This window comes from Nicotiana tabacum, chromosome 4 (genome assembly GCF_000715075.1).
Source record: "Nicotiana tabacum cultivar K326 chromosome 4, ASM71507v2, whole genome shotgun sequence".
NCBI classification, from domain to species: domain Eukaryota; kingdom Viridiplantae; phylum Streptophyta; class Magnoliopsida; order Solanales; family Solanaceae; genus Nicotiana; species Nicotiana tabacum.
In genome coordinates, this window is record NC_134083.1 from 146,680,037 (window position 1) to 146,752,125 (window position 72,089).

The 72,089-nt window shown below is 35.8% G+C and overlaps 2 protein-coding genes and 2 non-coding genes across 4 annotated transcripts; 1 reads left to right on the forward strand and 3 right to left on the reverse strand.

Moving 5' to 3' along the window:
- Positions 1-6,446: 6,446 nt before the first annotated feature.
- On the reverse strand, positions 6,447-9,544 carry LOC107805686 (uncharacterized). The gene is made up of 2 exons (XR_012709009.1): positions 9,049-9,544; positions 6,447-6,912 (listed from the first exon to the last, which is right to left on the reverse strand). It is a non-coding gene; the product is annotated as an uncharacterized LOC107805686 (transcript).
- A 964-nt stretch (positions 9,545-10,508) lies between these two features.
- Positions 10,509-20,846, forward strand: LOC107805684 (adenylate kinase, chloroplastic). The gene is made up of 7 exons (XM_016629757.2): positions 10,509-10,820; positions 10,906-11,004; positions 17,660-17,788; positions 17,924-18,058; positions 18,289-18,435; positions 18,953-19,027; positions 20,559-20,846. The coding sequence occupies exons 1-7, from the start codon at positions 10,605-10,607 to the stop codon at positions 20,676-20,678; spliced, it is 921 nt and encodes a 306-aa protein (XP_016485243.1). The 5' UTR covers positions 10,509-10,604; the 3' UTR covers positions 20,679-20,846.
- A 3,054-nt stretch (positions 20,847-23,900) lies between these two features.
- LOC107805685 (serine/threonine-protein kinase-like protein CCR4) lies at positions 23,901-26,552 on the reverse strand. The gene has a single exon (XM_016629758.2). It carries the CDS (start codon positions 26,355-26,357, stop codon positions 23,988-23,990), a length of 2,370 nt encoding a protein of 789 aa, XP_016485244.1. The 5' UTR covers positions 26,358-26,552; the 3' UTR covers positions 23,901-23,987.
- A 14,979-nt stretch (positions 26,553-41,531) lies between these two features.
- LOC142180528 (U6 spliceosomal RNA) lies at positions 41,532-41,635 on the reverse strand. The gene has a single exon (XR_012709147.1). It is a non-coding gene; the product is annotated as a U6 spliceosomal RNA (small nuclear RNA).
- Between the last annotated feature and the right edge of the window lie 30,454 nt (positions 41,636-72,089).

Genomic DNA, 72,089 nt, shown 5'->3' on the forward strand with positions numbered 1-72,089 from the left:
TTTGGACTTTATTCTGCTACCTAGGGGTTTGTTCTTCGCGTTCGCGACCCACCCCTCGCGTTCGCGATGAACAAATTCCTCAACCGCTATTTCCAAACTCTTCCAATATAGCTTGTAGTATATCCACCATAACGTTTTGTACCTAACTCCAAATGACAAATGGTTTAACTTTATGAAAACTAGATGCCAAGGACTATAACTTTCATTTGTTGCTCATCTCACAATTCCTTATAGATTGCGAGATATAAGCTTCCAAAGTCAGCCCTATGCAGCAGAGATTTCCAAACCCTTCCCAGACAGCCTATAGTATATCCACTATAACCTTTTTTACACAACTCCAAATGACTAATGGTTTATTTTTCTGAATACTAGACACAAAGAGCTACAACTTTCATTTGTGGATCATCTCCAAATTCCTTATAGATTGTGAGATATGAGCCTCCAAAATCAGACTTGTGCAACATAGATTTCCTTCTTCGCGAACGCGAAGAATAAAATCCCAGAAGCCAAATCCTTCTTCGCGAACGCGAGAGGCTCGTGGCGAACGCGAAGAACAACACCAGACATCAGAAAATCAGCATCCAAAGTAACCCAAAATGATCCGAAACACACTCGAGGCCCCAGGGACCCCAACCAAATATACCAACAAGTCCTAACACATCATACGAACTAAGTCGAAACCTCAAATCATATCAAACAACGCTAAAACCATGAATCATACCCCAATTCAAGCTTAATAAAACTAAAAATTTCTAACTTCTACATTCGACACCGAAACCTATCAAATCAAATCCGATTGACCTCAAAATTTGCACACAAGTCATAAATGACATAACAGAGCTATGAAAATTTCCAGAACTGGATTTCGACTCCGATATCAAAAAGTCAACTCTCCGGTCAAACTGCCAAACTTAAATTTCTATTTTAGCCATTTTAAACTTAATTTCGCTACGGGCTTCCAAATAATTTTTCGGACACGCTTCTAAGTCCAAAATTACCATACGGAGCTATTGGAATCATCAAAACTTTATTCCGGTATTGTTTACACATAAGTCAATATTTGATCACTATTTTAACTTAAACTTTAAACCTTGAAACTAAGTGTTCCAATTCATTCCAAAACCTCACCAGACCCGAACCAATTACCCCGGCAAGTCACACAACAACTATAAAGTACAGATTGAGCAGTAAATGGGGGAATGAGGCTAAAATACTCAAAACGACCGTCTGGGTCATTACATTTTGACTCACCAGAACCTTTAGCCTCTTCCCCTCACTCTTCTCCACCTTGAACATCACACTCTCAACTAGTCTCCAAAACACTTTCACACTTACCTGTTCCTTCAATGTCTACATCACAAATGCTTGTTTCTATTCCTGAGCTTAGAAAGTCATCTAGAACACAGAATGCACCTTCATATCTCAATGATTATGTTTGCAATTCTGTCTACCTAACTGATCTCACTAACTCTTGCTTCTCTGCACAAATTGATCCACCTATTTTGCCCTTCACATCTCTCTCTCTCTCTCTCTCTCTCTCTCTCTCTTTCTAACCAGTCTCTAATCAACTCCACTACCTATCTATCTGAACCCAACTCTTATTCACATGCTGTTTTACATCCTGGGTGGCAAGAGGCAATGGACAAAGAATTGGAAGCATTTGAGGCTAACCAAACCTAGGAGGTTGTACCTCTGCCCAAAGGCAAGAAAGCACTTCCCTGTAAATAGGTTTACACAGTCATGTACAAAGCAGATAGTTCCTTGGAAATGTTCAAGGCACGTTTGGTTATCACGGAAGACACACAAAGGGAAAGAATAGACTTCAATGAGACTTTTTCCCAGTTGTCAAAATGACAATAATCAGATGCCTACTTGCAATTGCAGTCAAGAAAGATTGGAAAATCTCTCAGTTAGATGTCAACAATGCATTCTTGCATGGTGACTTACAAGAAGAGGTTTTTACAAGAAGAAGTTTTTATGAAAATCCTTATATGGATTGCGTCAATCTTCAAGAAAATAGTATGCGAGGTTCACAACAGCCCTGAATTTTAAGGGGTATTCACACTCTCTCAACGATTATTCTCTTCTTTTTTTAAAAAAAGTCAAAAGGAAGAATCACTATTGTTGCAGTCTACGTTGATAATATATTGATTACAGGAGATCATTCTAGTGAACAATTAGACCTCAAGTTGTTCCTCAATTCAGAGTTAAAAATCAAAGATCTAGGGGATGCGCATTATTTCTTAGGATTTGAGATTCTAAGGGAAAAACATGGCATCATTTTTAACTCAAAAGAAATTTACCTTAGATCTTTTGTCAGAATTTCAATGCCTAAGTATGCGACCAGCATCTTCTCCACTTGATCCAACCCAAAAACTCCAGCTTAAGCAGGGTCCTCTGATCAAAGATCTCACCTTTTATCGACGACTGTTGGGGAAATTAAATTTCCTTACCCATACTTGACCGGATCTCTCTTTCGCCGTTCAGCTTCTTAGTCAGTACATGCAAGCACCTCGGCAACCCCATCTTGATGCAGCCTTTCATTGCTTGAGATATCTCCTTAAAGACTATGGCTTGGGTCTTTTCCTCAACTCCAAGCCCATATTTCAGCTCCTTGCTTTTATGTGACTCTGATTGGGGATCTTATCCTCAATCTCGTCGATCAATTAGTAGGTTTTTCATCAGCCTTGGTGGCTCTCCGGTATCATGGAAATCAAAGAAACAAACATCAGTTTCTTTATCATCCGCATAGGTTGAGTATAGATCTATGAGAAGAGTGGTGGTTGGGGTTACCTGGTTAGTCCATTTGTTAGCAGATCTGTTTGTCTCTCCCATTTTGCCGGTGAATCTTCTCTCCGATAGTCAGGTTGCCATCCACATCGCTAAAAATTCAGTGTTCCACGAACGTACGCCGGAGCTAGATTGTCACTTTGTGCGGCAATAATATTTGGCAGGGATTATATCCCTCTCTTATACTCCCTCTCGATTTCAAGTCGTCGATATATTCACCAAACCTTTGGCCGAACCGGCTCATCATTCCATTATTGGCAAGTTAGGTGTGGTCTCAACCCCCTCCAACTTGAGGGGGGCGGTGTTGGAATGAGTTCTTATGTCACCAAAGTCTTTTATACCTTTCTACAACAAGAGATCCTGACCGTTCATCATTATCAAAGCTTTCAGATCACAACCCTTGATTTAATACAGTTATAACACTTAAAGACTATTTCTAGATGTTTCCTCATACGTGTGAGCATGTGAAGGAAAATGTATTTTCTTTATTTTTTTGTATATTCTGATTAGTTAGTTAGAATAGTACAAATTAGAGTAGTACACGTAGCCTAGCATAACAGATTTAGATTCTTTCTTCTTGTACAAATATATACGCAGCTGTTAATAAAATCACACCGAAAATTTTCACAATATTGGACTCTTCCAATTCCTACATTATATTATCCAACATGAGTAGTTTATTTATTTACGGGTAGGAAAGCGCATAATAGCGGTACAATATATGCAAATCTTTAGGACACAAATTATTGTTTAATTTCTCGTAATGTAATTACATCACAAGTTAAAAATTCAAAGAAGAAAGGTCATAATTATAAATTATTGTAAGATTGTTTTGAATATTTACTTGTTGGAAGTAAATATTAAAGTTAATAACCTTTTTAATGAGTTAGTATGATATTTTCCCAAAAGAAGAAAACGAATTACCAAAAGAGCAGGAAAAAAAAAGGAATATTGTTAAGTTAAGAAATTTATTCTGTTACTTAAAACGCTTATACGAAGTCACAACAATATACATATAGCATAGCATAATCAAGAACTGACTCTTCCAATTAGGTATGAGTATAAATATTATTCATGTACCAAAAATAATTATATTATTCCTGAACAAATAATTTGTCTAATAGAGTAAGACAATCAGACAAAGGATCTCAGTAACCATATTTTCCTTCTATGTATAATACTATATACTCAGCATAATTATTACTTTCTATGTATACTATGCTTCAAAAGTATATAAATACATGTAAAACTTAGTTAGATCCTGTCATATTTCTGAATAGAAAAATATATATACACTCAAAATATTCGTCAATTCTTGAGATGGCAAAGGCTATATTGGCTTTTGTTTTTCTGTTTAGCTTAGTTTTTTGCAATTTTAGCCATATGGGAAGATGTGTGGAAGTGGAAAAACAGAGTGTGATTGGGACAAAACAGCAAGTGCCACAAGGATGCAACAGTGCAGCAGATTGTGTCTCTTTCTGCAAAATTATTGGTTTCCAAAGCTGTGGATGTGATGCCAACAAGCATTGTTGTTGCGTTATTCCACCCCCTAGTGCTTAAGAAGCAATGATCTGGATTTTTTTAATTTTTTTTTTCTAGATTTACTTTGGATGTTTTTTTATTTCTATGAAACGTGAAGATTTATATATTTATTATAAGCTTGATCATTTTGAGAATTTCCACTTGTTTGTTGGGTACTTAGATTATTGCATTTCACATAAAATCTAAATAAGAGGAGACTTTGCAAACCTGTGCAAGTTGGAGTTGTTAATTTGTGTATTAAACCGTAATGTTATTTAATGTCACTTAGCAGTTAGCACCTCGAATTTACTCGTTTCCCTTTGTTAGATACTCAAAAGGCAAGATAAAATTTGGGTCACATGTTATAGAGTAGATTCGTGGAAACACTTGAATTTATTATTGGAATAAACCTTGTTTTCAACTCTTGACTAATCTTAATCCTAGAGGTGAAATCCTAGTCTTGAAATACAAGATGGAGGTTTTAAGGCCAACGTCGACGATTGACAACATATGAAGAAGAAGTAAGACCATGTAATATAAAAGTATCAAACACATATCGGTGCATCGTTTGCCTTATTCTTCTTAGATGCCAACGCTTGTTAATCATGATTTGGTGAAATTGAATTCTAATTAAAAGGTTCATATGTTTATTTCACTTGTTCAAACGTAATGGGTGTAAAATGTTGCCATTGTGTCATGCTAATTATGTGTGTACAAATGAAACCGGTAAACCGCACCAACCCGATAATCCGAGTCAAACCGAGAAAAAAAACCCGATTATGATTTGGTTTTAATTAAAAAAAGTCAAACCGAAACCAAACCAACTCGACATTGTATGTATAGGAGTTTTAAATATATTTAATACATAAAAATATTTATTGTAGTGTAGTTTATAAATATTTCTTAAGTTTTTTCATAGTTTTATCTTTTAACGTATTATTTCAAGCTTGGACTTATAATTTTTGGATGCTCCAATAAGTTTTATAGTCCATAAATGTTAGTAACTCAAATAAATCCTAAACCAAAATCAAATCAATACTAATGCTAATAAAAGACATTCAATTCAATTGTACTACGAATGAAAATAGTGTTGGATATATATTTTTTAGCTTATTCATGGTTTAGATATAATGCATAACTTAGTGTTTAGTCATGTAAATAATAATACTTATTAGTCGTACTTATTTTAGCAACTTATTAGTAATTTTAAATTATGTTTGTTTTCATTATGGCTTATTAATAATATTTATTTTATGCGATTTTATTATCTTTATTGTTGAATATTTTAGTACAATGTCATAACTCATCTCATATTTATGTTATTTTATTGAAAAAGACCTTATATAGTTCTGTCTTACTAGTATTAAAGAAATATTTAGAGCACAAATTCTATGTTTTGTGCTATGAAGACTGGAAAAAACCCGAGAAAAACCTAGATTAAAAAACCTAATTTTTATTGGTTTGGTCTGATCTTTAGTTTATACCTGTTTTAATTTTTAAATAATTTTACGTGTTTGCCCACTCAGTGCTTTCTTTTCTAGAAGCAAGAAGAATTTGATGCAATGCTATATCAAGTTTTAGAGATACAATTATTAGCTTCTGTTATCGCTACGAGTTTATCAAGAAGTCTGTTATTTTTAAGAGAAAAATATATAAAATTTTGATATGGTAAGTTTGTAGGTTTCTTAAATAGATGTCTGGAAAAACTATTGATGCTTGATGAGATCATTAACCAGGTGCAATCCCTACTAGTGTCAAATCTAAGACTAAAATTCAGAATCCCAATCTCAATTTGGGAAAAAAGGTCTTCCCAGCACCTCCCTCATCAAGTTGGCAAGAGAAGACAGAGCTTACAGCCTTCTAATTTAATTGCAATACTGCCTCAATAACTCGGATTGCATTTTCATGACCTGTTGTAGGAGGCAACACACACTACAATAAAAGAGTGACACCATTTAACTTTGCTTACTTATCTACCTATAACTTCAACACATAAATGTCACTGCATTCAGAGTGTGGGTTTCAGAATATATTCATGAGAATCCACTTACAACACACACGGTAGCTTTTCGTTTGAGCAGAAACTGATAGAAATTGCACTCTTAGGCAGACATTGTTTCATAAAAGCCAACGGGTAGACAAAATTCTAAGCAAATTATTCAAACCATACTTCAATATGAAACACAATGGGATGAGGTGGAAGCTATCTAAGAAGGCAGTAGGTGTCCACTGCTAAAGCAGAATAAACTTGGTAAGGCATTTTTCCCCTCCTTATAAGCTTCTCAATGTCAGTAAGCATCATTTAATTCATGTAGGATACGCCCAGATGCCTTTGATATGTTACAGCACCAAAACATGTGCAAGTACAAAAGAGATTCCTGCTCAACTATGCAGGGAATTGATACATTCTCATGTGATCTATGTCAATTTCAACTGCATTTTCACACTATTAAGATAAGAGGGGGAAAAAACTATATCTCAGAGGTGATCGATATTGCAACTCTTTTTCCTTCAGAACATCCTCTGTTTCTATCCCCAAAGAACCCAAATGATGTATTTGAGCAAATGACTTCAAAGCATTCTGCAGTTCTTGATTTTTCCCTGCCAGATACACAGAAGTCTCATTTAATCTTCCAGGACTAGCCCATATGATGTTGAATAAGTTCAGAATCAAATCCAGTAATTCCTAGGCCACCATAAAAGGGAACACATGAAAACAAGTCTCCACGTCCATTATACATACGCAGCACATATAGTACAAGACAAAGCCTCGCTTTATCAAGTTTCTTGTGTAAGACAAGCCCCATTTAAAGCAATCCAGCCAAAAGAGGATACTGAGTGGGTGTGTTACTTTTTTTTTCTTTTTGATTGGTGATACTGTAGGGGGTGTTTTCGCTAACTTTCAGAGCCTATTGTCAATTTGCCTCCAACTAGCTTCTTTTAACTTGATGTCACAGTATATTTACCTGCGGACTCATGCAGCCACTGCAAAGAATCTACCTGATCTAATACCACCTTCACTTCCTAACAACCAAGTTGGCGATGCTTAGTTCAAAAGTACCATGCCAGAGAAATGTTTTTTTTTTCCTATTTTTAATTCCATAACAGAAGAAATGTTTTTTTTTCCTATTTTTAATTCCATAACAGAAGAAATGTTTTGAAATCTCTAACAACATTCTGGAAGGGCATAGAGGGGAAAACGGTCCCAACGCAAGCACATAAAAGATTGTTGGACCAATATCAACTATTCTATGCAGCAGCCTTCAGAAGGATCAGCATTACCAAACAAAACTATTAAACTACTTTTGACGAATAAGCAGATTCTGATTCCAGAACCTTTTAATCTAAAGGATGTAATCAGAAAACTCTTCACAAACCAATAGCAAAGCTTTCGTTCTCTAGGCCAATTATACAAGTGAATCGGAAGCGGACTACCCACCCTATCTTAATAACTAGATGCTTCAGTGATCACACAAGAAGGTTAAATATGTTAGCAAATATTTACTGTGTTCCTACATCTGGGAATCCATAACAACAACCCAGTGCACATCTGGGAATCCATAAAGTCCACAAAAACATTTACATCACTGTTCATATTTCAAGTTGCACCAAGCCACCAAGAGCTCAAAAATTCCAAAACTCTAAGGGGCTGTTTGATTAAGGGTGCCCCCCCTGTGATAGATAAATAATCTACTTTCAAATTCTCAACTACATTCTACCACATTAGTCTGCCTTCCTTTTGCCCTTAGAATCTCCCCAATTATGTAGTGCGGAAGTTTTCCGCTTCACGGCCCAAAATCTTGTTAAAAAACGGAACATTACAAACTGAATTGAGTAGGAATATCACTAACCCAAGAACATAAATTCTTCATATCCATCAAAACCTAAGTCTCAATCAGATCCCTCAAAATCCCAAATTTCTACACTGGGAAAAAAACATTTCCAATCAACCCAATTGGAGAAGTAGTCTTCAAAGGACTTTGTTTTCTTCTTCATTTCATAAGAAATTTTTTCTATACTTACATATGTCCTACTCACCATTTTTCCTTTTCCTGAGAATTATAATTTTTCCCAAAAAGATAATCATCTAACCAATCCTAAATATTTCAAACAATCAAATAAGATCTTGTATCCATATAAACAACAACAACTATGCCTCAATCCCAAACAAGTTGAGGTAATCCTCACTGACCATGTAACTCCATTTAAATCATCTCATGCAAATACAAATTAATGTTACTCTATTTAGATCATCTCAAGTCAATATTATGCAAATACAAATAGAAAGTATTAGAAGTTCTGTAAACGTATAAAATCTTTTAAAGGCTAAACAACTTATACAAAGCATAAGACCCAGAGTAGAAGTGCTAACATCTAACTCTCCTTTACTAATATGTATCGTCTATATAGATCTTTGTCTTCTGATGAGCCTTATTTTTTGCTTAGTCTGCATGGCTCCCTAGAAACGGTAGGTCCTGAGACAACTTCCTTCCCTATGATTTTAGATATACCTTCTTCACCCCATATAAACCTTATACTGAAAAATACATTTAAACTCAGCCCAAATGAAGAAATTATCCTTTATACCATCTTTTTTTTTCCAGCCAACTTTTAAAAAAAAAAAAAAAAAAAGGATACGATAAGAGAAAATATACGCACAACAGAACCTTAACATTGAATTAGAATTCAGTCAAATAAAAATTTCGGTAACATTTGAAATTTTCAAATTATACGTACAGGAAATCCAAAGCCGATTAATTATCTTAGCAATTGCTGGTACTGGATTCACCGTGATCCTCCAATTTACAACAATGGTGAACCTTCTTATTTGATTGATTTTTATTTTCATCGTCATCGCTGTCATCCTCATCAAAAGGCTTTTCCTTGTGAAATATACAGCAAATCTTAGAGCTCTTCTTGTTGAGGAATTCGTTATCCACTGTACCTGGCTTCCATGAAACGCTCTTCTTCTTCGGCTTCAATTTCAGAGTTAGGGTTTCTGTTGTATGCTGCTGCTGTTCAGACGATGATGAGGAGGAGGATTCTGATGAGTTGTTTAGGGTTAGGGTTATTGTTGTTGTTCCGGTGGTCGCCGGTAATGGTAGTTGTCTTGCGTTTCTCGCCATTGTCGGGGCTCCGGTCCTAGCGGTTCTTCTTCTCCTTTCAAATGTCGGTTAACACTTAACAAAAGGCCAACTTGTTTGAATTCCTCGTCACACTTTATTCAATGAAATAGTTGTGTTTTTTTCTACTTTATTTCTTTAGGGTCAATAATATAACAGATGTAAAATCAAAGGCAACTTTTCCTTAAAAAAATTGATTTTTTCTAAAGTTTTTACTTCCAATAAATTATTGTGTTTCTTATTTGAATTTTTTCTATCTAAAGTTTGAACTAGAGACATTTGATTGAGCAAGCTATCTTATTCATTTCATCATATTTCTTAGCAGTATATTTTTGTACTCATGATCATTTGGTACGCGGACTAAATTATCCAGAGATTATAATTTTGAGATTATAATCCCAGTACTATTTTATACTACATGAAAGATGGGATAAAATAATCTCACATTTGATGAGATAAAGTAGATAAGATGGGATATCCTGGATTAAGTCTGGGATTAAATTTATAACTTGTTTGGTTGGCGGTATAACATCCAACCAAACAAGGTATAAATTTCATCCTACACATTATCCCACCTTATATCTCATACCAAACCAAACGACCCCTTAGTTTTTAGGGATAATAATAAGTATATAGTTATAAAATGACTCTCCGAGGCTCATATCATTGTTTCCCCTTTACCCAATCCAATCCACAACCTTATGCATTAGAGGTTGTTTTGTATGTGTTCAAGTTATATTGGTATTATAACCTTGGAATTATAATATGGAAATTAAATAATAATATCATTATTTAGGAATATACTTTTATTCATAATTAATTTGTTTCATTAGACTAAAAAGGAGTTATATGAGATATTATATAAAATAAGTGTCTAATTTTACGTAAGATAAACTTGCATAATTTTTTATTTTTATTTTTAATCTTGACTTCCTTAAAAGTCTTCGGCAGAAGAGCTTTAGGAAATGGCATTTTTGTTATTTTATTAGTTTATCTAATTCCTAGAATGTTAACCCATTAACAATATCTAAATATACATCTTATATATCCATATTTTAAAAAAGAAAATAAGGAAACAATTCCCACAAAATTACAACAAAAACATATAAATAAATTCACCTAACCAGGCACAAGAGGAGATAGAGAAAGGGACAGCAGAGAGCAGCAGCCATGGCTTCTTGCTCCTCTCTCAGCTTCACACCAATCTCCTCAAACTCCGACCCCCAAAAGCATTCCTTCTCTTCATTAGTCCCTTCTTACCTTTCTCACCTACCCTTTACTTCCTCCCACTTGTCATTTTCTAAATCTTCTTCCCTTCACTCACGTCAAACCCTTTTCAGAACTCATTGCCGGAGAGTTCCGCCTCCCAACGGTGCCAGTTTCCTGGTATTTCGAGCTTTGAATTGCATACCCTTTTGATTATTTCAGCTAATTTTGAGTTATGATTTGAATCTTGATTTCTAAAATTTAGGTTTTGGGATGTGCTCAAAAGGCAGAGCCTTTGAGGATAATGATATCTGGTGCTCCTGCTTCTGGGAAAGGAACACAATGCGAGCTCATTACCGACAAGGTACTAGTTCTATTCTTTGTGTAAAAGTTTTGATTTTTCTTTTCCTAATGAGTTTGTCTAGGATTTGTAGTATGCATTTGGACAAATTTGAGCTGAAGCTGAAAAAAAGAGAGAAAGATTACTCTGAAATTGAATTTGACTGTGAACTTGCTTAAGTTGAACTTGGGTTTCAATAGATCTAATAGCTTTTTGGAAAAACATGTTAGTGAAAGCTAAAGATTTGTGACTGAAAGTTAGGAAATAATTCTGCAGTTAAAATTCACCTATGCACCTTCATACCACTATTATGACTTGAAGTAATCATTCCAAGTTTGAAGTTCAATTTCTTTCGGAAGACATGTGAAACAAACTTCGAATTTGCAAATAAAGTAAGTGTCACGATCCAAAACTAGAGGGGCCGGTGACTGGCACTCGATGAGCCTGACACTCGTCGAGCAAATCCTTAATCCTGACAAATCAACAAACCACAAACATATATCGGGGATCCAGACATCCCCGTGCATCACGCATATGTAAAAATGGGCATCGGTTGTTCCCGTAACATCAGAACATCTATATTAAAAAATATGAATGACACCCAAAAAGGGCCCAATGGCATCGCATAGCCCAAATAAGCTTTGACGAGGGGCGTTGTTCAAACTCTATCTCATAAGCATGCATATCTATCCATAGGGAGTATAGAACTTCTAAAGAGTTCATTGTACAAAATAGAAATGGGTCGTCACCTAACAAATGATTAAAGGAAGAAAATGTCAATAGAGGCCGCCACCGGTCTAGGATGGGCTCACCACCGAAACTATGAATGGAGTAGCAAGTCTCACAGACAACCTCTAAAAGTTGAGACAAGTCCTTTGAGAAAATTTGCACTTGTATCAAATGTCATAACTTAGAAAACTTAAACATATCATATGCAATATCCATTTTCAAGTCATAAACATGTAGAGATCATATGAAAACTTAATTATCTAATAAGGATCATATGAAAGCTTATTTGAAACATAACTTGTGCCTGTAGGCCTTTTAACACAATCATAGCTCACGAGAGTCATAAAACATCGTTATCGTAACATTTTTATACTTAGGGTCGTGTGCATATCACGACATCAGATTAGTAACCATCCGATTGGCTAGGGAAGGACGTCCCAACTCCCTATTGTATGACACAAAAGAGATTAGGGATGATGGCACACCTACCTATGTGCCATTACACTTTGAGGGCGCGCCACAAGCTGCAATTACCCACACTTGCACGTGTGGTTTAGGGATAACACCACAGAACTTTGGTTGCGAGTATACACGCAAATATCAAAAGCATCATTCCAAAATATTCATCATAGTCATAACAACAAAAAATATATTTCATCATAGTCGTTGTGAAATGGCTCATATGGGCCTCAACATAAATATTATCAAACTTTGATAATATCAACATTTTATATTACCTTGACATAATGGGCATGATTATTCTTAGTATTTGAATCAAAGCAAGAACTAATTTTGTCCTCGTATTCATCGTAAAACATGCTTTAGAAACACTTGAATATATTATACAAAATTCTAGAATTTCATAAGCATCAGTCATACACAACATTTCAAAATGGTGTTAGTTGCACGAGCTTATCGCCACATCCACAAATTCATAGTTAACAATTTCAGATAGTCTTTCATGCATTCTATCAAATATTAAACATGCATACCTTTAGTTAGCTTAGTGACAATAGGGCTACAAGATCAAGAACATGCCCGCAATGATTGATCTACATCATTAGCATCATAATAGGGTCAATTTCACTCTAGTTATGTAAAAGAGGGTAAATTTAGCCCATGGGGTTTTTGCCTTAGGCCAACCCAATCCTCAAACATGGCCATGGGGTGAGTTCCGGCTCTAAGCCCTCTCACATCAACCAATCCCACAATATTCAATTTATCCATATGCTATTAAAACCATACCCATGAGTAAGGAGTGATTACCTTAATGTGGTCACATCCCATATTGAGTGTTCTTGGAGTATGGATCGGGAGTTGCAAAATCTAATCAAAATTATGATTGTTGGTGTCAGAATTAGCATTGGAATTAGTTGAATTGTGTGACCATCACATCTAAAAGTTTAAGCTGTTAGATAGAGCACACTTTTATTTACTTAATTATGTCTTCAAGCACCTAAACAACCAAATATGGTCTACCTTTGTGTTAGGAGGCCTTGAGGTGAAAACCCTTGTTTTGGAACGTGCTCTTGCTTGGAAGCAGTGTTGTAAGAGGCACGCTTAAGCCCTAAAGCGAGGCTCAAAACATGTTGAGCGCTTCGCCTCGCTTTGCGGGCGCTTCATTGTCGCATCAAGGCTCTAAGGCAAAGGCACGCTCAAGCCCTAAAGCGAGGCTCAAAATATGTTCAGCGCTTCGCCTCGCTTTGCGGGCGTTTCGGTGTCATATCAAGGCTCTAAGGCATATTTTCCTTGCCAATGAGTGTAATCCTGAAAATGCGACTAAACAATTGATATTTGACTTTATCGTTATTTTTTCTTCAATTTTTTTGTCCATATATTTGTTATTCATGCTTATAATTATTGGTCTTGGACAACATATACATATTTTTACTTTTTCCTCCAGTTATGCCTTTTTCATTAAAGCCCACGCTTTATTTGCGCTTTGCGCTTAAAGCCCCAACGGGCCTTAAAGCTTTTTTGCGCTTTTCGCCTTTGATAACACTGTTTGGAAGAGTGAAAGATGGGAGAAAATATGAAGTTGGGTGATATTTATGGTGGAGGGTTTTGGAAAAGGCATGTAGCAATCGCCGGACAAGGGCTACAACCACATCATTAGAGGACTGGGGTCGGACTAAGTGTCACGACTCGAAATCTCACCCGTCGTGATGACGCCTATCTCAATATTCGGCAAGCCGACATAATTAATAGCCCACAATATCTTTTAAATACTGAAAACATCATAATTAAGTTTAAGAGAGAATCGCACAAATACTGGATATAAATACACTCCCAAAATTCGGTGTCACTGAGTACATGAGCATCTATGCATTACAAGTCTGGAAAACACGGTCTATAATAGTCTAAGACCAAATACAGTAAACAAGGAGATAGGGAAGGAGAGACAAGGTTTGCGAAACATGAGAGCTACCTCTGAATCTCCGAAAAATCAACTGTGTGAAAGAATCAACACCCACTATGTCCGAGATCACCTGGATCTGCACACGAAGTGCAGGGTGTAGTATTAATACAACCAACTCAGTAAATAACAATAATAAATGAGAACTGAAGGTAGTGACGAGCTTCACAGCTAAATCCAAATACAAAAAATTTCAACATAAAAGGGTAGGCATGCTCTCAAGTTCAACATTTAAAATTTCACAATAATTTCATATCAACTTTGATTGAAACAGAAGAAATTGTCTTTTAGAAATTTTTCCAAAACAGTCATATATGACAGCTGAAATGCACCAACAATGAAATCAATGCATCTTCTCAGAGTAACAGTCACTCAGTCCTCCCATTCACTCCAACCTCACAATCACTCTTTCCTCATAGTCACTCATCACTCGGCACTCGCACTCGGCACTCGCATTCAGTAGGTACCTGCGCTCACTGGGGGTGTGTACAGACTCCAGAGGGGCTCCTTCAGCCCAATCGCTATATCAAGCTAATCATGGCATATAACAATGAAACATGCTGCGGCGTGCAGCCCGATCCCATAAATATCCTCACAATTAGGCCCTAGGCCTCACTCAGTCATCAACCTCTCCCGTCTCTCGGGCTCAAGATGTCATGAAAATCAGCCAAAAAATGATAATATGATGTATCAATAAATAGCAACAGAGACTGAGATATGATATGAAATGAATGAACATGCTTGAGTGTGAAATTACAATTTGAACATATAATTCAACTACAGAAATGACCCCAGTGGATACCAACAATAACAACATATGTCTAAGCATGATTTTTAAGTCTCAGCTCAATTTTCTCTAACACGTAGAGAAAGTACGGATATCAACAAATAATTCAAATACACAGTTCCATGGAATTTGACCAAATCATAATTCTTACGGTCAACTCGACCCTCAAATCTTCAATTAAAGTCTATGAAGATTTCTACTATTTTCAACTCAATCTTTACCCATTTGAACTCAACAATCTTTCCACAAACCTTATTGGTATGTGTATGTATAAGAATCATACTCTTAATCACCCATCTTTACCCAAACTCGAAATTGAAGACTAGGGGTTAGAACCTTTTTTCTTGGGTGAAGATCTTGTGATATTTCCTTGTTGGATTTCAAAGTTTGAACAAGATCTTGATGAACAAAGCACTTGAGCTTCTTCCTCTCTATAGAACACTCCCCCTTCTCTCTAAAAATGTCAGATTTTTGCTCCAAAATGAGCTTCAAGGGCTATAAATCGAAGTTGGGTCGGGTTATAAAAACCCAAAAATGAAGCTCCAAACAGGATATGAGGTCGCATATGCGACCGCAGAATGGATATGCGGTCCGCATATCGGCCGCACAATTGGCCTTCAGAACTTGGAAAAACCTTCTTGGGTTTGCGGTCACTATGCGGCCCGCAGACCTGTTCTGCGGTCGCATAATGAACCGCAGAACAGTTCTGCGGTTGCATAGTCGACCGCAGAATGGCATCCAAAATGCCCCTTACCTGCCTCACTCTGCGGCCATTATGCGGTTCGCGGAGAAATTTCTACAACCTTTGTACTAATTGATCTACCTCGGCACCACAAAACCTTAATTTCTTAGCAAAAATTCTCCGGGGTCGTTACACATAAGTCAACATCCGGTCAACCTTTTCAACTTAAATTCTAAACGTTGGAACTAAGTGTTCCAAATCATTCCAAAACCTCACCGGACCCGAACCAATTACCCCGGCAAGTCACATAACAAATGTAAGGCATAACTTGAGCAGTAAATGGGGGAACGGAGTTGTAATACTCAAAACGACCGGCCGGGTCGTTACACTAAGGAAGTTGCCAGTGCAGCCTTGAGGCTTTTGATAATTAATTTTGTGGCCTCACTCATGGCTTCCAGGTCCACTGTGCTACAATCACAACACCCCTCCTACGATTGTAGCATTAGAGATTATTGAGGGATTCGGCCAAGTTCAATAAGACTACCATCTTGGCCAGCCTCATGCGATCGCGAGTTATGTTCCAAGGATCACTGCCTCATTTTCTCTCTTTGCTGCGACTGTAACATCACTTGATTTTGGGTTATTTTTTTCCTTTTCAATTCTAGATCAATTCTGAACCTCAACGCTCGTAACACATATTTCACCATTCTAAATCTTAGTGTTGTTGAATTATGTAATCGTCTCATCTGAAAGCTTAAACTTTTAGAAAGAGCAGACTTTTAATTACTTAGTTATGTTTTCAACACGCCTCCTCGCATGCGGGAAAAACTATTTTTCTTGTGCCAAACATGTGAAAATTCTTTATGATGATGATGGGTCATGGATGAAGGTGAGACTTGAACTCAGGACCTCTTCTGCTATGATATCATTAACTGTAACCATGTTGTGATTGTTTCATCTAAAAGCATATGCTAATAAAAGAGGTTCACTTGTAATTACTTAAATATGTTTTCAACATGAGTGAATAGGCTCTTGTACGGGTGTTGTTGGCTAGATGAGTTGGGGGCGAGAACGAGAATACTTATCGCAGAGATGATGGGCAATTTAAAATGAGAATACTTGTTGTTTTGTGATCTTCATATTTTCAAACTAAGAATTGTTTCTCTCTTTATTCATTTGGTTAATGCATCTTCTCTAAAATTCGCAAAGTGGTTGGCTAGATGAATCTTAGTGCCCGCAACGAATACACAATTATCAGCATATATCTAGCCAATAAACAAGCATGAACCACCTGTTAATTTTTTTTATGAACATTTGTCAGCCAATAATCAAGCATGAACCACCTGATAATTTTTTTCAACCAGCTAATCGTTTGCACAGACCATATTACTGGACAACCATGTACTTGAACTTGACCAATCTTGCACCAGCTAGGCACTGGCAATTGCTTGCAAATACTTCTTTACTAGTATCTTGCTTACAGTCTCCAGCTCTTGTTTTCTCCAAGATTTTTTGGATTTCTCTAGATATTGTACTACATAGAACCACAAAAGTGGTCACTCAGTTCCAGAGTAGGCTTGAAAAGCTTCGTTCTCTGGCTCATACTACATTATCGAAGGACAATCTTGGTGTACTCAACCAATATAACTTTCCCTGTGCCTATTCAGTTACTAATCTTAGGTATCTTTATTGTGTCTAAAGTGAATTCTCATCAACATTTCCTGTCAATTTGAGATGTTCTCTCATGTGCATTGAGGGCTTAACCAATAGGTGGAAAATGCCTCCCAACCAAAAGCATAAATGTCATAAGCTTTTCTATCTTATTTGTAATGGAAGCCCAGGCTGCTTGAATTCACATGCTTTAAGGGTCTTGGATAATTTGGCATTTGTTTGATCGATGTGCTGGTTAAGTGGTTATTTCTTCCGTCATTTGGGATCATGGGATGTAATTGTACAGTGGTGCCTTGAATATGCTTTTAGTTGCTTCCTATAGCCTCCGTATTCCTCAGTATGTAGTCATTTGTGAGAAGAAATAGCGTCAATCCAGTTTTCATCGTGTGTGCAGTATGGTTTGGTGCATATTGCTGCTGGAGATTTACTGAGGGCAGAAATTGCTGCAGGATCCGAAAATGGGAAGCAAGCAAAGGAATACATGGATAAAGGGAAATTGGTACCGAATGAAATAGTTGTGACGGTAGGTTTACTTCATGCATTGCCTGCTTTGGTTAGTATGTTATTGTTTAGTATGCTACTATGCTTTATAGGTTGGAAACTGTCATTAATTCAGGCAATCTTATTGATTGGTAATAAGTGGTTCCTTCTGGTACAGATGGTCAAAGAGCGGTTAAATGGTCCAGATTCTCAAGAGAAGGGTTGGCTTTTAGATGGATACCCTCGGAGCTCATCTCAAGCCAAAGCACTCAAAGAATTTGGCTTCCAACCAGACCTCTTTATTCTTCTGGAAGTGAGGTTCTGCTGTTGCTATGTGCCTCGTGTTCTTTTGTTTTTCTCTTAGTGAAGTTTCTTTTGTGTAGACCATACGGAAATTATTCCATTACATAACTTAGAGAGATACTTTTAAATACTTTAAGATTCCTTGACCTTTCTTTTGTTTCTCTTGCAGTAGACTGTAACTCCAGGAAGTTTCACTATATAATCACCTTCGTTCTGTCACAAGTTTTATTGTGCGTATAGGTACCTGAAGAGATTCTTGTTGAGAGAGTGGTTGGCCGTAGGCTAGATCCAGTAACGGGGAAAATTTACCATTTGAAGTATTCTCCCCCCGAGACAGAAGAAATTGCTGCTAGGCTTACTCAGCGCTTTGATGACACAGAAGAAAAGGCATGTTTAGTCCATGAATTAATCAACATTACCTTTCTTGGTTACTTATAAAAAATACGGTATCATTCTTGGTTTAACTTTCCTGGTATTTATTTGCAATAGGTTTGATGTGAAGCTTTTGAATCAAATTCCTTCATGTGAAACTCATCTGACTCACAGTTGACAGTTGCCTCCCTTTCGACTCATTAGTTTGCCTTTTAAATAAAGTTATCCTCCTTCTCAGCTCCTTCTCTCTTCCTCACAACTGCAGTCCACCCCCTCCCCCACCCAGCACAAGCAAACTTCACCGCCCTCCAAAAAAAGGTGAAAAATTAGAAATCCAACAGGCAATCTTTGACCTAAAAGGACCGTTTGGACCTGAAAATGCTGCTGCTGTTCTGCAATTTTCCTCTTCAACTAAACCATTTTGTTATGTTCTCTTCTTATTCTGGATTCAGTTTATGTATCTTTAAAGCCAGAAATATATATTATTATAGGCTTGGTTTTTCTATGATCGCTCTTATAATTACTTTTTCAGGTTAAATTGCGTTTGCACACTCACCATCAAAATGTGGAGGCAGTTCTCTCAATGTATAAAGATATCACACTCAAGGTACTCCTTTTGCCAAAATTCTTCTTGAAAAGTTACTTGACCTTAAACTGCGGAATGGAATGGCTGTATTCTGAAACTGTTGAATTTACATAGCAAATAAAAACCACATCAATGATTTATTGCTTGAGAATTTTTGAGGTATTATGGGTCGATGTTATTTTCCTAAAAAGAAAAACGGTATTATGGGTCCGTCAATAAGATATGGATTCTCACTTATACATGCATTATATTTGCTCTAAGAGACGGTAAAGAGTAATCAAATGTTGGTTCAAGTATACCATAAATCTCGTCTTGCTGTCCTTTCTGTCCTTTCTGTTCATTAAGTGACTTTGGTTAGAAAATCATACCAAAGACTGCAATTTTTATTGGACACATAATTGGTAGTGAGGCACAGAAAATCATCTAAGCTTGTGACTAGTGTTGTTGTGGTTATAATCTGCTGTCCTCTACACAGATATTGCTGTGCTGTCTTTTTGATTGATAAATGAGAAGCTCTTTCAGTTTCTTTGATGAAGCATTGCCTTGGCCGCATGATAGTGTCTTAACTACCACTTTCTTCTCCGCCTTCTTTATCCTAGATGCTCTTGTTTGTTCTTCTCTTTCTCGATGCAATTCTTTATCTGTTCAAGTATCTCCTTGCTTATTGAAGAATCTATTCAACTTTCTTATTAATATGTAAAATTTGGTTATAGCCTTGAATAGCTCATTGACTGACACCGTGCAACATCATAAGTAGCTCTGTGGAAAGAGAAGTTAGTTAACATGTCAACCATGGAGCGCTTCGAGTTTTTAGTTGTCTTAATTCCTAAAGCTGCTAGTACATAAACTAGTTGTAGAGAATAAAGAAGTAAGACCTAAATGTATCTAGAGTTTGTGGTCTTAAGTTTCACCTTATTTCCAGTAATACACTTGTCACATCATCGTCAAGGGAACGGAAGTGTGTGATGCAATATAACAAATGAATGCACCCCGATTGGCATCATTATGCTCTATAAAAGGACAGAGGAGCTACAGCAATACCTTGCAAGATTTAAACGTCCAACCTCCTCAGCGCATCCCCCCAACAAAAAAACACTCCACCACCCAAAAGAAAAAAAGAAAAAAGAAAAATCCTTGCTAGGGAAAGTATTTTGAATTGTGAATGTGTAAAATGCAATACCCAGGGCTTTGGTTCAACAAAAATAATACACATAGGATGTGTAATAGATGCACGCCACTAGTTTAAATTTTGCAAGGTGTCAAAGTGAGGTTTTACTGTTATATCCAAATAGTAACTTCTTGAATCTTTCTCATATGAGATGAAAAGAAGCTATTCTTTCTCAATTTGTACCAAACAACTTCAATGAGCGATATTATACTTTTAGCTAAGGGAAGAAGCACATCAATGAAATGGTCCCTCGTACGCTCCTCTATCCCTTACTTGATCGAGACATATTATAGTTCCTCTATTTCCAGGTGCGTGCATGAGTTATCATCTCTTAACCTTAGAAGGGCAATATGCTTCTGCTCTTCTGAATTATTTTTGTTTTAGGTGAATGGAAGTGCTTCGAAGCAGGAGGTATTCGGTCAGATCGATGGTGCATTAACACAGGTTTTAGAACAAAAGCAAGGACTGTGGCAGCATAGAGGAACACAACAAATTAGCATGTAAAGACTGAGGAGTATTATCCAAGGTGAAGAAAAGAGTCTAATCATAGGATGCATTTTGAATTTATCATGAATGTCATTGTTTATTGCCATTCCTCTTGTATTAATATGCTGAAATATCATGTATAGACGAGAATAAGTGAAAAAAGAAAAATTATTTGTCTGGTTTTCAGCTTCTAGTTGTATACTCATGGTTTTTGCTTTTGATTTTGGCCCTCTTTTGTATAATTGGAGATTGGTACAACACTTAATTGTTTTTAGAAAGTTTTTGGTCTCTTAAGTTTGTTAGAGTTCTTCTGTTATCCACAGGGGCATATCGGCTTTGGGGGGTATGTTCTTAGGGCACGTGAATCCATGCTCTCGCTCTAAATTATGTATAGTAATATTTTTTTTTTTACAAAATATATATACACACACATACACAGTGTGTGCGCGCGTGCACCCAAGCTCAAATTATCATATGATACTGATACGATGGGTATTGAGTGTACCTTTCTAAGGTTTGGTAGTTCAAATTTTATGTCAATCTTGTTTTTTTTTTTTCCTTCTTTTTTTCTTTTCTAGAATTGGGCGCACCCACTGGGTATGGGCATGTATGGTGTCATTTTTGCGTATTAATTAAGATATATAGTTAATGAGTTCAATTGATCCCAACAATTCCAATACAAAGTATAGATATATGTAAGAAATTACTATTTAAAAAAATAATTTTGAATTTATAATTTGAAAAGCATAATCAGTGCAATAGTAAGAATTAAAGGTTAAACTTGAAAAATTTATATTTTGGATTCATCTTTTAGTAATAGTGTGTGTATTTATCTTCCCAAAATCTTGGATCCGCCTTTGGTTATCCACTCAACATGTGTAAACTAAAAGCACGTTGATTTTGTACACGTTGGTGTCGCGTTCTATTTTAAAATTATGGGTAAAGGATTATTAGTAGAAAAACTACGTGAATCTGTCTTCAAAGATTGTTTCTTTCGTCGTACTTTTGACTTTTCGTCTTTATAGTGTGTGCCTGTATCTCATTTTGTTTAAATGGAACTTCTTAAATTATTTTTCGGATCTGTAGGTTAGCAGATGCTACTCTAATTTAAGTGATATCACACTTACTTTCAACTTTGAGCAACAACTTGTTTGGATGCTTGTTACGTATCGTTTCATAATATATTATATTATATTGTACTGTATCGTTTTGATGAATATAACGTTTAGATAGATTGTACTATTTTTCATCATTTTATAATATCATGCACCAACAATACGAAAAAATTAACTTGCAATATTATAAAAAAAAGTAGGGTACATGGTAGAATTATTATATAAAAAGATAGGGTAAATAATAAAATATAATTATTTAATAATAAGGAAGGACAAAATAAAAGAAAAAAAATATGGTAACGACGCGGTCACACCAAATCGGTCGTTACCGAAAGTGACACTTTTTGTAATTATATAACGATAGATTTAATGATGCGATACAATAAAATTTAAGTAACAATCAAAATAAACAGTATATATAAAGTAACAATACGATATAATACAATAGGTAACAACCATCCAAACAAGCTGTTAGTTAAGTAAAATTATTATTTTTTTAAAAGTTATTTTTTCTGTAGTTTTGAGGTAAATTATATGACATTTGAAGAGAGAAAGTGGAAAAGAAAAATAATATTAACTTCATTTACTTAATAATAGTAGGAAGTCTAGCCCCCAAAACTTTATCTAGTGGTAAAGCGCAATGCGTAATTTGTGGGTTAGATGATGTTAGAAAAAACAATAATTAAAAAAGAAATTGAAGAAGGCTTAAGGTGTGAGAATAACTTTTCTTAAAGAAGATATTGCCCGTATTCAAATTGAAAAAATACAAACAATCTTCTTCAAAATACAACAAATAAAGAATATACTTGTAGCTTTTTCTATGTCCACTTTATTGGAAGCTTGTATTTATAGAGCGGACCTTTTCAAAAGATATGTTCTTTATTCAAATATATTTAATATTTAAAATTCAAATAAAATAGATTTTAATTATAGAAATAAATAAAAATACAAAACAAATATTTAAGAAATTTTTTCTGGATACGAAATTTAAGAATTTTTTTTTTTTTTTGAGATTTGTGCTTTGAAATAATATATATAGAAATTCTGTGATTATAAATCATCACATTAAGGAGAAAATGATATGTTTAAAGTTAAATTGCTACGAAATATAGAAATGTATTATTTTTTTTAACACTAAATAAAACGGGGCGACTCTTTGACGGACCCCACGCATAGCGAAAGTTTAATGCACCGGATAATCACTAAATAAAAATAAAAGAATATCACACATAAATTGAGATGGAGGAATTATTCTATTGCAAAAAGGAGTCATCAAATTATTGAAATTGTAGCAATTGTTGTCATGAATTAAACGTTAGCAATTATGTTGGCTTGACTTGGCAAAGCCCATTCATTTCTAAAAATATTAAACAAAAAAGAAAAGAACAAGAGAAGAAGGTGACCTTACTATCTGCCTTTGTCATAGCAAGTTGACTTTTTCTACATCAATATTTTTCAATCATTTTGAACCAAATTACAAGCTCTTTAATCTCTGGAAACTTGTATTAAAACAATACCTTCAATGACAGTTAAATATACTAATAATATAAGGCTTGTTCAAACAGACAAAGGAAGAAAATATAGGTCAATTTGGAAGATTGTTGAATTGTATGCACATTTCTACAATGTGACCTAATCACCCCCACAAAAGCCAAAAAAAGGACCAAGCTATAGTTGGTAAACTCTCTATTTTATTTGATTTTCAATATTTTCTCTTTGACTTATGGTAGTACTAATTGCCAACTCTGTCTTTGAAAAACTATAAAATTGAATAGGAAAATTCAAATGGAAGGTCAGAAGGAAAATTTTAAATTAATGCGCTCTGTCATCCACTTTTGTTAAATCACTTTGTGGTTGGTATTAATTTCATACACTTTCCAAATCTTGGAGGAGCAAATTGTACTCCGTCTATCCTGAAATATTTTAATTTTTCTTTATTACCCTAGATTCAAAGTAACGTAAGTTTTGACTATTATTAAAAAATTCTTTACTATTTTGATTGAAAAATTATAATATATTTTTATAATGTAACTTCTCAATATCAAAATTTCATAATTGAAACATGAATTAATCTAATCCAGTTTAACTAAGCGAAAAGTGTCACAAATTTAAACGACCGAGTAAATAGTGATAAATGCTTAAAATATATATATATATATAGAAAAATAAGAAAAATGTATAATTACAATATACACGTGTCAAAGCGTGCTGACTATGTGGACGAATCATCGGTGTTGGACCGAGAAAGAATTGGAGTAGCCAAACATGCCTGCAAGGCTCTTTCTAGCATATTTACAACTTGAGTCATTGTTGGACGATCTCTACCTTCTAATGTTGTACAATCTGCTGCAAGATAACCTACATATGCCACAGACTCAATTTCAAAAGGTGTTGGTGGTGGAACTCTACGATCCAACACTCTATGAATCTCATCTTGTACTATGTATGGCACAACAAAATCAACCACATTTCGTGGTACCCTATTCTCATTCTTGTGAATTGCCTTGTACCCTGACAACAACTCTAGCAACATTACTCCGAAACTATACACATCACTTTTCGTCGTCAGTTGTTGCAATCTGTAGTACTCGGGGTCCATATAACCGACTGTGCCAGCAGCGCGCATAGAAAGGTGTGTTTCGTCATCCTGAGGCCCCATTAGGGACAATCCAAAGTCGGACACCTTGGCGTTCCACGTGGCATCCAGCAATATGTTGGACGACTTGATGTCACGGTGGATGACAGCTGGCACCGCGTACTCGTGCAGGTACTCGATGCCACGTGCCGCGTCCAATGCCACCTTGATCCTACCAGCCCATGACATTAGTGGTGAGCTTTCAAGCCTGTGGAGATGGTCATGGAGAGTGCCATTGTTCATGTACTCGAAAATCAAGACACGTTCATTGTTATCTTCACAATAACCTAATAGCCTAACAAGGTTCTTGTGATTGAGGCGTGACAAAAACTCTAGCTCATTGAGGAATGCATTGTCCTTGTCCTCTTGTCTATATTTTGTGCCACCAGCATAGGAAGATGAGGCTGAAGCTTCTGCTCTTTTTATGGCTACTTCACGCCCGTCTTCTAATGTAGCATGATAAACAGATCCAAAACTTCCACTCCCTATTTTGTGCTCGTCGGAGAAATTATTCGTCACTTGAAGTAATACTTGCAAGGAAAATTCTTCTAGGTGACCCCCATTTCCTATACTAATCAATTGACTAAGTCTTTTTTCCAAGGCTGGTGGCTGAGGAGTATCTTGTTGATCTTGAACTCGAGACGTCTGGCTGCCTTGCTGGGGCGGTGAACCCGCCTCATCAAGGCGGCCGGAGTCGTGTACTCTGCATCCTCTGATCTTGCAATACTTGAAAAACAAGATAACAAGGACACTCAACATCATTAAGGATCCAACACAACCTACCACTAGAAATGTCACATTCCTCCTACTCCATAGACCGCTTCTTCCACTCGTTTGAGATGGCGTTGGCGTTGGCTGTGGAGGCAATGGTGGTGGTGGTGAAGGACCCGACCCGTTAACAATTGGTGGATTCACCCCAGATTCTGGCCTATCACAATGTTGACATACCATTAGTCCCTGACCACAAAATGTCTCATAGTTAGGTAAACGTGCACAAGGACATGAAGTAGTACATGGTCCCGGAACTACTTGTACACCATTAAAGACTGCTGGATTTGAATTGAAAATGTCATTACCCCAACAAAACAATGAATAATTTGCGGTCACAATACCACAGAAAATGTCCTGTTTTGCTTCCAATGTTTCAAAACGTTCCTCACTCAAAGATGAAGGGAGACCAAAACCAGTTTCTCCCCAGCAAACAACTGTCCCATTAATCTTCAAAGCACAACTCCTATTATCACCTAAAGCAAGTGATTTGAATTGGCCAATAGGTTTTTCTCCTACCATATTTCCCCAACATTCCAAACTATTATTCTTGGAAATAGCACAAGCATGTTGAGAACCAGATGCAATTTCACTGTAATTCCCTGAGGGAATAGTATCAGTGACATTTCTGAAGCTTCCTAAACATTGGATTTGACCAGATGCCAACAAACCACAAACAAAATCTTCTCCAACAGCAAGATTTGAAGTAATTAAGCTGGTGTTTGATGAATTAAATTCATGCCACTGCCAACACTCAAGCCTATTATTGACAATTCCACAAATGTGGGAATTTCCAGAATCAAGATTTGTGATCAATGGACCAAGATAAATCCTTTTGTAAGACAAGTTGGTGCCATTGTGTGAGAATCTCCAACACACCATGATTGAAGTAGAAGAGGAGTAAGATGAGGTCAACCCACAAAGGAAACCATTTCCACCTACAATACCAGAAAAGGAAACTGAAGGATTCAAAGGGATTTGAATTCCCTGAGGAAAGCTAGTACAATTGAGGGAAGATTGTTGAGGAAATGAGGAGGAGGAAATCAATGCACAAACTAATGTTTGGTTAGAAGTTTTTGAAATGGCAACAGTTGAAAGTGAAGAAATGGGTGAAAGGGAAATGAGAAAGCAAAGAACTAAAGAAAAGAAAAGGTGAGTTTTTTGATCAAGAATGGCCATAGAAATGGTGTGGTGAAATATGCTTTCATGTTGTTTTAGAGAATAAAAGATGGTGTTTTGTTTTTCAAAGGAAAGATTTGTATAATGTTGTGAGGTTTGAAGAAGCTTTAAGGGACAGGGGATTATGATTTGGGAGTGTGGAAGAATCAAAGTAAAGGAAAACGCGGCTTAGAAATGGCAGAGAGTGAGGACTGAGGACCAAAGACTAAGTCCCTATTTTAGGAAATTTGGAAAAGAATAGGCAAAGGGACAGCGTGTGGTCACAGGATACAAATCGGTTAAATTTTAGGTATAGTGACTCTCAAGTTTACGAGCCTAAGGGTCTATCGGAATAAGACTCTCTACCTACGCAAGATAGGAATATAGTGTCCGTATATATTATAGGAATATACTGAGAATGTTGTTATTGTTGCTATTATTTCCGTCAAATCATGTCAACTTATTATAATTAGGTAATTTAATAAAGAGATAATATATATTAATTTATTATAGTTAAAAGTGATAAGTCTATACACACATATTATGCATCCATTTAGTGTAAATACCATGATGCGGGTGATTTTTTTACATAAATCTCTATAATCAACTTTGATTTAACTTGAAAAAAATACTAGAAAATTATTGGGAAAAATACAAAGAGAAAATAATTAAAGATAATTTAATAGTTTTGTGAAAATGGATTTGGTTATATACATTGACGGTGTACAAATATTTATACGTTTAAGTTGCTTAAAAGGTTATAACAGCAATAAGTTATTTGATATAACAGATTAAACTATACGATATGAATTGTATAAAAAAGTATTTATAACCTAAATCCACATTTGAATTACTTTTCTTTTAAAGTCCAAACTTGAAATAGAATGCAGCTTTTACCCATCGAGTTCACTTCCTTTTTTTTGGGGTGGGGTGGGGGGGTGTCATGACCTCCGTTTTAAGTTAAAAATTAGAAATCATGGGCAAATTTGGTCAATATAGCTTACTTTTCTAAGTATATGTAGTATATTTTTAGTTGAGTCAAGAGTGTCCGCAAGCTATATCTGTGGTCTCAATTTGGTCCTGACTACACCTTGAACCATAACTTTCCCCGCACTATATTAATTGCTCCTATTTGGTCCTCAAATTGCTATTATATAGTCCTTCATGCTGAAAAATAAAGATTTGATTTTCTACATGCTTGTTTGCATCAATTAAATACATATAAACTGCTATTGCTTAATCATCATTACGAGAAAGTATTTTTCTGAAGAAAAAACAAGAGAACTGGTTTAGAAGTGAGAGCTTCTTTTTGAGTTAATATCCTAAAATCCCCTTAAACTATCCAATTTTTATCAGTTTCCTACTTAAATTATTTGGTATCCCCAAAACTTTCTTCAACTATATTTTTCTTCATATTAAAAACGCATTGAATTGTTTGAAGTGCATCTGCTCCATGCTCTCATTTAATGAAAAGAATGCCATGTGGCACCATACGTAGCATTTTAACGCAGCCTAATCTAATAACCAACTTAATTACGTGTTTTAATTAGTGGTGACAAAATCGATAAAAAATAGTTATTCATTCATATTATCCACTAAAAAATAGATTGGATTATGAACTTTTTAAAAATAGGTCAAATATGGATAAAAACCATATTATCCACTTAAAAAATGGATAACCAATGGGTTTAACTTTTATATTTGCAAAGTCTCAAATTGGTGGTTGCTTTAGGAGATTAGGAATTCTCCCAAAAGTGATCATATTCATGAAGCCATGGATAATATGGATATCCATATTATTCGCCGGTTAACCCATTTTTTATGTGCATTGAATGGAATGGGTCGGATATTTTATCCATTTTGCATTATCCATTTTAGACCCGCCCATATCCAACCCGACCCACCTGTTTGCCATCCCTTTTAAACGAAGAATTACATTTAATTGAATGTGTATAAGGGGGTTAAAACATCCAAAAAAAGAGGGGACGCTGTACTCCGCCGGTTATTTGTAGGAAAATCCCTTTCTCTTCTATTAATCTTCTTCGATAATGGCTACAAATAATCCGCGATAAACTTCAAATTAACCTTATTTTTAATTCATTAATTTTTGATTTCATTGTGGGTTTTGATTTAGTACGACATTTGGGATGAAAAAAAAGTTAGATTTTGGTAAAAATAAAATTTTGGCCAAAAAATATCACATAACATATGATGATTTGAAAGATGATTATCCCATAGTGTTTGAATCCAAAAAAAATGCCTTTCTGAATTAACAATTGCCATTGACGTTTTCAAAGATGCAAGTTGTGCACATCCACAAACTACATTCAACCTTATTCTCTACAATGTATTGAATTGGTATTCCTTCATTCAGATAAATTCAGGTAAGATATGTAAGAAGAATAAAAAGAAAGAAACATAAAAAATAAATTTAGAAATAACAAGAGAGGGAGAATTTCATTGGGAATTAGATGGTGTAATGAAGAAAGGTGAAAAATGTAGAAGAAAGGTAAAAAAAAAAAAAAAAAAAGGAAGAAAGGTGAAAATATAAAGAAAATAAGGAGAAAATAAAAAATATATATATTTAAAAAGTTAAGTTAATTAGCCGTTACACACTATCAACTGGGCCATTTTTGATGACCTTTTCCAGCCGTCACGCACTCGGTTGCGAGTTATTACACATATTATGCAAGATAATCCAACGAAGGGTTTTAGTATAAAGAAAAATATATCTTAGAAGGGATTTTGGGGACACCATATAATTCACATAGGAAACTAGCAAAAGTTGGATAGTTTAATGGAATTTTAGGATATTAACTCTTTTCTCTTTGGCTTTTTCTATCATTTAATAACAATAGTGTCTAGGTTATTTTTTGTAAATCTCGACTACTCTCGAATTTTGAGTACTCGCTATAACAATAATTCCGTCCACAAAAATTAAAGCAAATTAGAGAAATCATCAAATGTTTTTCGTCCCGATTGATTTTTTTGACTTATTCATTTTCCTTTTTTTGAGTAATTAGTTAGATTTTTATTACCAAATTGGAGTTATGTACAATACACAAACACTAAAAGTTGGACATCAAGTCCCAACCTTCAGTCTAAGCTTAGAAACTAAAATAGCAAAAAGATCATCTCAATAACAAAAGTAAATAGGCTGGGTAGTAGTTTAAGCTCTCTAGCCACTTTGCAATCTTCACCTTCATTGAACCTCTAAAATGGATTTCCTGAACTATTTGTCTAGCTACTACCTCAATACTCTGCTGCTTGCCCTAAAACACTCTATAATTCCTTTCTATCCACACACGGTAAATATTAGCCGCTAGTAGCATTCTGTATACCTCAGCTCTTGGACTTCTTCCACTAGCATATTGCATAGCCCACTTTAGTTCATCTTCCCAAGCCATTGGGTTTTCAATGACACCTATCCAGTAGAGTAGCTTCATCCAGAGTTGTGCAATGGTCTCACAGGTAAAGAACAAATGGGCCAAACTTTCATGGTCTTGCTCACATAAGGGACAAAATTGATCTTGAGTCACACCCCACTTGAATAATCTGTCTCTTGCATACAATCTCCAAAGTGCAGCCAATCTGTCACGACCCCAATTTTCCTCCGTAGGATATCGTGATGGAATCTAGTCTCTATGACTAGGTAAACCTAATAATTAATAACAACTTGACAGAAATAATTAACAAATACTAAAACAAGGCTGAATAACTGATATAAACTCCTGAAATTGAATCTCAACAAAATACTTTTCCAAAACCGGTGGAACTGAGTCATAAACTCTACAAAGTAAAACTAGAATATCTACTGTATAACTGTCTGAAAGAAAATACAACAGGAAATAAGAATAAAGGAAGGTGACTCCGAGGCATGCGGACGCCAAGCAGGCATACCTTGAAGTCTTAGTAAAGTAGCTAACAGATGATCACTAACGACCGGCACGAGCAGCGTACCTGGATCTGCACAAAAATATGCAGGAGATAATATGAGTACACCACAACGGTACTAAATAAGTATCAAGCCTAACCTCGGTAGAGTAGCGACGAGGCCAGGTCAAGACACCTACTAGGATATAAATAAACAATATAAAAACGTAATACGGATAAATAATGGAAGCGGAGAAATAACTGATGTGAAACAGTTAACAACATGAACTAATATCAAAATTGTAAGTACGGAAATAACATAAAGAAATCAGTTAAGGAGAACCACAATGATCATATACAGACAATAACTGATAAAAACAAGGAAGAACAAAACCACAAGAATCACAACGAGGTACCACCTCGTGTACGATAAGAATTACCAATGAGGTACCGCCCCGTGTATATATATCAAGAATCACAACCGAAATACCGCCTCGTATTCACAATTCACAATCTCAATCCTTCCTTATGCCACCGCGTGAGCCTTACATTTGAAATAGGTTTTGAAAACAGATTTTTCGAAATAGCTACACGCACTTTAGCCCACCTTATGATGCTGCGTGGATTCACGTAGTTTTCCTACAAGCAACACACACATAAGTTCCACCTTATACCGCCGCATGCATATTAACCCCAAGCCTTATACCGCCGCATGCGCGTCAATATCATATCATAATAACAACTCGTACCACAAGTGACCATATATCATAACTTGCCAACAATCAACAATATCAATATTTTCACAACAATAGCCCACGACTCCATCGCAACATGTAAAAGAATATCAACAATAACAATGAATGAACAATTCTCAACAAGAAAGATATCTTAACAATTATCAACTTTGCTTCAAAATGATACGACTTCCACAACTTCAACATCAATAACGCAACAATAAGAAAGATAATATGTAACTACGAACCAAATACCATTAACTCACAATGGAAGGAATACCATGACTTCAAATGAGAATAATAGCAACGAAAGGGATAACTAGTAACAATGACTTCAAATAATAATAATTAACAATGAAAGAGATAACACATACAATGACTTCAAGTAATGATAATCAACAATGGAAGAGATGACACATATCAAATAAAGGGGCAAAAAGTTCAACTAAAGCATGAGAGCAATTTATCAAGTAAGATGTAGAACAAGTGTTAAACAAATCAATTAGGGCATGTGAGGATAGACTAACACAAACAAGAATAGATTAACTATAAGAATTTAGAACATGATATGACATTTTAATTAAGGCATGAAAATAGTCTAAATAGCCTAAACCGGTCAAATATCACATACAACCCGTGTATCCACTTGTCACCTTGCGTATACAACTTTCACATAGCACATATGAATCAATCAATACCAATCCTAAGGGGTAGTTTCTCCATACAAAGTTAGGCAAGATACTTACCTCAACTAGGCCAATTAAACACTCGAAAATAGCTTTTCCCTTAAAATTCGCCTCCACACCGCTCAAATCTAACCAAAATTGACTTAATATAATCAACCAATGCTAGGAGTTCAACCCGGGGCCCACCCAGTCAAAATTCGGGTCCAATGGTAGATTCCGACTACCCATGACCCCACGAGTTCATATATGTTATTAGTTTCAAAATCCCAGTCCAAATCGACTTTTAAAACTCAATTTTTTATTTTTCAAAAAACTTGACAAGGTTTCACAAATTTTCACTTTGATTCACATGATTTTAATGTTAATATCTAAGATATGTTGATGGAATATGATTAGAAATGGATTATAATCACTTAACCAAAGTTTGTAGGTGAAAATCCCCTCTCCAAATCGCCTCCTACCGAGACTAGGGTTAAAAAATGAGAGAATGCTTTCAAAAATCCCGTCTCCCATCCCTTTGTACCAGATGTAGATGTCGCATTTGCGACATAGGGTTCGCATTTACGAACCCTCATAATTGCGGACCAGGGATCACATTTGCAAACCCTGACAGCCTCAAACATCATCGCATTTGCGATAAAAGGCTTCGCAATTGCGAAGTTGGGAACATCACAAAAGAGAACAAATGTTCGCAAATGCGAGCTAAGGAAATGTTTGTCAGACTTCGCAAATGCGAAGGGGAAGTCAAAATTGCAACATCTGAGCCCCCATTGTCACCTTCGCAATTATGATGCTGGTGCTCGCAATTGCGATACCTGAGCACTAGCAACACCATCAATCAAATTTCAGTTCAAAACCCTTCCGGAACATGTCTGAAACTCATCTGAGCCCTCGGGGCTCCAACCCAAACATCTACATAAGTCAAAAAATATCATACGAACTCGCTCACGCAATCAAAACACAAAAATAACATCTAAAACTACGAATCGAACAGTAAAACGCATGAATTTCAATGTAAAGTTCAAGAATTTCTAAAAGCACAACTAAACGTCTGAATCCTATCAAATCTACTCCAAACGACACCAAATTTTGCAGACAAGTTCTAAATACCATAACGGACCTATTCCAAGTCCCAAAAATTAAATTCCGAGTTCGATAACTAAAAGTCAACCTACGGTCTAACTTTTCAATTTCAAACTGCCAAATTTCGGCAAATCAACATAAATCAACCTACGGACTTCCAAAATCAATTCTGGGCATACGCCCAAGTCTAAAATCACAATACGAAGCTACCGGAGCCATCAAAAAATAGTTCCAGGGTTATTTTCACAAAAAGTCAAAGTTTGGTCAACATTCTTAATTTTTAACTTCTAAGTCAAGAATCAAAGGGTTCAAATCAACTCGAAAGCTTCCTGAAACAGAACTAACCAACCCCCAAGTCATAAAATCATAAACACACATGTGTGAAGCATAAAAAGGGGGGTTACGGGGCGCAATTACATAAAATGACCGGTCGGGTCATTACATTATTTCCCTCTTAAAATAAATATTTGTCCTCGAACATGCATAAGGACATACCTAAAATGGTGAAAAGATGAGGATAACAATTCCGCATGTCGTGCTCGGTATCCCAGGTCGCCTCGTTGACCGGATGACCCCTCCATTGAATCTTTACTGAAGCAATGTTCTTTGATCTCAACTTCCGAACTTGTCTGTCCAAAATAGCCACCGGCTCCTCAATATAAGTCAAATCCTCATCCAGTTAGACCATGCTGAAGTCTAAAATATGAGACGGATCACCGTAATACTTTCGGAGCATAAAAACGTGGAACACCGGATGAACCACAGTTAAACTAGGTTACAATGCAAGCTTGTAGGATACCTCCTTAATCTTTTCAAGGATCTCAAAAGGTCTGATATACCTAGGGCTCAACTTTTTCTTCTTTCCAATCCTCATCACACCATTCATGGGTGAAACCCGGAGCAAGACTTGCTCTCCAACCATGAATGAAACATCACGAACCTTCCGATCTGCGTAACTCTTCTGTCTAGATTGGGCTGTACGAAGCCGATCCTGGATCAACTTGACCTTATTCAAAGCTTCTTTAACAAAATTTGTGCCTAATAACTTAGACTCTCCCTGCTCAAACCACCTAATTGGGGAATGACACCGTCTCCCATATAGGGCCTCATAAGGAGCCATCTGAATACTTGATTGGTAGCTGTTGTTGTAGGCAAACTTTGCAAGCGGTAAGAACTGATCCCAAGAATCCCTGAAATCCATAACGCATGCACGAAGCATATCATCCAATATCTGAATAGTGCGCTCGGATTGTCCGTCCGTCTGAGGGTGAAATGATGTACTCAACTCAACCCGTGTGCCTATCTCACACTGTACAGCTCTCCAGAAATGCGATGTGAACTGCGTACCCCGTTCAAAGATGATGGATACTAGTACTCCATGAAATCGGACTATCTCGCGGATATAAACCTGAGCCAACTTATCTGAAGAATAGGTAGTCACCACTGGGATGAAATGAGCTGACTTGGTCAACCTGTTCACAATAACCTATACAACATCAAATTTCTTTTGAGTCTGTGGGAGCCCAGCAACGAAGTCCCGGGTGATACGCTCTCATTTCCACTCAGGAATCTCAAGTCGCTGAAGCAAACCACCTGGTCGCTGATGCTCATACTTCACCTGTTAACAATTTAGGCACCGAGCTATATACTCCACTATGTCTTTCTTCATCCTTCTCCACCAATAGTGTTGCCTCAAGTCCTGATACATGTTAGTGGCACCCGGATGAATGGAGTACCGCGAACTGTGGGCCTCCTGAAGAATCAACTCACGCAACCCATCCACATTGGGCACACATAATCGGCCCTGCATTCATAACACACCGTCATCCCTAATAGAAACATCCTTGGCATCACCGTGTTGAACTGTGTCCTTGAGGACAAGCAAATGGGGGTCGTTATACTGACGCTCTCTGATACGATCATATAGATAAGACTGAGAAACCACGCAAGCAAGAACTCGACTAGGCTCTGAAACATCCAATCTAACAAACTGGTTGGCTAAGGCCTGAACATCCGATGCTAATGGCCTCTCTACTGCCGGTAGATATGCTAACTACCTAAACTCTCCGCCTTTTGACTCAAGGCATAGGCTACCACATTGGTCTTCCCGGAATGATATAGAATGGTGATACCATAGTCCTTAAGCAACTCTAACCACCTCCGCTACCGCAAGTTAAGATCTTTCTATTTCAACAGATGTTGTAGACTCCGGTGGTCAGTAAAGACCTTACAAGGGACACCGTACAAAAAATGCCGTCAGATCTTCAATGCGTGAACAATGGCTGCCAACTCCAAGTCGTGGACCAGATAGTTCTTCTCATGTGTATTTAGCTGTCGATACGCGTAGGCAATCAACCAACCGTCTTGCATCAACATCGCGCCAAGTCCAACACGTCACGCATCAGTACATACTGTAAGACCCCAGGACCGTAGGCAACACCAACACTAGGGCTATAGTCAAAGCAGTCTTGAGCTTTTGAAAGCTTGCCTCACACTCCTCGGACCATCTGAAAGAAGCACCCTTCTGGGTCAATCTGGTCATAGGTGCAACAATAGATAAGAAACCCTCCACGAAACAATGATAATACCTGGCCAAACTAAGGAAACTCCGAATCTCAGTAGCTGAAGACGGTCTGGACCAACTTTGCACTGCTTCAATCTTCTTCGGACCTACCTTGATCCCCTCACTCGACACCACATGACCCAAAAACGCCACCGAATCAAGCCAGAATTCACACTTTGAGAATTTTGCATACAACTGCTTCTCTCTTAAGGTCTGGAGCATGATCCTCAAATGTTGCTCATGATCTTTCCGATTATGGGAGTACACCAAGATGTCGTCAATAAACATAATAATGAATGAATCATGATATGGTTGGAATACACTATTCATTAGGTGCATAAATGTTGTTGGGCCGTTGGTCAGCCCAAATGACATCACAAAGAACTCGTAGTGACCATACTGAGTCCCAAAGGCAATTATTGAAATATCCGAATCCCGAATCTTTAGCTGATGATAACCTGACCACAAATCTGTAGCACCCAGAAAAATTTTAAAGTACCTAAGTGCTATTAAGAAAGTTGATGTGTGCTAATTACATTATTTTGTGTGCAGATGAGGACTATTAATATGATGGATATTAATTGGATATAATAACAAGTGTACGAGGTGTATTTGAAGTGATATAGGGCCTAAGGAGAGCCCTTGGGACAAGTCAAGTTGGAAATTTCATGATAGATTAAAGTTCCAAATGAGTACGCACAAGACCTAATTTTAGACGAGTATATATATATATATATATATATATATATATATATATATATATATATATATATATATATATATATATATATATATATATATATATATATATATATATATAATGAGTTATGTGGTGGACAACCTATCAATGTTTTTCTCACTCTTTTGGTGGTTTGTCAATTTGAATCTATTTTCTTTATGCTACCGAATAACGAAAAGGGGAACCGACTCGTTCCTTCCTTGCGGAGGACGAATCAAGGCCTGAAGTTGGTACGTCGAGCAAGAGGAGAGAAGGATCAATAAGGATTTCATACCCTCGGTACTTTCTGCCAACTCGATTTCAATACTAAGTAAGCTCCTCATCGCATAAGTAAGAAAGTTCAGCTACAAATGGTAAAAAGAGAGGCGGACGAGAGTTCTAATAATTCTCTTCCTTCCATATAGGTCTGCGAGCGTCCTTTCTTACTTGAATGAAGAAAGACAGAACCTCTCTTTTCAGGTTTAGCTGTCAGTAAGAAACTCCTCAATCAAGATGAATGAGACATAGATCTATTGAGTGAGAGAAAGGGAGATTTCTCTCTCTTAACTGGAACTACCCTATGCAGCTCCATCTTCAGCAGCTGCTCAATCTTTCATTTCGAAAAGAAAACTTGGATGTCATGGAACTTTCTTACAACTTTGTTCCTTTCGTTTTTTCCATCTTTAGCAGTTCTATATTAATCGGTTTCATTCCGATCGATCAATCGAGATGGTTAGCTTGGGCGCTAATGGTATTTTATATTTAGAATACCTAGACTAATGACAATCTTCCTTACTTGAATTAGAATCTTAAGCAGCTCAATTCGGATCTTCACTGGTCTGAGATGGCCCTCTATTCAGGTACCACTTCTTTTACTCGAGCCTCGTCAGAGCCGTTTTGATCTCATTCGTATTCTAAGGAATTCTAAAGGACTCTTTCATATTGCACCGATGCTGGAAAAGATTGGACTATTCTCTACCGAGATAACATAAACTCTTCAACGGATCCTCCTTTTTTCAACTAGTAGATCGCCTTTTCTTAAGGTTTCGTACTACTACTCAAGTGATACATGAATTGCTCAGGAGAAGTTTTTCTAACCAGATTGAAATCGTGAGACAGTTCGGTTCTCTAGACCCATCTGCCGCCCTGGAGAAGGGGCGCGGTATTGAAATTGTTGAACTGGAGAAATGAGTTGGAAATGAGTGGAATGAAAGTAGACAAGTAAAGACCAAAAGAGACAGGCTTATGATTAAACACTACCCGGAACGAAGCCCAATCGATTCGAATCAGTCAGTCGAACAAATAAAGACTATAGTTCACGATCAAATTGTTCGCTTCTATAGAGGTTCGGAATTCCATTTTGATAATGAAATATCTTCGAGTCTAGTTTCTAACGCTTCAAACCGTTCGTCATTTGGACATTCCTACAAGAAGTTTTGGTTTCATCATCAAATCCTCAAAACAAAAAAAATCACCAAAGTTGTGATTTTCAAGATTGATCTACTAGAGGTAATTCTAATGCTTCAAACTCGTTTATTATGATCAGTTAGAAGTATTTGAAGCATTTGTTACAAGTTTTAATGGCTGAAAGGTTGGATTATAAAACTCTGGTCCATGGCATGAATAGTACTTTTGAGAAAATGAGAGAGAAGATGAATAGTAATCTTGGCGATGAAATTGATGAATACAATAAACCTATGGAATTATTTGTTAGCAAAAGTTGGAAGTGATCAACTAAGTAATCACCCGGATTGTATATTTTGCAAGTGTTGATTATGGAAGACGATGAATAGTAACTTGGTGGCATTGGACAATTAATGTAGTATCATTAATGACTTCGAATGGGTATTAAAATATAAGATTGAAGTTGAATGGGCTAGCATGTGAATCTATTCGGCGATTTGAGTTGTTGGAGGCTTGTGGTCAACTTATGAGCCAAAATGAATATTGGTCAATATTTTAGGTCATACTTTGATGTAATTAGGATATCTAATTGTAGATATCGACTTGTTGGTGATGTTTGAGCATTTTAATCAACATTGGAACGATGGAAGATGATTGAAAGCTTGTAAATGTTAATAAAGTGAAAGCGAGGTAAGTTGATTAAAACTTACTCTTCTTGAGGGATCTTCTCTAAAAGCATGTTTCTAGTTAATGCGTAAGTTATTTGTAAATGTGCTTTCGTGCTCGTGGGGACAAACAAGTACATATGTCTCCATGTACTAAAAAATTATGTTGCATATGTAGTGTCATGTCATTTTATAAAATTTTATTTTAAATCTTGTTGGCAAAATGACACTTAAGGTAAATGTTATAAGTTTTTATCAAAACTTACGTATTGATAAGAGTATACATATTTGAGTGCTAAATATAAGTTTTCATGGAAAGTAATTTTGTTGAAAATTGATAAATAGAATAGCACTTGTGGTATATTTTAAAAGTTGATGTTAAATTGCTAAAGGTAAAAGGTTGTTTATTTAATTTTTGTAAAATGATTTAGATTTTCTATAAATGCTATGAGTTGATAAAAATAGATCCTTTGAAGCTACTATGCTATGAATCTATTTTTGAAGTATCAAATATTTTGGGAGTTACTTGTATTCACCGAGATTGACTTCGGATATATTGTGTTCGTTGTCATGAAACTACACGTGTCGGTGTAGGCGTAGATGGCCACTTTATGGTATAGACTACGGCAGAGTGCTCTCCCTCGAGAGAGTACTATTTTGTGTTATTATTAGCATGGATGAGTCGATTCGTACGACACTATGATGAGACGACCTGAGCAAGTAGGGTATATGATACTTGCCGCTAAGTACATAACCTAGCTGACCTTCTTGTGTCGGTGGTGGTATAGTACTCCCAGTGAAAGGTAAGGATGATTTTCTTATGCTTAGGAGCATCAGCACTGACATCTCTCACAAAGGTTAGATAAGAATCACACCCCTTCTCAACCATCCGCTGAGCCTTTAGAAATGACATGAACCTGCTAGGAACATAATCCAACGCACCCCTCCACTCTAACTATGGCAACCTTGACATAGCCAATGTCATAGCCTTGGCGTGACAATCTAGGATAGCATGATAGGGCGACAACCAGTCCATGCCCAAGATAACATCAAAGTCTATCATACTAAGTAACAATCGATCAACTCTAGTCTCAAAACCACCAATAACAACTAAACACGACTGATATACACGATCAATAATAATAGAATCTCCCATAGGCGTGGACACATAAACAGGAGAACTCAAAGAATCACGTGATATATCCAAATACGAAGCAAAGTATGATGATATATATGAATAAGTGGATCCCGGATCAAATAAGACTGATGCATCTCTATAGCAAACTGGAACCATACCTGTAATGACTGAGTCTGAAGCAACTGCCTCCGTCCTACCCGAAAAAATATAGAATATGGCATGGCCTCCCCCTCTAGGGCGACCTCTACCCGCACGTCCCCCACCCCTAGCTGGTTGTGCAGGTGGAGCGGCAACTGGGGCAGCAATCATGGCCTGAGAAGTCTACGGACCTGACTGAATTTGTGGAGCCTAAGTAGTCTATGGAGGTGCACCCCTCCTGAGTGTGGGGCAGTCTCTAACTATGTGACGGATATCACCACACTCAAAGCAAGCTCTCGATGGGCGTGGCTGCTGAGAGTAGCTCGGGCCTGATCGGCTAGACTGGCCGCTGAAGGCACCCCGTGCAGGAGGTGCACTAGAAAGTGGCTGAGCAAAGTGGGCAACATGAGATCTCGGGATAACCGGAGCACCACTAAAAGCTGAAAGTGATGAATGAACTGGACAACTCACATACCCTCTACCATGACGGACTGTAGCTTTAGCCTGACCACCACTAAATCCTCCTGTACCTCGAGGCCTCTTAGCTTTCCTGTCCTCTTTCTCACGGCCCCACATACCCTCCAACCTCCGTGCGATCTCTACCACTTGTTGATATGGGGTATCTGTCTCCAACTCTCAAGCCATACTAAACCTTATACCATAGTTGATCCCCTCGATGAATCGACAGACTCGCTCTCTCACTGTAAAAACTAAGGCAGGTGCATGTCTCGACAAGTCACTGAATCAAACAACATACTCCGACACTATCATAGTACCCTGGCGCAGCCGCTCAAACTCCGTGCGCTATGCATTCTTAAGGGTTTGGGGAACAAGCTCCCTCAAGAATAACTCTGAAAACCGAGTCTATTTAATCAATATAAATCAACCTACGAACTTCTAAAATCAATTCTGTGCATACACCCAAGTCCGAAATAACAATACGAAGCTACCAGAGCCATCAAAATACAGTTCCTGGGTCATTTTCATAAAAGTCAAAGTTTGGTCAATAATCCTTATTTTTGACTTCTAAATCAAGAATCAAAGGGTCCAAATCAACCCGAAAACTTTTCGGAACAAAACTAACCAACCCCGCAAGTCATAAAATCATAAACACACATGTGTGAAGCATAAAATGGGGGGTAACGGGGTACAATTACACAAAAGGATAGGTCGGGTCGTTACACAATCTCAATATGAAAATCTATTTGGGTAGACCTTGGTTTTTATACACAAGTTTCCTCCATGCTACTTTCTGGAATGTACTCCTTAATTTCAAGTAAAATTGCTTTGTAGAGAACTTCTCCATATTCTGTACCTCATTCAATATATAGCTTGCTTCATTAAAGTACTTTGTGGCTTTCAAAATCTTCTGAACAATCCAAGATGCTTATTTTGGGACATCTTCAAACATATTCATGTTCCTCCCACAGTAAAAATGAATCCACTTCACCCAAAGTTTATCTTTTTTCCTACATATATTCCACAACAATTTACTAATTGCAGCTTTATTCCAAACTACAATGTCTAGAATATTTAAACCACCTACAGACCTTGGATAGTGGATCCTATCCCAAGCTAACAAAGCTTTTTTGACAACTCAGTACCACAAGACCGAAGGAAATTCCTACAAGTAGCTTCAATGAATTTAACAACTTTCTTAGGTAAGATGAAGATCTGCGCCTAGAAGACTTATATGGAGAACAACAATGACTTTATCAATTGGGATCTGCCAGCATAGGATAAGAATCTAGTAGTCCAAGATTTAATCATTCCCAACATTTTATCCAAAAGAGGCGGGCATTGAACAACAGATACTCTCTTGGTGCTTAGAGGGGAGAAATTTTATTTTCTATCGCACATTTCACATTATACTTATGTGAGGCCCTTAATTACTTGACAAGTGGATTCATGGGTCTCATTTATTTACTTTGAATATAAAACTAAAAAGGCAATTTAAAAGTCATTTAATATGCATAACTAAAGACAAAAGTAAGTAATAACACAATAATCAAAATGGTAAGAAAATATATGCATTTAAAAAGCTAATCATGCTTTTACTTCCTAAGCTAAAACATATATTTGAGTTGGAAAAATATGAACGCCAAGTCGCGACAGAAATTGAAAAAATATGCTAACTTATATTTATTTTTTTTGGATATGAAAACAGAACTTCGTTGAATAAATTTTTTGAAAATACTTTTTGACCATTTATCGATTTGTGCATGTCATTCTTCCGCAAGGACTTTGCTAAATTTTTTTTATATCGTTCCAATTTTATTGGATGTCTCCGAAAAAACAAACTTTGTTTAACAATAATCTCCAAATTAAAATCAAAATCAAAATCAACCCTCGATCCAATTAATAAAAATGTACACAATTAAGTGTCAAAATAAACAGCGATAAAAGCCGAAGCAGTGGCTTCATTATTCCACCGTGACTTGCACCAAACCTTCTCTAACTTGCTCAATCTAATCATTGCCATTTAATTACTCTATGCCTAATCATTATCATCATTACTCCAAATATTAGGCATTATCTCCTAATTCAAGAGGCGGAAACGAATTCTAGCATACAAAAATCTTTGTTTTCCATATCAGTTTACTTATTCTTGAAATCCAAACTTTTAGCCTAACTCCACTTATTAATTAATCATTGTCAATTCATTATGTCTTCCCATAACCATTGCTATAATTATTATCATGATGTAAATGAAAAAAACAATATATCAATTGGAACACAGTAGTACAATATGTTTATATGAAAATATGCATACCTTATTCTTTCTTTTCCCCAAATCGTGATAGCCGCCGTAAGAATTTTCAGAACTCTTTCTGTTAGTTTAGCCATTTGATCTCTTTTTTTTTTCCACTCTTAATTTATAAGACCTAATTTACTCCTTTTTCCCTACACCTTAGTTTTTTGGACGTGGGCCACAGGGCGGCTCAAGAAGATTGGTGGCCTGAAGCCAATTTTTAATCTGGGGTCTTTCAGAAGGGAAAAAAATCATCTATATTTTCAATTGAAGTCTATTTTTCTAGCTTTTTAAGATGTAAAGTTGTTAATAGTTTCTTTTATAAATAATTTAATCTCTCCTAAAATATTGTTGATCTTAGATAATAGAACCATATTCAAGAAGTTTATAACTTGATATCGAAATAATTTTTGATGTACTAATATACTTGTTGAAACGCTTGAAACCTGAGGGGAAAAAAAGGAAAAAAAGAATGCGCAATATAGTTTTATTCAACGGTACTCTTCAACTCTTGTTTTTTATAGAAAAAATATAACTCTTTTCTTTCTACAAAGAACAATATAACTTATCTATAAAACTTAAGCTTTTTAGCAGAAACCAAGAAAGAGAATATAAGAATGTAGTACACATTTTATGATGAGAAAGATAAAAAATAAAACTTGGACTATTGAAGATACCAAAAAACGGATTCTAAAAGTGTCACGACCCAATTTTACCTATAGGTCGTGATGGCGCCCAACACTACAGCTAGGCAAGCCAACAAATAAATTAAACATATATCAATTATTTTCAGAATAAGTTTCTAAGTAATTTTATTATTTTACTAGCAATATTCAAGAAATTAGAAAAGATACCGATTAACTTAAATTCAAGAAAAATAATACAATTCCAAATTTTACCAATGTGTGTACTAAGACCTGGTGTCACAAGTGTATGAGCATCTAGTAGATTATACAAAATTTCAAATACTGTCTGAAATAAAATAGACAGAATATAAATACAGGAAGAGACACTGGTAGCTGCAGAACGGCTCAGAAAGGCAGCTCACCACTACGCCTCTGGATAACATGGGTGTAAGATGATAGGTCCTCCACTAATACTTGCCTCAGGTCCTGTACAAAAAGTGCAGCAAGTATAGTATGAGTACGTAAACAACGTGTACCCAATAAGTATCAAGCCTAATCTCGAAGTGGTAGAGACGAGATGGTCGACTTTGACACTCACTAAGGATCAACAATAATAAATGGAATGAAATAGAATTATTTAAATCAGCATGATTCACAGAGTTAACAATAACTTTATTCAATTAGCAGAAATAATAAAAATCCTTCAAACGCAACAATTTCCAATCTATTAATTAAATTCACAAGCTGCAATTAAGATATCAAGGTATCGTGTAATTATTATTATTAGGCACGATTTCTGCCTAGGTCGTACGACCCAATCCAGAGTGTTGTGTACACTGCCGAGGGACATGCGGCGCGATCCATCGATGCATCTATCCTGTCGAGGCGTTCGGCCCGCTCCACAAGAAAGGAGGACATTTTCTTATGTACCTCCGGAAGGAGAGTATATTTATAATAAGATAAATTCGGGAGGAATGAATAATTTCTTTTAACAATTAATTAATTTAAACAGAAAATTAAGCATATGGGAGGATGGACAATTTGTTTTAACAATTAATTAATTTAAACAGAAAATTAAGCATATGAGATATAAATATATATCAAATAATTTTAATTAAGTAAAGAATACAACTTGCACAAGTAATTCATGCTTTTGAGTCCTAAACTACACGGACTTTAGCATTAATAGTAGCTACGCACGGACTCTCGTCACCTCTTACGTACGTAGCCCCCCACAATTAGCAACAATTATTACTTTAATTACCTATGTGGTAATTTCCCCCTCACAAGATTAGACAAGAGACTTACCTCGTCTCAAAGTCCACTTTTCCGATTACCACATCGCGTTAAATTCATAATTCGGTGCCGAAAATCTAAAGCTATCCAAATTTTATACAAAATAATTAATATATGTTCAAAAATTCAAATTTAGGCAATTAAATAAATTATCCTAACCAAAACGATAAAATTCCTAAAATTCACCCGGGCCCACATGCCCGGATTCTAGAAATTTTCGGATGAAAACGTTACCCATAATCTCAAGAACTCAAATATATAATTTCTACCCAATTCTATAACTATTTTTGTGGTTAAAATCCCGTTTTTATAAAAATCTAGGTTTTTCATCTAAACCTTTGATTTCTAAGATTTACTAATTATAATCTATCCATAATCTATGTATTTAATTCAAAGTGTAAAGAATTAACTTGCCTTAAAGTTGCTAGTCGAACTCCCCTCTCAAAAAGCTCCAAAATCGCCCAACAATGGAAGAAATGAGGTTAAAAATGGTGAAACCCTATTTTAAAGACATTTTGCCCAGCACTGATGACCCCTTCTTCGCGAACGCGATCAAGGATTCGCGTTCTCGAAGGCAAAATTCCATAGCCTAAAATTTACCCTTCGCGAACGCGACATGGGTCACGCGAACGCGAAGGCCTACGCTGACTGAGCATCGCGAACACGACATCTCTTTCGCGAACGCGAAGAGTAAAGCTCACTGGCCCTCCCTGGCCCCATTTCCCCTACGCTAACGCGAGGTGGGGTTCGCGAATGCAAAGGGCAATCTGCCACTGCCCCAAATCCTTCTTCGTGAACGCGATTTTCCTCTCGCGAACGCGAAGAAGGAAACCAGAACTGGAAAAATTTGGTTTCTAATTTTAGCTCCGGGCGGTCTGAAACACACCCGAACCCCTCGGGACACCGTCCAAAGGCACCAACAAGTCTGTAATCATAACATGGACCTACTCGAACTCTCGAAACGCGTAAAATAATAACAAATCCAAGAATCACACCCCAAAACCAAATTGGATCAAACTTTGAACTTCAAGTTTTCCAAATTCTCCGAATGCGCCGAATCATACTTAGACTACTCGGAATGACACCAAATTTTGCGTGCAAGTCTTAAATCACTATAAGGAACTATTACCAAACTCGAAATTCCAAACGAACTTCATTTACTCAAAAACCTACTCCAAACCAAATTTAAAGAACTTTGAACCTTCAAATAGTTAATTTTTACTATTAAGCGCCAAAACGCTCCTAGGTTATCCAAAACCCGATTCGAATATACGCCCAAGTCCGAAATCATCATACGAACCTATTGGAACCGTCAAATCCTATTTCTGGAGTCGTTTTCTCAAAATGTTGACCGAAGTCAAACTTGGCCTTTTAAAGCCAACTTAAGGAACCAAGTGTTCCGATTTTAACTCAAACACCTCCAAATCCCGAACCAACCATCCTTGCAAGTCATAAATTATTAAAAGCACATACGAGGAGTTTTATTTTAGGGAACGGGGTTCTAATAGTTAAAATAACCGGTTGGGTCATTACAAAAAATTTATTACACGTTTTTTAGTGAGAAATGTAAAAGGAGAATAATAATATAGGTACCTCACTAATAATGTCAATCATAAAATTTAAATAATGAAAAGTTTTATATTCACGACAAGGGTTTAGGGGGAGTGATTCTCTTTCTCTAATTTTCGCTCAAACGGTTAAATCACTACTAAATTAAAAATTATCTTTACTTTTTATAAAATTTTTTTTTTTTATTTTAACATACCCAATATATTTATACCCTTCCTCTAAAGATTGTTGTGAGGTGTATATGATCCAACTTACCTTAATTAGATATATCAGGTTCGAGTCTTGTAGTTAAAGAAAATCCTGTTAAAATGTGTTCTCTCTTTTACTAGGCCTTACGCGGTACGAATCTAGATTAGTCAGGGTCTCAATACAAATACGAGTAGAAAACAAAAAGAAAAATTTGTGCCCCTCAAAATTTGGGGGCCTAAAGCCATTGCTTTAGTGGCTTGATCCTTGGGCCGCCCCTGGCTGGCCATGTGTGGGTCTAGCCTTTTTCTTTACCATTATTTAATAGGAATTTTTACATTCCTATACACTATTTTAATCTTTATTACCCTCCCTATTCAAGTTTTAATATAATTACATATTATATACCTAATTACCAATTATGTATATTTTTAGGCATTTAATGATAATAATTAGTGTCCTAAAATCACTCTAACGTATCTTTCACTCCCCCCACGTTTCTCTCTCCACAAACCCCCCTCCCACGAATCTTGCACTCACCCACGTTTCTCTCTCCACAAACTTCAGTATCCCTCTATTAATGCCTATTTCCCCTATTCTTCAAAAATCAGTCTATATTTTTTTACTCTTCTTCAAAAATCCCTCTCCATTTTTATAGATTCAAGCTCTAAATACTCTACCACACACCTCCATTAACGTCTGTTGCTTGCTTAACTTTCAATGAAGAAGAAAACACTTTCGAAGACCTGCCCTAATTCCAGTAAGAGAGCAGCAATTCCACCATTGGTAGCCATTAAAAAGCTTTGAAGCTTTGCATTCGAATTTGGATTTTTAAAAATCATTATTTGTTCGGATTGGGTGTTGTTGCAAACAATTGAGAATATTGTTTGGAGTTTATATCTCATTTTTGAGGGTGTTTTGGTGAAGATTAGACTTGATTTTGGCTGAATTTCAGATTAAAACTCGAAGAAGAAGAAGAAGAAGAAGAAGACATGGCATACATTATACTTACGAAATTGTAGTAAAGTTGTAGTAAAATTGTAGAAAAATTGTATTCTATTATTTATATATATTTTTTTATTTAAATATTGTATGAAAGTTGAACAATATTGTATAAAAATTATATTTAAATTATATGATATTGTAGTTGTATATAACTGGGTAGAAATAACGTATGAAAGTTGAGATAAGTTGTATAATATATAATTAGTTGTATGAAATTTATTTTTACTATGTATAAATTAGATACAAAATATACAAAAGACATTGTATAAAATTTGTATAAAAATTATATTTTAGTTGTATGATATTGTAGTTGTATTTAACTATATAGAAATAATATATGAAAGTTGTAGATAAGTTGTGCTTTTACATTGTGCTTTTAAGCTCTTTGCCTAAACGTGTTAAAACTGTTTAAAACATTACTTAATTTCATGAAGTACCTTGCAACTTAATTCAGATCGACTTCTCATAAAAGGTAAACTTGCCTATCTTCAGCATTACATGCGAGAAGGATTCCATCTTATTTTGTAGGAAAAAGTATAACCATTATTGAGTATGATTTTGTAGAATAATGCCCTCCACATATATTCTATCCAACTAGGGCTGTCCTATTAATTATTACTCCTACCTCAAGAAAGTGAAAATCATAGGATATAATTCTTTGGAAATGAGTGCCCTTCTGATTTTGTATTTTGAATAGCAACTTCAACAAGTTCTTAATTGGATAATAATTAAATAGACTTGATGGACATGGAATAGAGTCTGATTCCCTTTTAAGTATTTAAATTAAAATTTTGATTTTATCCTGAATCCTGATAAAAAGAACTTGTAAAAAGTTGTCCCCAAATATTAATCTAATCTTCCTGTTAATTATAGAGGAATTCTTACTAAATTCCAACGTAAAACTGAAAGGTTAAAAAAAAGAAGAAGAAAAAGGATTAGAAGAAATAACACAAAATTGTAAGCACTATTAAGACATGGTTACGTGATCAACCAGATGAAAGAGTTGTCCACTGACTTGATCACTAAATTGCTACAAGGGTGGAAGATCTGGAGAGAAAAGGGGAAAGAGAAGAGAAAAAAGGAAAAAGGTATAACTAAATCCCTTGATTGAATGCACTAATAATGGATTGAGAGCCTTTTAAGATGGAATGTATATATTTTGTAAGCAAAACTTGTTTAGGTCGGGTAATTAACTAAACATGGATATTTTTGGTAATAAAATTTTAAATAGTGTATAGGAATGTAAAAATCCCTATTTAATATTCTAAATATTTTTCTATTCAATATAATATGTGTAATAGTTAATTAGGCTCACTAATCACTTATTTAATACACTATCTTATATGTTATATTAAGTAGCTTAGTACTTTTCCAATAGCCAAAAATAAATTAATTCACTAATCTCACAATTAATAAGTATAAAAAAAATATTGGGTTATTAAATTCAATACCACCTGCTTCATTTTGAAGGTATGAACAACTTTTTTAGTGCGTATACCATGCAACCACATCTATATTTTAACCTTTGCCATTTCTTTTTTTGATAATCGGAACACGACGGGGATTGCCCTTCGCAAGAACAAAGAAATAAACATCTAGTTAATTCTTTGTTTCTGTTATAAGTTTTTGCACCTTTTCGAACACCAAAACCTTTTGCCACAGCATAAGAATTGCAAGCTTCATATGATTCATTTTGAGAACAAAATTTCCTCCCAATCTTAAAAGCAAAGTCGTTGTCGATGTTAATCACATTACGAACCAATGTAGAACAGCAATAAAGTGAAATATTTACATATAAATAACAATAAATATATAAGATTAGTTTTATCATTCTCTAAAATAATGGGAAGACTAAAAAAATTACGTAATCGAAGAGAATTTCGAGATACGAAAGTCTTACTTAATTGCGTAAAGTTCACATCGTCAGCAGCATGTAAATCCTCCATATCAATTCTTTGAGCAAAAGGTTATTTTGCTCTTCCTCAACACAAGTAAAGGAAAATTCATGTGCGCTGCCGAACAGAAGTAAAAGTTATTAGCTTTTTAAATGCATATATTTTCTTGCCATTTTGATTATTGTGTTATTACTTACTTTTATCTTTAGTTAGGCATATTAAATGATTATTAAATTGCCTTTTTTTGTTTTATATTCAAAGTAAATAAATGAGACCCATGAATCCATTTGCCAAGTAATTAAGTGTCTCACATAAGTATGACGTGGAATGTGAGATACAAAATAAAAATTTTCTTTTACATATTCTTTTCTTTTGTTTTTACAACTTTTTCCCCTATTCTTTCAGATGCCCCATTTTCAAATGTGTCGGTGCAACCTGTGGTGTCGACATAATTTCTTGAGGTTTTGCTGTCAAAACCGAAGAGCTAACAAAAGCAAATGTAATAATGGAAGAGAAATATGAATTATTGATAGATTGAATATTAATAGCTTGTTTGGCCAAGTTTCTAAAATTAGCTTATTTTGAGAAAAATATGTTTTCAAAAGTATTTTTGGTGTGTTTAGCTAATTAATTTGAAAAGTATTTATGAGTTGCAATTAGTGTTTGACAAAGTTTTTAAAAAGTGTTTTTAAGCGTACTTTTCACAAAAATATTTTTCAAAAAATACTTTTGGGAAGAAATTACTTTTTTCTATTTCTAAAAAATTATTTTTGCTTCTACTCAAAAATATTTTTCCCCTCTAAAAATTTGGTCAAACATTTAACTTTGGGAGAAAAAATATTTTTAGTCAAAAAAAAAAAAAGTTGACCGGAAAAAAACTTAGACCAAACATACTATAAATCTTACTAACCGGCCCATGCGTTTCTCTATCTTAGTTACAACTTCCAAGCATGATACAGGAAAGGTTGTTATAATTATTGAATACAAAGATACGACAGTAGGTTTGTAAAACATAATTAGAGGCTGTCCCAAGCATATTTTTGCAATTTATCAAATGGACAGGTAATCAACCAAGGGCGAAGGTATAAGCACATGTAATAATTTTTGCTTAAATAATATATTATTTTATAAAATTTATTAATTATGTATACATATTAAATTTAGAACCTTATTAGCATTTAAAGTCATTTTAAAATTTCGAACTCATAAAATTAAAATCCTAGTCCCGTTATTAAAATCAACTAGACTTAAACCAGATATCTGTATATTTACAGAGATCATTCATATGAATTAATACCTCTACTTTTTGTATGTTATCGATTTGCTTATCACACATCTTTATTGGAGTGGTGAGCACCCTCCACTTCCAACCAAGAGGTTGTGAGTTCGAGTCACCCTAAGAGCAAGGTGGGAAGTGTTGGAATTTTAAGCTTGTGTAGCTTAAAGAGGGTGAATGAGAAATGTAGGAAAAATGAAATATTTGAGTTTCCCTTGGCAAAGGGACATTGTCCCATATCGGAGGAAGAAAAGGCTTTTGATGGGTATATATATAATTGCTCTTCTTCTAGCTCTTAAAGAGTTAAGAAAAGGGCAAGTCTCGCGCCGTCGTCGCTCGGCTCGGCTTCGGCTTCGGATTGATTGATTAATCTTTTTGGACAAAATGACCCGCGACCCGGTTCGCTCAGGCCCGTTTTCTTTCCCTGATTATTTTAAATACATTTTTCCCGCAATATTTCAAATAACCATTTTTCCAACAGCCATGGTTATTTCTGAAAGGTTGCAAACCTTTTCAGAAACAATGCCAACAACTCTATTAATAGAGTTTGAATCCCAGAATCTTTCCTTACGAAATTTTCTGAGCTTCTTCTTCTTCTTCTGCACAATAAATTTCAGTGTGTTTTACAGCCTTCGAGTGGCTCGCTGTTCACCGGCGTTTTGGTACCAATACTCCGGTGAGTTAAATCGTTCTATCCTAGGAGGATGTATGCCAGCATCTCGGGTACTTGAGGGGAATAATTTCCTTAAGGACACACTGTGAATTCAGTGGGCTCGATTTATTCCTATACTGTTTTTCCAAAATTTATTTCGTTAATCAAGTATTACTAACTTTCTGTTTTGTTTTTCCAGAAAGTTTAATTGTTTATTACAACAATACAGAAGTATAACATTCTTAAGGAAATCATTTTTTTTATATTCTGTATTTTGTTTGTAGAGATTAAAACCTGTGTGGTTTTCTACTCCTTCTGAATTTTACTATTCTGATTTGAAGATATAAAAAACTTCATCAAAGTATTCAAATTCATAAAATGATTTGAAGAACATAAAAACTTTATCGTTTTTCTATGAAACAGTATATAAAAACTTCGGTTTTATTTATTTGACATACTGTTTTTTTGTTAATAACAATATTGTTTACTGTTCTGATTTTGCCATTAATTGAACTCTTTTGTTGTTTACAGTGAGAAATGGCAATTGATAACGGAAATTCTTTTGCGACTATTGCGGCAACGACGATAGCCTCATCAAGCCGGACTGCTGTTCCACCGGCAGAGAAACCGGAGAAATTTTTCGGAGCCAACTTTAAAGGATGGCACCAAAGGGTGTTCTTCTGGCCTACCACACTTGGTATGCAGAAATTCACTAGTGAAGAACCTCCAGTGCCTGCTGCGGACAACGAGAAATTCATGATTGTTGAGGCGTGGAAGCAGGTAGATTTTTTTTGCAAAGGCTATATCTTAAGCACTTTAGAGGATGACTTGTACAATGTGTACCGTGCGATGAATACTTCGAAAGAATTATGGGACGCACTTGAGAAAAAGTACAAGACTGAAGATGCATGCTTGAAGAAGTTCGTGGTTGCCAAATTTCTAGACTATAAAATGATAGACAGTAAAACTGTTGGAACCCAAGTTCAGGAGCTTCAACTTATTTTTTATGACCTTATTGCTGAAGGTATGGTCGTGAATGAAGCATTTCAAGTGGCTGCAATGATTGAAAAATTGCCTCCTTCGTGGAGAGATTTCAAGAACTATCTTAAGCACAAGCGTAAAGAAATGAAGTTGGAAGATCTTGTGATTCGTCTCAAGATTGAGGAAGACAACAAAACAGCCGAGAAGAAGTCTCATGGAAATTCAACGATCATAGGAGCTAATATCGTTGAGGAGACTGCTCCAAAAAGTAAGAAGAGAAAGAGGACTTCTGGACAGACTAAGGAGCAGAACAAAAAGAAATTCAAGGGCAGCTGCTACAATTGTGGAAAAACCGGTCACAAAGCCCCTGATTGTCGTCTCCCGAAAAAATATAAGAAGAAGGGACAGGCCAACATAGTGGAGAAAAATGATGACATTGATGATCTGTGTGCAATGCTTTCGGAATGCAACCTAGTTGGAAATCCGAAGGAGTGGTGGATTGACTCTGGAGCCACTCGACATGTTTGTGCTGTTAAGGAAGCATTTGCGAGTTACTCTACTGCTGGTCCCGAAGAAGATCTTTCCATGGGAAATACTGCAACAACCAAGATTGAAGGTTATGGGAAGATATTCCTGAAGATGACTTCCGGCAAGGTGTTAACGCTCAACAACGTTCTTCATGTTCCTACTATTAGGAAGAATTTAGTTTCTACTTCTTTGCTTGTTAAGAATGGATTCAAATGTGTATTTGTTTCTGATAAAGTTGTTGTAAGCAAGAATGAAATGTATGTTGGAAAGGGCTACCTCACAGAGGGCCTCTTCAAACTAAATGTAATGGTTGTTGACAGTATGAATAAAATTGCAGCTTCTTCTTATTTATTGGAGTCAAATAATTTATGGCATATTCATGTAGGACATGTCAATTATAAAACCTTGCGGAAGTTAATTAATTTAGAAGTGTTGCCTAAATTCGAGTGTAATAAATCAAAATGTCAAATATGTGTTGAGTCTAAGTTTGTAAAACATCCTTATAAGTCTATTGAAAGGAATTCAAATCCTTTAGACTTAATTCATACTGACATTTGTGATATGAAGTCGACACCATCTCGAGGTGGGAAAAAGTATTTTATTACTTTTATTGACGACTGCACTCGATATTGTTATGTTTATTTGCTTAATAGTAAGGATGAAATAATTGAAGCATTTAAGCAATACAAGAATGAAGTGGAGAATCAATTGAATAAAAAGATCAAAATGATTAGAAGTGATAGGGATGGAGAATATGAATTTCCATTTGCAGAAATATGTTTGGAATATGGAATTATCCATCAAACTACTGCACCTTACACACCTCAATCCAATGGAATTGCGGAAAGGAAAAATTGGACATTAAAGGAAATGATGAATTCTTTATTAATAAGTTCCGGATTACCGCAGAGTTTGTGGGGCGAAGCTATCCTTACAGCTAACCGAATACTCAACAGAGTACCCCACAGCAAAACGCAATCTATTCCATATGAAAAATGGAAAGGAAGAAAACCCAACTTGAAATATTTTAAAGTGTGGGGGTGTCTAGCAAAGGTATAAGTTCCTTTACCTAAAAGGGTTAAAATCGGACCAAAAACTATTGATTGCGTTTTCATTGGATATGCTACAAACAGTAAAGCATGTCGGTTTTTGGTTCATAAATCCGATAATCCCGAAATTCACGTTAATACGGTAATGGAATCAAATAATGCTGAATTCTTTGAAAGCATTTATCCGTATAAAACTGAATGTGAGTCGTTAAGTGAAAGACCTAAACGACCTCGGGAAGAACCAAAGAAAAATACTCCAAGTATAGAAGATCCAAGGCGTAGCAAACGTCAAAGAACATCTACTTCCTTTGGACCAGATTTTGTGACATTCTTGCTTGAAAATGAGTCTCAAACTTTTAAAGCAGCTATGTCATCTTCTGATTCAGCGTTTTGGAAAGAGTCAGTCAATAGTGAGATTCAATCAATTTTGGATAACCATACATGGGAATTGATAGATCTTCCTCCGAGAAATAAGCCTTTAGGTTCGAAATGGATCTTTAAACGGAAAGTGAAAGCTGATGGCACTGTTGACAAATATAAGGCAAGACTTGTTGTCAAAGGTTATAGACAAAAGGAAGGCCTTGATTACTTTGACACTTACTCTCCAGTAACGAGGATAACATCTATTAGGGTGTTAGTGGCACTAGCGGCCGTGTATGATCTTGAAATCCATCAAATGGATGTTAAAACAGCTTTCTTAAATGGAGAATTAGAGGAAGAGATTTACATGGAACAACCTGAGGGTTTTGTGGTAACTGGTAAAGAAAAGAAAGTGTGCAAACTTGTTAAGTCACTTTATGGACTTAAACAAGCACCCGAACAATGGCATGCCAAATTTGACCAAACAATGTTGGCAAGTGGGTTTAAAATCAACGAGTGCGACAAATGTGTTTACATTAAAAACACTCCAGGTCATGAAGTCATTGTTTGTTTATATGTTGATGACATGTTGATAATGAGCAAAAACATGGCAGATATAAATGCTACTAAGCGCATGTTGGCTAGCAAATTCGATATGAAAGACTTAGGAGTTGCTGATGTGATCTTAGGAATCAGAATTCACAAGACTCCACAAGGTCTAGCATTATCATAGTCTCACTACATTGAAAAGGTACTTGACAAATTCAAGTATTGGATTTCAAAATTGCCAAGATTCCAATTGACGTGAGTTATGCACTTCAAAAGAATTAAGGTGAAAGTGACTCACAACTGGATTATGCAAGAGTATTGGGAAGTTTGATGTATATCATGAATTGTACACGACCAGATATAGCATGTGCTATTAGTAAACTGAGTCGGTTTACAAGTAATCCCAATCACATACATTGGATGGCAATGAAACGAGTTTTGGGGTATCTCAAACATACCCAAAATTATGCTTTGCATTATAACAAATATCCCTCCGTGATCGAGGGATATAGTGATGCAAATTGGATCACTGGATCATCTGAAGTTAAATCCACGAGTGGATATGTTTTCACAATTGGGGGTGGAGCAGTGTCTTGGAAATCATCCAAACAAACGTGCATCGCCCGTTCTACAATGGAATCTGAATTCATAGCTTTAGATAAGGTCGGTGAAGAAGCTGAATGGCTCCGGAATTTCTTGGAAGATATTCCATTTTGGCCCAAACCTTTGGCACCTATTTGTATACATTGTGATAGTCAAGCGGCAATAGGCAGGGCAGGGAGCGTTATGTATAACGAAAAATCTCGTCATATACGACGGAGACACAATACCGTTAGACAACTACTCTCTAGTGGTGTTATCACAATTGACTACATAAAGTCAAGAGATAACGTGTCGGATCCACTTACAAAAGGCCTATCTAGAGAGGCAGTTGAAAGATCATCAAAGGGAATGGGGTTAAGGTCTAGGACAAGTCATCATGACGGTAACTCTACCTAGCAGACTGGAGATCCCACGAGCTAGGTTCAAAGAGATCAAACAAAGTTATGAATGACAGTTCAACATTGGCAAATAACTCAACCCATTCTCGTGATGAAAACAATGTTCAGAAATCGAGGTAAAGCGTTAAGGCTTTTTGATGAGTCAACAAAGCTTAAAGGTTTTTTTAATGATTTGCTAAGTCTGGCAGGTTATGACCAGATGGTGTGTCTACAGGATTACACGTTTAGAAATCACCTATGTGAGTGTGAAGTGTAAGTCGCTTCAAAGGGAATGAAAGTAAAGGCCCATTCTCTAAGCACTCATGAAATCAGGCGGTGTTCATGGCTGAAACGAACACAACCGTGAGCACCATAGATGGTTAAGGATTGATTGTGTGACTGATGTTATCTAGGTATACAACAAAGCTCGACGGTTCAAAGATATCAAATCTACCGATTGACCGAGTATATCCGATATAAGTTTACTACGGAAAGTTCAAAGGAAAACCTACTTATCCAAATACAATTAATTCTTGCATGTAAAACACACACGCGTCCGTGCATTCCTTTATTTTATAGCCATTCCCCATTCATGTGGGGGATTGTTGGAATTTTAAGCTTGTGTAGCTTAAAGAGGGTGAATGAGAAATGGAGGGAAAATAAATTATTTGAGTTTCCCTTGGCAAAGGGACATTGTCCCATATCGGAGGAAGATAAGGCTTTTGATGGGTATATATATAATTGCTCTTCTTCTAGCTCTTAAAGAGTTAAGAAAAAGGCAAGCCTCGCGCCGTCGTCGTCGTCGCTCGCTCGGCTCGGCTTCGGCTTCGGCTTCGGCTTCGGCTTCGGCTTCGAATTCGGATTCGGATTCGGATTTGGATTTGGATTTGGTCAAAGATTGATTGATTAATCTTTTTGGACAAAATTTCTTTCAATTAATTAATTAATTAATTAAATAATTAACGAAAAATTCAATCCGGAATAACCCATGACCCGCGACCCGATTCGGTCAGGCCCGTTTTCTTTTCCGAATTATTTTAAATATATTTTTCCCGCAATATTTCAAACAACCCTTTTTCCAACAGCCATGGCTGTTTCTGAAAGGTTGCAAACCTTTTCAGAAACAATACCAGCAACTCTATAAATAGAGTTTGAATCCCAGAATCTTTCCTTACGAAATTTTCTGAGCTTTTTCTTCTTCCTCTTCTTCTTCTTCTGCACAATAAATTTCAGTGTGTTTTACAGCCTTCGAGTGGCTCGCTGTTCACCGGCGTTTTGGTACCAACACTCCGGTGAGTTAAATCATTCTATCCTGGGAGGATATATTCCAGCACCTCAGGTACTTGAGGGGAATAATTTCCTTAAGGACACACTGTGTATTCAGTGGGCTCGATTTATTCTTATACTGTTTTTCCAGAATTTATTTCGTTAATCAAGTATTACTAACTTTCTGTTTTATTTTTCCAGAAAGTTTAATTGTTTATTACAGCAATACAGAAGTATAAGAGGGAGTTCTTGGAGGGAGGGAGCCGAGGGTCTATCGGAAACAGCCTCTCTACCCCAGGGTAGGGGTAAAGTCTGCGTACAAACTATCCTCCACATACCCCACTAGTGAGATTATACTGTTGTTGTTGTTGTGCATCTTTATCGGAGTTGGAGAAGTTGTTGCAGAAGTCTAGTTTGAGCCGTCATATAATATATATTGTTAAACGACATTTTTTTAGCTTTTAGCGGAAATTCAAACATTATTTTCTTAGGAATTTGATGCCGGAAGAGAAATAGAAATAAGTGAAAACTCTTATGGCAAAATGCAATTTTGTCCTACTTTTTTGAATTCTGCAGTATTTCTAAGTTTTCAACCATCTTAAAGAGAAATATTTCTGATTAGGAAGTTGTTTACTTTTAGTTATCACTTGTAAATAAAAAATACAGTTAAATAACGAGTGAGTGAAGCATTAGGTGACCTAAGCTGTTCGAACAAATACTAACACGTCATAGATGAACCCAAAACCTCCCTTTAAATTTTGATGTTTTTGTTTTCTATTTTTCTTATAGATGGTTAATTAGAAGTGGTTGATTTGAATCAATCAATTATTGGGAAAAAGATTCTTGAATCGCCCAATTTCTTGTCAAAAATTCATACCCAACATTCTTAATCCTGTCCCCCAAGTTGGTATCAATCAAGATAAATAGGGCATAAAAAGTGTTGACCACCATTCACTCACAATTTAAGCATGGAATTAATCATTTAGGAGTAATAATATGCCTAAGCAATCAATATGAAGCAACACACGAGAGAAATAACTTTGTTGAAGACAAACTTATTTTTAATTTTATGACGTTATCTTTTTTTAACATATGAAAGATTTACTTTTACACATAAAAGATCAAAAAATAACACTTTCTTAATTTTAACTTTGTAAATGGCCGTGAAGGCCCATTCCCTTGCAACATATCGAGGTCCTTTGGGTCGGAGACAAGTTATTACGAATTAGTTACAATAGATCATTTATACTAGGATCACTTGGTAATATGTGGATTATAATGCAAAAATTGTAATGCGGCCATTATTTCTTATTGAATATTTAATTTGATTTATTAAATATTAGTACACAATGTATAATTTAAAATATTTGTTTTTTTGTTTAAACAAAATAATTAAACTTTTCTTACTATTATAAGGGTTAGTTTAGTTATTTTAGCATTTTCAATCCATGTAATACTTATCCCCGTATTTTTATTTCATCTTCTATCTCACATAAAGTAATACATTATTTTTTGCATAACTTATGCAGATATTATTTATGTCGACAAGAAAAAAAGCAACCAACATGGGATAAGCAATGTTGAACTTTACACAAATTGAAAATAAATAACCAAACAATGTATTATTTAATACAGAATTTAATGCAGCTATTAAAGTGCATCGGCCCAGTTACCAAAATAGCCCAAAATTATTCCATAATCAGAACAAAAGAACTTGGTGTTGGGTATTGACGCTAATGATATGGCTAAAGCAAATTATGCTAGTGCTAAAATCGATCGTAAGAACGGATCAATTACATAATCTTCCTCAAGGTTTTCTAACAAGAAAAGAGAAGTTGTATATCCTGAATTGCCAATTTAATTTTTTTGACGTGTATTGGCACAATTGATCAGGTATAATTCGTCCCGCCTTGTTCCCGCATTATGTTTAAAAAAGAAAAATACATAAAGACCCCATAACTTGTCCAGAAAACATGTTTGAACACTTAACTAAACGGGTGTTCTTTTACCCCCCAAACACATTGTGAGTGAATTTTATTCCGCCCTCCATGACCCCAGACACATCGCGTGGAAACATTTGATTTATGAGCGTGTTTTACACTAAAATTAACGGATAAAATAAATTAAAAAAAGAAAAATTATTATAAAATAAAGAGACCCTTTACTTTATAAAGAGACCCAACGGTAAAATTATATTACCCTACCCAATTCTTCTTCTCTTCTTCAAGAACCCTAAATCTCCCTCTCCTTCAATTACTCACAACTTCTGGCCAAGATATGGAATTTCGAGCAAAATCAAATCCTTTTATCTGAATCAAAACCGGATTCTTCTCTATAATCTTTTGGTTCATCTGATTTTAGGGCTTATTGACTGTATCAATTTTTTTCTTATTTGAGGGGTTCATTTGATTTTAGGGCTTATTGAGTGTATCAAATTTCTTCTTATTTGAGGGGTTCATCTGATTTTAGGGCTTATTGAGTGTATCAAATTTCTTCTTATTTGAGGGGTTCATCTGATTTTAGGGCGTAGTCGACAATGCGGTCAACTAACTTGGATAGACTTTGCATGGAAGATGATGATCCTGAGTTAAATGAAGAAGTGCACTGCAATCATTGTTATGTGCTGCCTATATTGACTGCTTGGACCCCTCCGAACTCCGGTAGAAGATATTGGGTATATCCATACTATGAAGTAAGTTTAATTTTTGTAAATTAGTTGAAGATTTCATTGATTGACCTTTAATCAATTCCTTGCGTTTCATCATTGTAAGGTCCAAGATCTTGTGATTTTTGGCGTTGGAGAGATGCAGAAATTGATCCAAGATCAAAATTTGTTATTCTTAAACTGGTGAAGAAAATTGGTAAGGTTGAAAGTACATTGTAAGTGTATGAAAGTGTTGAGAAGCCTAGGGAAAAAAATAAGTGGAAAGGAAGATAGAGATGCAATTAGAGAAGTTGGAGGGAGAGATTGAGAAGATGAAAGAAAGGGAGAAGAAGTGGAGGAGCAATTTGGTTAAGTCCAAGATTAGGAAGAAAGTACTTTGATTTTTTGTGTTGTGTGAATATGTTATATCTATAAGCTATTGGTTTCATCTAGTATACGTGAAGAATGATTCAATGAAGTTGCCTTAGGCTCTGTTGTGGCAGTAGTATCTTTAGTGTTGCATCATTTTGTTGTAGCATATTTTGTAAAACTTTGGTGTAACTTTTGTTGTAATATAAATCACCTTGTTGATATAGTTTATGTTGTTAAGATTGAAAATATGTGTGTTACAAATGCAGGCTTTATATTAACTTAGAAATCTGTAGTCACTCCTACATATTAGTTGCAGTCATTGCTGCATATTAAGTGCATATTTATGCAAAAAATAGATTAACAAATATGCAGTCACTGCTGCATAGTAGTTGCATATTATTGCATAAAAACAGACTTAGAAATCTGCAGTAACTCCTGCATATTGCAGAAAAATAGACTTAAACAGAAAAACTGAAAAAATGACTTAACAAAAGTGTAGTCATTGCTGTATATCATTTCCAGAAAACAGACCTATAAATCTGCAGTAATTGATGCATATTGCAGAAAAACAAACTTAAACAGAAAAACAGAAAAACTGACTTAACAAAACTGCAGTCATTGTTGCATATCATTTTCAGAAAACAAACCTACAAATCTGCAGTCATTGCTGCATATCATTTAACGAAACAAACTTTGAAACTTTCAGTCATTGCTGAATTTAGTTACATACCAAAACAGAACATTGTTTAAAAGTGGAGACACATTCATACTGTCTTTACATATACCAGCTGCCAAAAGGCAAACAAAAATACTGAAGTACTAACATCTACTAGGTAGTTGATTGTGGTGCTGATGAACTTGTTTGGCTCAAACGAACTCTTTCAGATGCCTTTGACCGTGTCTTTATTCTTTTCTTAGCTTGAACGTGTTGAAGTTTCCTTGAGATGATAGTTTCTTTACTTTTACATTTTACCCATATTCTTGGTTTGTGTCTAATATCTCCAGTCACTACTGCAGAGTTTATAAGCACATTTGACATTCCTGGCTATATTCACAAAAACAAACTTTGTTAGTTTACATCCAAGTTTGATCACAAAGAGTTCATAGTCACAGTTGACATTCTAAGCTTACATTATAGATGTAAGCTCCACTTTCTGTATGAAGAATTCCCATACCAAACATTCTTGGCTTTTTATAGGGTATCCCTCTTCCTATACCAGTAGCAATATCCCATAATAAGAGTAAAGTATTAAGAAGTTATACAAAAATAGACCTACAAAAGTGCAATCTATAGAAGTAACTTACAAGGATTACCTATTTCGTTCAGCCTCTTAGTCTTTCTGTTCCTGTTCCTGTTCCTATTTTTGATACACTTTGAACTGAAGGTGTTGATGAAGAACCAACACTTGATACTTTTCACCACCATTTGATCTTGCAGTACCTTGTGCACCCTTATGATAACCTTTCTTATTATTGCCTTTAGCATGGCAGTTGTTGCAGGTCACCTGAGTACCTCTTTTGGAAGTTTTCCTGTTTTGTTTTCATTTGGTTCCTTTCTTCTCACTTTCTTGGGCCTGCTAAGCATTATTCTTACTTATGGTGATATAACTGAAGGATTTTGTGATTGTGGCCACATCTCCATATATTGTACAGGCTAAAGGAAGTGGCTATAGATCTTCATATAAGTCTCCCTATGGTATCAATGCGCAATGTAGTTAACTATCTCCAATTTCTTGAAATGGATAGCAGCTACAGCATGAGCACATGGTATACCCTTCAACATCCAAGCTCTACAAATACAGGTTAGCCTGTTCAGATTCACTATATGCTTACTGGCGTGTCCTTCCTTCATTTCATAACCATATTGACCATTCTAGTGCACCACACATTTCATTGATTTTGTTGTGTTCTTCTGCAACACCTTTAGTGCCATTAGAGAAATATCACTGATCCAAGTATCACAAAAATCTCTCATTTTTGTTATTCTTATCATTATCTTCACCCTAATCTCTTCAGGCATTCATGCGATGATTGTCTTGTGCCTTGGCCCCAGTATCCAAGAATTGAAACTTTCAGCCATGTCAGAATTGCTGAAATACTTGAAATATACCTTGCGCCACCTCTCTTTGTTATAGTATAGCAGGTCCTCAACTATATTATCCCCTAGTTTCTCCATGTGATCAAGATTTTTCTTTAACTCTTGCTCATAAGTAGACTTAGCACATCTCCAAAAATAGTTTCTTCTCTCAATGCCTCTCTATTGTTTTTGACCAATTTGCTAGGATGTGCCTGGCACACATCATATGTTCTGCATGTGGGAGGATCTCACTGATTGTTTTGTCAAGTCCCTACAATAGTTAAAAGAATAAACTTAACATATTTGAACAACACATTTAAATGAATATAGATTACCTTCTGCATGTCTGTAATAACAGTCAACTCTGTTACATCTCCAAGCTGAAGATCATTCTTTATAAGGTTCACAAATCATCTCCAATTAAATGTGTTTTCAACTTCAACTGGCTTGAAAACTACTGCTCAAGCCAGTGGCAACATCTGATTATTCATATTCTTATAGACAACCACAAGTAATTTTTCTTTACATACACCTTTCAGAAAACACCCATCAAACCCAATACACCTCCTACAACCATCAAGGAAGGCCTTCTTCAAGGCATCAAAATAGATATAAAATGCTACAAACATTTTTCTACCATCTTCATGTGTTTCTTCACTAAGTCTCACAACACATGTGCTGCCTGGATTAGTCCTTAGAAGCTCATCTCTATAGTCCAGAATTCTACCAAACTCTTTAACATGGTCTCCCATAATCTGTGTTAACATAATATTCTTGGTTTTCCTTGCAACAGTCCTTCCAATATATACTTCTAACTCCTTTTAAACTAACTCCTGAAAGTTAAAGATTCTAATATTTAGTTCAGAAATTATTTTGTCCTTGTATCTTTCTGCTAAGTACTTTGAGTTGCATAGTTTGTTCTTGGTAGTACCATTGCACATGTGAAGTAGATTATAGTTCTTCACCACACAATCTTTTGTCCTAGAATCATAACTAGCAAACAAGAGCCATGAATAGCCATCACAACACTTTACCCTCACCCTTGTTGGTTCATTAACATACTTATCTAACTCTACATGTTAATCAACTTCATACTTAGTAAGTGCTTCTCTAAATTGTCTAACACTCTCAAAAGCAAGGCCAGTTTTCCAAACAATTAACTTACAACTAGGATCAAAGATAACCCTATTTTGTTGCCTTTTTCTTGCTCTTAGTGGCTGTTGGACTTCATCTTCACCTTCATCATAAGCAGTTTCATCAGGAACTATTTCAAAGCTAGAAGCTTCATCTGAGGGATAATATGGCTCATCTCTGGCAATCTTCCCCTCTAAAGATGTCTTCTTCCTAGCTGCATACTCATCGTATCCTAGATCTGAACCCTTTTTTTTTATCTAACTTGGCATGTCTAGTTTCAACCTCTTTCTCTTTTATCTTGCTTCTCTTTACCTTTTTCCTCTCTTCTCTTAAAATTGTATACTCCTCATCAACATCACTACCATATTCTTCTTCCCCTTCCTCAAACAGCTTTTCAATTTCTGAATATGTACTATGGTCACTGCTTTCTACATCAGTTTCAACTAATGGAGTATCATCAGCATTAGAAGGACCATCCTCATCCCCACCAGGCACATTATCAGCAGTAGGGACACTATTTTGTGGTTCTTCAAACCCTATACCTTCACTGACTCCGGTACTTTGATTTATCCCTTTATCAAAAGACACACTAGATTCCCCCCACACATGGCTTATATATTCAACAATAGCTGGAGGAACCACTAATGCTTCATCAACGGATTGGGACACATACACTTCAAATATATCCCCTTTTTAAAAAGAGGCACAATACCCATAATATCCGTATGAGTTAACTTTTTTACCAAAGTGCTAGAATTAGGTGGTCTCACATAAATAGAACATGTTTCATAATTATACCCATTTTCTTTCATATAGTCTACAAACTCAAAATATGAAAATCTGTCAACATCAATTTCAAAGTACTGTGTCATTATACCTCCTTCGTAGTTGATAGGATATTGTTGTAACTGACCTCCATGGAAGATCCTCAGTGTAACGAGCTCAAAAGTCATTTTTTCGAACTGAAATCAGTAAAGAAGAAAAATGTCAGTAAATATTTTTTTTACACTTCAAAATCGACACAAAATTGAAGAAAACAAGACGAACCTACAAGAGAAGCCAACGATCTTCAGTATCTACACTCTAATCGATGAGATTTGGGGGAAAATATACACTAGGTTTTGAGTTCATCAATCCTTTTCTCGTTTTGTTTAGAGAGAAATAAGGTCGGATTATTCAGTATAGGGTAGAAATTAAAAAATAGAGGGTTGAGTATTTTAATCGGATGAGTTTTTAAGTTATGGACCATATCATTAAAATAGTTTGAGTTCATTAATGACGTGACATCACCAGAAAGAGCGTGGCTCACACTCGTTAGTCGTTAACTGGTCTGGGGTCATGGAAGGTGGAATAAAATTCACTCGCAATGTGTTTATGGAGGTAAAAGAACATCCGTTTAATTTGAGTGTTCAATATATTTTTGGGACAAGTTTAATGGAGTTTTTATGTATTTTGTCTTTAAAAAATAGTAATAATTTATCCACCCGTCCCGTATGACGGTCAACCTGTCCCACCTGGCATGACGACTAACCGGCCCAGTTGCCATTCCTATTTCGGGATTTGGGGTTTAGACTGGAACCATATGAGATACCTACACATTTGGCAACCATATGTACAAGTATGCCTTTACTTATTCCACTAACATTACATTTAGTAACCTTTCAAATTAATTAACATTAAATTTTCGAAAGGAAAACAGTAAGCATGATACTCCCTCCGTTCACTTTTACTTGGCACGTTTTGACTTTTCACGCTTTTTAAGAAATAATAAATGAAGTGTATAATTTACGATACCCATATTAATTGATGCATATTTTATTGGATTTGAAAAAATAATTTGAAATGAGCAATAAGTATTGTGGGTATAACAGGAAATTTTTTTTATCTAATCTTGATATGCGTAAAATGACAAGTAAAAATAAAAATTACACGCCAGGTAAAAGTGAACGGAGGGAGTAGATTTATATGTAAAATAAGTCTCATAGTTGGCAAATGCTAATTTTATATATGGGTTGTTGAACATGCATGTTTAGCAAGTGAGTGGTAGTTATGTGGGAAACAGCAGTGTGCCATTCTGACCTTGAAACCGACATTCACATTTATTAGCAGCCTATATATGGTTTTAGTGGAGTAAGTATTATACTTACTCCACCAAAAATAAAAGGTAGTGAAGCCACAGAGATCCAGTGAGAGAATGATCTGCTATTAGCTAGGAATGCATGTAGTGTTCACAATTACTAGGGAAATAGAGCTTATTAAGTAGGCGTTTTGGCCATAGATTTCAAACACTTCATTTAGAATTTATGAAGTTGGAATTGAGGATAGAGTTATGTTTGATTATACTCTTTATAAAAGAGAGAAGATAACACTTTATTTGGAATTTATGAAGATGGAGTTGAAAAATAGGTTTGGAGCACTTATCCAAATTTGGAATTCAACTCCAAGTTGGCTTTGGAAATTTTATAACCCAACACCGACTTTGAAATAAAGTGAAATATTATTTCGAAAAAAGTGAATAAAATTCATGGCCAAATGGCTCCTAAGTGATATCTGTGTTAGGATTTTATCCTGATTTTCTTACCATTTGATATTACCTTTTCTTTAAAGAAGGAAAAAGAGTTTACCATAATTAATTTTACTTTTCCTGAAAGAAAATTGTAGATCTCTTCCATATTTGACAGATTCCTTTCTTGGAGGAAAAGGTTGTGGCCTCTATAAATTGAGAATCTTTCCTTCACATAATAACACAATAACATCCACATGTAGTTATTACGAGAGTTTTATTTTAGGGGAGATTATTCTCTCAATATTATTTTTATATTAGTTTTCTCATATGTAGGTCAATTGACCAACCCATATTAAAACATTATGCCTATTTTAATATATATATTTTTGGTCGTTTGATTTATCGTCACCAAAATTTACTTTGTTATCTTCCGCATGACGCCTTGTTACTTTCGATCCCAACAAGTGGTATTAGAGACAATGCTTGAAGCGAGATTGAAGACAGGCCGAGGTGAGTTCAAATCAAGTTGCAGCCAATTTAATGATAATGAAGATTTCTATCCAAAAAAAAAAAATCATCCTTAAAGTATTATATGTGGAGACAAATTCTCAACCATAATTCAGAAATCCTGTTGCTGCATATACAAAAATAACAACCATTATGGGCTCTAGTTTTCAACTCATGCTTACTTCTAAGAGGAATTTTTATAAACCAATATAGTTTAGAGCCTAGTAACTATAGTTTGTCTAATTACCATTCATAGCGACTATTCAATTGTTATTAACTTGTATCACTTGTATTCAAATGCGCAACGAATAAAGCTTGTATCAACTGTATTCGTTCGCGCAACAGATACAACGTGTATCAACTGTATTCGTTCGCGCAATTGTATTCGTTCGTACAATGAATACAATATGTATCAATTGTAACCAAGGCGAAATACAAGGATGTATAATCGACTGTAAACATGAGTGTATACAAAGGATACAACATATATTTGTCACGACCCGAATTTCTCACCTTCGGACCGTGATGGTGCCTAACATTTCACCTGTTAGGTAAGCCAACGTTAGAATGATATTAACCAATTTTTAAACAATCTTTAGATTTATTAATAACAAAGAAATAAACGCAGAAGTAAGGTCTGAAATATAGTGATTAATCCATAAAAATAACGGTGTCTAAATACCATCCCAGAATTGGTGTCACAAGTGCACGAGCTTCTAGAATAAATACAAATAAAGATTTGAATAAAATAAAGCTGTCTGAAAATAAACACACAGCTAAAGTAAAATAGACAGAGACTTCAGAACTGTGGACGCCATGTAGTTATACCTCAAGTCTCCTCTGGTAGCTCAAATCCGAGCAAGTCTATGGTACGCCGCTGGGACCAACTCCAAAATCTGTACAAGAAGTGCAGAGTGTAGTATCAGTACAACCGACCCCATGTACTGGTAAGTGCTGAGCCTAACCTCGACGAAGTAGTGACGAGGCTAAGGCGGGTCACTTGCATTACCTGTACGCAATATTAGTAACAACAACAATAGTAGAAATATTATCAAGGCTCCACTTTACCTTTAATGCAAGGCTCTAATACTTTTAACTCATGCTCACTTTCATGCACGAGACTCTAATTTTTAACCCATACCTACTTTTAACCATGACAAATAGAAGTGATGAAGATTATGTGATATGGTGGATCAAGCTTTGCCAAGAAATCAAAAGGGAAAAAATTGTTAGGATTTTGTCATGATTTTCTTGCCATATTTAATATTACCTTTTATTGAAGGAAGGGAAAAGAGTTTACCATAATTGATTTCATTTTTCCTTATAGGAAAATGTAGATCTATTCCATATTGAACAGATTTCTTTCTCGGAGGAAAAGATTGTGCCCTTTATAAATTGAGAATCCTTCGTCCACACAATAACACAATAGCATCCACAAGAGTTATCACGAGAGTTTTGTTTTAAGGGAGATTATTCTCTCGATATTTTTTATATATTAGTTTTTTCATATGTAGGTTAATTGACCAAACTAATTTTAAAATATTATACCTATTTTAATATATATTTTTTGTGTCGTTTGATTTATCATCACCAAAATTTGGCTTGTTAATTTCCGCATGACGCCTGGTTGCTTTATTCCAACAATAAGTGTTCTTGAATAAATGGGTCAATTTTATGGTTCGTGGCTTGACTGTGGTAAGAAGGATCAACATATGATCATTACTCGAAGCACTCGTTCGGCTTAACTGACTTAAAAGTAGCTGATAAATAGTGAATGTTAATACGTACTTTTAAGTGGTGAAATAAGCTTTATAAATAAATAATTATGTATTTTAGTAGGAGCATTAAAACAGATACTCCAATAAACACTCTATTTACTAGAAAATGTGGTATATGACGATTACAAAGTTATACCATGAAAAGACTTGACCACCCACTATAGATTGGTAATCCTTAATAGGAAGTAAAAGAGTAGGAAAATTTTAATAGTTGCAAACGGTATTTAGTTAGCTATATGTATTTTCACCTGGACGATGAAAGTTCGATTTCTCACCTTATAATCCTTTTCCCATTTTTCTTCCTGATCATGCCTAACTATGCCTCCTAAGAGATCTAACGATCGTTGCAAATATAATCCGATTTACAAGTTCGGAGTCGAATCCCATAGGAAATTAACCTACTAATCACAATCACTAGTTTCGCAAGAATTCAAGTAATCAACCTTCGAAAATATTAAATAATGGTTTGAGTTTTTACTAACTAAGAGCAAAGTATTTAGAAAACTGTAATTTTATTACTAACAAAGCAAATATTGTAGACAAGATTGGAAAAGTCTAGGGTTTTGATTTCCCTTATTGTCGGAATCTCCCCCGCTACGTTTCCTATAAATTTGCCCAAGTATTCTCTACCGATCATGAGTACTTTGAGTATCGTAGCTCTCTCTCGAGCAACTACCAAAATTTACTAGATGTATTCTCTCGAACTACGCTAACTGGCACTAATTCACCACTCACTACGATCTCACCAAAGTTTCGTTATCTCTAATCCCGCCTTTAAACCCTCTGTATTGATCTCTCAAATACGTTAGAAGTGGTATTATTCAACAACTACCTAAATGCGTACTCTCTCTCGAGCAGTACTGTTATACCCCATGTTTTCGTACGTGAAAGTACGCCATAAGTAAATTGATGGAAGCTCGGAAAATGAGATGTTACATCCCGCATTTTCGTACGTTAATGTTTCGTCGTAAGTTAATCGACATAAGTTCGGGGATGAGGTTATTTTGAGATTTGCATTATGCTATTTCAAACAAGTGATGAGTAAATTCGTGAAGGAGAGAGGGTAAGCAAATCGAAGAAAATGAGTTTCGTCGAAGTTTGGCAATTTGGGATAAAATACGGTCCAAGTTATAATACCCTGTATTTATGGACTAGTACCCTACAAGGTACCACATGACCATGATAGTAAGGTGTATAAGGTGTGTTAAAAGTAAGTAGTATTTTAAGTAATTTGAGATAATTCTTAATTATGTGGGTAATTGATTAATTGTTAGATTAGTGAAGAATTACCAAGTTAATTAAGAAAATTGGTAATTAATTAAGAAATTTTGGATAAAATTCTTGAAGCCCAACGTGGCAGCCCACTATGCCTATATAATGACTCTTGAATTATGTGGTAAGGTGGCCTAATTAGAGGCTTTTAGGCAAGGATGAGTCATTCAAGTGGGGCCCACTCAATAAGATAAAAATTCAATCTTCCTAATTCATTAAAGGGAGATGGATTAAGAGATTCAACAAAGAGTTTATATGAAATCTTCAACAAGGTAACGGGTGGAGCTCCTAACTTTGAGAGATTTTCTAATCTCATTTAAAGTATGATGCTAAGCTTAATGAGATATTTGTTTGGTGATGTTACGTTTGGTGATGCTAAGCTTAACGGATATTGTTTGGTGATTCTAAGCTTATGTCACGATCCGAAATTTCCACCTTCGGAACCGTAATGACACCTAACTTTTCACTTGCTAGGCAAGCCAACGTTATAATATAATTTGCCATTTTATCACAATTTTAAATTAATTAATAACAAAGAAAACAAATGCAGAAATAAAGTCTGAAACAAAGTGAATAATCCATAATAGACGCGATATCTAAATACCATCCCAGAACTGGAGTTACAAGTGCACGAGCTTCTAGAATGATACAAATAAGGGTCTGAATAAAATAAAGCTATCTGAAAGAAAACACACAGCTAAAATAAATTAGACGGGGACTTCAGAACTGCGGACGCTGTGCAGTTATACCTCAAGTCTCCTCTAGGTAGCTGAAATCCGAGCAAGTCTATAGTACGCCGCAGGGACCAACTCCGAAATCCGCACAAGAAGTGCAGAGTGTAGTATCAGTACAACCGACCCCATGTACCGGTAAGTGCCGAGCCTAACCTCGACGAAGTAGTGATGAGGCTATGACAAGACACGTACGTAAACCACCTATACAAGTATATATAAATACAAAGTAACAATAATACAATAAATAACAATTTATAAATTGGGAGGGCACATGCGAAGGGGAATGATATAATAATTTTAGCAGGAGAAGTATCACTTAGCAGCCATTTAATTTATCAACAATAAAATGAGCAATTGATAATATGAAAAGGGCACGACACCACCCTTCGTGCTTTTACTCTCATTTGGCACGGCATCACCCTTTGTGCTTTTACTCTTGCTGAAAATGACACGGAATCACCCTTCGTGCTTTTACACTCACAAATGTCATGGTAACACCCTTCGTGCTTTTACAATCACAAAGGCACGGTAACACCCTTCGTGTTTTTACACTCACAAATGACACGGCAACACCCTTCGTGCTTTTACACTCTTCCTTACCATAAAAATAATAATATAAATTTGGAAGAGTATTTAAATGCGAGGATATGCACTTATCAATCAATTCAATACCAGAGTACCGACTTCACCTTCCGAAATATTCAACAATAATTAAATGAATAATAATTTCACGAATAGTGATCAAATAATCAATAATAAACTTAAACAAGAATGTCTTAATTAAACAGGCAATTATTCATAATAAAAAAATTCTACCCGCATGCTTTGACTCAACCACAACACATAAGTACTCATCACCTCACATATACGTTGTACCCGCACATTAAATCACGTAGCAAATAAACAAATAAGTCCTACTCCCTCAAGTCAAGGTTAAACACGATACTTACCTCACTTTGCAACCAAATTCAAGAATCCAATAAACCTTTGCCTCGCGAATTCGTGTCTGAAATCCTCAAATCTAGTCATAAACAATTCAATAGACTCAATACAAATCGTAGGAATTAATTCCATATGAATTTACTAATTTTCGGATTAAAATCCGAAATTTATTTTAAAAATAACAGTGGCATCCACGTCTCGAATCCCGAAGAACTCACGAAATCCGAACACACGTACCAATACGAGTTCAACCATACAAAAATTATCGAATTCCGACATCAGATTGGCTTTCAAATCTTTATTTTATATTTTTGGAAGATTTTATAAAAATCTGATTTTTCTTTCATAAATTCACGGATTCATGATGTAAATGAGTATGGAATTATGAAATATAATCGATATAGGAGAAGGAACACTTACCCCAATGTTTTTCCGTGAAAATCGCCCAAAAAGCTTCTTACCCGAGCTCAAAATCGAAAATGGTGGAAAATGGGACGAAATCCCATTTCCAAAACTTAAGTTCTGTTGCCCAGATTTTTACTCATCGCGATCGTGGGAATTCATTCGCAATCGCGTACAACAATTTCTGCCTAGGTCCATTTTACTCTTCGCGATCGCGGATAACTCTTTGCGATCGCGAAGCATATTTTGGCTGCCCAGATTATTAACTCTACACGATCGTGTAAATGGTCATGCGATTGCGAATAATATTTTCTCAGCCTTACGCGATCGCGTACTGACTTATGCGATCGCGTAGCACAAATGGCATGCCCATCTTCTGCCTTCATTCCTTCTACGCGAACGCGGCTTGGCCCTCACGTTCGCAGTGCACTGGGAGCTAACCTTCTGCGATCGCGTGCCTATCTTCGCGAACGAGAAGGGTAAAAACTCACGGCTCAGAATTTCCTTTTCGCGATCGCGGGAATGGCTTCACGATCGCGAAGCACAATGCACCAGATGATAACTAAAGCTAAAAATCAGATTTCTTTCAAAGTTCAAATGGTCCGTAGGCCATCCGAAACTCACCCGAGCCCTCGGGGTTCCAAACCAAACATGCACACATGTCCAAAAACCTCATACGAACTCGCTCGCGCGATCAAAACACCAATTTAACACCTAAAATTACGAATCGGACACCAAATCAAATGAAATTTTTAAGAAAACTTTAAAACTTCTATTTCACAACTGATCGTCCGAATCACGTCAAATCAACACCATTTCTCACCAAATTCGACAGACAAGTTATAAATGATATAACATACCTATAAAAAATTTCAGAATTCGAATCTGACCCCGATATCAATAAAAGTCAATTTGTGGTCAAACTTTAAAATCTTTAAGCCTTTAGGCTTCTAGTTTTCGCCAACTGGCGATAATTCAAGCTAGGGACCTCCAAATTAAATTCCAGGCATACGCCCAAGTTTCAAATCACGATACGGACTTACCTAAACTGTCAAAACACTAATCCGAGTCCGTTTGATCAAAATATTGACCAAAGTCAACTTAGTTGAGTTTTAAGGCTCTATTTTACATTTTAATCAATTTTTCATATAAAGACTTTCCGAAAAATTATACGGACTGTGCACGCAAGTCGAGAAATGATGAATAGTGCTTTTTAAGATCTTAGAACACAAAATTAATTATTAAATTTAAATATGACCTTTTGGGTCATCACATTCTCCACCTCTAAAACAAACGTTCGTCCTCAAACGGAATTAGAAAAAGTACCTGAGTTGGTAAAAAGGTGTGGATATTTACTCCGCATGTTCGAATCGGACTCCCGGGTAGATGCTTCTACTGGCTGACCTTTCCATT

Excerpts from the sequence above, each read along its gene's own strand:
- LOC107805684 (XM_016629757.2), top strand. The coding sequence starts at position 10,605 with ATGGCTTCTTGCTCCTCTCTCAGCTTCACACCAATCTCCTCAAACTCC. Across the intron at positions 10,821-10,905 it reads CCAACGGTGCCAGTTTCCTG|GTTTTGGGATGTGCTCAAAA; the intron begins GTATTTCGAGCT and ends TCTAAAATTTAG. Across the intron at positions 18,059-18,288 it reads ACCTCTTTATTCTTCTGGAA|GTACCTGAAGAGATTCTTGT; the intron begins GTGAGGTTCTGC and ends TTGTGCGTATAG.
- LOC107805685 (XM_016629758.2), bottom strand. The coding sequence starts at position 26,357 with ATGGCCATTCTTGATCAAAAAACTCACCTTTTCTTTTCTTTAGTTCTT.